Source organism: Pristiophorus japonicus, unplaced genomic scaffold (genome assembly GCF_044704955.1).
Source record: "Pristiophorus japonicus isolate sPriJap1 unplaced genomic scaffold, sPriJap1.hap1 HAP1_SCAFFOLD_1023, whole genome shotgun sequence".
NCBI lineage: Eukaryota > Metazoa > Chordata > Chondrichthyes > Pristiophoridae > Pristiophorus > Pristiophorus japonicus.
In genome coordinates this window covers 63,089-126,692 of record NW_027250674.1, presented here as the reverse complement: position 1 = coordinate 126,692, position 63,604 = coordinate 63,089, and the positions used below count along the sequence as shown (strand labels likewise).

General features: G+C 45.6%; 1 long non-coding RNA gene across 3 annotated transcripts; it reads right to left on the bottom strand.

The window, feature by feature from the left end:
• Window positions 1–9,929: 9,929 nt before the first annotated feature.
• On the bottom strand, window positions 9,930–31,121 carry LOC139241272 (uncharacterized). Of its 3 annotated transcripts, none has more exons than XR_011588835.1 (8): window positions 31,003–31,121; window positions 27,407–27,503; window positions 21,167–21,320; window positions 20,364–20,571; window positions 18,364–18,483; window positions 14,454–14,564; window positions 12,236–12,295; window positions 9,930–10,223 (listed from the first exon to the last, which is right to left on the bottom strand). It is a non-coding gene; the product is annotated as an uncharacterized lncRNA (long non-coding RNA). The 3 variants fall into 3 exon arrangements; XR_011588834.1 differs by having other exon boundaries at window positions 21,167–21,297; XR_011588836.1 differs by having other exon boundaries at window positions 12,276–12,295; window positions 21,167–21,297.
• Between the last annotated feature and the right edge of the window lie 32,483 nt (window positions 31,122–63,604).

The following is a 63,604-nucleotide window of genomic DNA, read 5'->3' as shown; positions in this document are numbered from 1 at the left end:
TAGCAACACCTCCCTGCCCCTGTACTCAAATCTCCTCGCTATGAAGGCCAACATGCCATTTGCTTTCTTAACCGCCTACTGTACCTGCATGCCAACCTTCAATGACTGATGTACCATGACACCCAGGTCTCTTTGCACCTCCCCTTTTCCTAATCTGTCACCATTCAGATAATAGTCTGTCTCTCTGTTTTTACCACCAAAGTGGATAACCTCACATTTATCCACATTATACTTCATCTGCCATGCATTTGCCCACTCACCTAACCTATCCAAGTTGCTCTGCAGCCTCGTAGCATCCTCCTCGCAGCTCACACTGCCACCCAACTTAGTGTCATCTGCAAATTTGGAGATACTACATTTAATCCCCTCGTCTAAATCATTAATGTACAGTGTAAACAGCTGGGGCCCCAGCAGAGCACCTTGCAGTACCCCACTAGTCACTGCCTGCCATTCTAAAAAGTCCCCATTTACTCCTACTCTTTGCTTCCTGTCTGACAACCAGTTCTCAATCCATGTCAGCACACTACCCCCAATCCCATGTGCTTTAACTTTGCACATTAATCTCTTGTGTGGGACCTTGTCGAAAGCCTTCTGAAAGTCCAAATATACCACATCAACTGGTTCTCCCTTGTCCACTCTACTGGAAACATCCTCTTTCACAAATCCATGCTGACTTGGACCTATCATGTCACAATTTTCCAAATGCGCTGCTATGACATCGTTAATAATTGATTCCATCATTTTACCCACTACCGATGTCAGGCTGACCGGTCTATAATTCCCTGTTATCTCTCTTCCTCCTTTTTTAAAAAGTGGGGTTACATTGGCTACCCTCCACTCCATAGGAACTGATCCAGAGTCAATGGAATGTTGGAAAATGACTGTCAATGCATCCACTATTTCCAAGGCCACCTCCTTAATTACTCTGGGATGCAGTCCATCAGGCCCTGGGGATTTATCGGCCTTCAATCCCATCAATTTCCCCAACACAATTTCCCGACTAATAAGGATTTCCCTCAGTTCCTCCTCCTTACTAGACCCTCCGACCCATTTTATATCCGGAAGGTTGTTTGTGTCCTCCTCAGTGAATACCGAACCAAAGTACTTGTTCAATTGGTCTGCCATTTCTTTGGTTCCCGTTATGACTTCCCCTGATTCTGACTGCAGGGGACCTACGTTTGTCTTTACTAACTTTTTTCTCTTTACATATCTATAGAAACTATTGCAAACCGTCTTAATGTTCCCTGCAAGCTTCTTCTCGTACTCCATTTTCCCTGCCCTAATCAAACCCTTTGTCCTCCTCTGCTGAGTTTTAAATTTCTCCCAGTCTCCGGGTTCGCTGCTATTTCTGGCCAATTTGTATGCCACTTCCTTGGCTTTAATACTATCCCTGATTTCCCTTGATAGCCACGGTTGAGCCACCTTCCTTTTTTTATTTTTACGCCAGACAGGAATGTACAATTGTTGTAATTCATCCATGCAGTCTCTAAATGTCTGCCATTGCCCATCCACAGTCAACCCCTTCAGTATCATTCGCCAATCTATCCTTGCCAATTCACGCCTCATACCTTCAAAGTTACCCTTCTTTAAGTTCTAGACCATGGTCTCTGAATTAACTGTTTCATTCTCCATCCTAATGCAGAATTCCAACATATTATGGTCACTCTTCCCCAAGAGGCCTCGCACAACGAGATTGCTAATTAATCCTCTCTCATTACACAACACCCAGTCTAAGATGGCCTCCCCCCTAGTTGGTTCCTCGACATATTGGTCCAAAAAACCATCCCTTATGCACTCCAGGAAATCCTCCTCCACTGTATTGCTTCCAGTTTGGTTAGCCCAATCTATGTGCATATTAAAGTCACCCATTATAACTGCTGCACCTTTATTGCACGCACCCCTAATTTCATGTTTGATGCCCTCCCCAACATCAGTACAACTGTTTGGAGGTCTGTACACAACTCCCACTAACGTTTTTTGCCCTTTGGTATTCTGCAGCTCTCCCCATATAGATTCCACATCATCCAAGCTAATGTCCTTCCGAACTATTGCCTTAATTTCCTCCTTAACCAGCAATGCTACCCCACCTCCTTTTCCTTTTATTCTATCTTTCCTGAATGTTGAATACCCCTGGATGTTGAGTTCCCAGCCCTGATCATCCTGGAGTCACGTCTCCGTAATCCCAATCACATCATATTTGTTAACATCTATTTGCACAGTTAATTCATCCACCTTATTGCGGATACTCATTGCATTAAGACACAAAGCCTTCAGGCTTGTTTTTTTAACACCCTTTGTCCTTTTAGAATTTTGCTGTACAATGGCCCTTTTTGTTCTTTGTCTTGGGTTTGTCTGCCCTCCATTTTCCTCATCTCCTTTCTGTCTTTTGCTTTTGCCTCCTTTTTGTTTCCCTCTGTCTCCCTGCATTGGTTCCCATCCCCCTGCCATATTAGTTTAAATCCTCCCCAACAGCACTAGCAAACACTCCCCCTAGGACATTGGTTCCGGTCCTGCCCAGGTGCAGACCGTCCGGTTTGTACTGGTCCCACCTCCCCCAGAACCGGTTCCAATGCCCCAGGAATTTGAATCCCTTCCTGCTGCACCACTGTTCAAGCCACGTATTCATCTGCGCTATCCTGCGATTCCTACTCTGACTAGCACGTGGCACTGGTAGCAATCCCGAGATGACTACTTTTGAGGTCCTACTTTTTAATTTAGCTCCTAGCTCCTTAAATTCGTTTCGTAGGACCTCATCCCTTTTTTTACCTATGTCGTTGATACCAATGTGCACCACGACAACTGGCTGATCTCCCTTCCTTTTTAGAATGTCCTGCACCCGCTCCGAGACATCCTTGACCCTTGCACCAAGGAGGCAACATCCTGGAGTCTCGGTTGCGGCCGCAGAAACGCCTATCTATTCCCCTTACAATTGAATCCCCTATCACTATCGCTCTCCCACTCTTTTTCCTGACCTCCTGTGCAACAGAGCCAGCCACGGTGCCATGAACTTGGCTGCTGCTGCCCTCTCCTGATGAGTCATCCCCCTCAACGGCACCCAAAGCAGTGTATCTGTTTTGCAGGGGGATGACCACAGGGGACTCCTGCACTACCTTCCTTGCACTGCTCTTCCTGTTGGTCTTCCATTCCCTATCTGGCTGTGGACCCTTTCCCTGCGGTACGACCAACTCGCTACACGTGATACTCACGTCATTCTCAGCATCGTGGATGCTCCAGAGTGAATCCACCCTCTGCTCCAACTCCGCAACGCGGACCGTCAGGAGCTGGAGGTGGATACACTTCCTGCACACATAGTCATCAGGGACACTGGAGTCATCCCTGAGTTCCCACATGGTACAGGAGGAGCATAACACCCGACCGAGCTCTCCTGCCATGTCTTAACCCTTAGATACACTTAAATTGGCAACAACAATGTTAAAAGTTACTCACTGATATAGAAGAGAAAAAAGAAAAACTACTCACCAATCACCAGCCAATCACTTACCCTCTTGGCTGTGACGTCACCTTTTGATTTATTTCTCCTTCTTTTTTGCCTTCTCTCCCCGCTGCAGCTGCACAGGTACGCCTCACGCTGCTGCTGAGCCTTTATAGGCCTCACCAACGCCAGGAACTCCCGCCTCTCGCTGCCGCTGGGCCTTTATAGGCCTCACCAACGCCAGGAACTCCCGCCTCTCGGACTGTCGCCGCCTCTCGCTGCCGCTGGGCCTTTATAGGCCTCACCAACGCCAGGAACTCCCGCCTCTCGCTGCCGCTGGGCCTTTATAGGCCTCACCAACGCCAGGAACTCCCGCCTCTCGGACTGCCGCCGCCTCTCGCTGCCGCTGGGCCTTTATAGGCCTCACCAACACCAGGAACTCCCACCTCTCGGACTGCCGCCGCCTCTCGCTGCCGCTGGGCCTTTATAGACCTCACCAACGCCAGGAACTCCCGCCTCTCGGACTGCCGCCGTCTCTCGCTGCCACTGGGCTTTTACAGGCCTCACCAACACCAGGAACTCCCGCCTCTCGGACTGCCGCCGCCTCTCGCTGCCACTGGGCTTTTACAGGCCTCACCAACGCCAGGAACTCCCGCCTCTCGAGCTTGCTCCACCATTCAATAAGATCATGGCTGGTCTGATCATGGATTCAGCTCCACTTCCCTGCCCGCTCGTCATAACCCCATATCAATTAAGAAACTGTCTATTTCTGTCTTAAATTTATTCAATGCCCCAGCTTCCACATATCTCTGAGGCAGCAAATCCCACAGATTCACAACCCTCTGAGACAAGAAATTTCTCCTCATCTGTTTTAAATGGGCGGCCCCTTATTCTAAGATCGCACCCTCTAGTTCGAGTCTCCCCTACCAGTGGAAACATCCTCTTTGCATCCACCCTGTCAAGCCCCCTCATAATCTTATACGTCTCGATAAGATCACCTCTCATTCTTCTGAATTCCAATGAGTAGAGGCCCAACCTACTCAACCTTTCCTCATAAGTCAATTCCCTCATCCCCAGAATCAACCGAGTGAACCTTCTCTGAACTGCCTCCAAAGCAAGTATATCCTTTCGTAAATATGGAAACCAAAACTGCATGCAGTATTCCAGGTGTGGTCTCACCAATAACTTATATAGCTGTAGTAAGACTTCCCTGCTTTTATACTCCATCCCCTTTGCAATAAAGGCCAATATATCATTGGCCTTCCTGATCACTTGCTGTACCTGCATACTATCCTTTTGTGTTTCATGCACAAGTACCCCCAGGTCCTGCTGTACTGCAGCACTTTGCAATCTTTCTCCATTTAAATAATAACTTGCTCTTTGATTTTTTTCTGCCAAAGTGCATGACCAACATTATCATCTGCCAAATTTTTGCTCACTCACTTAGCCTGTCTATGTCCTTTTGCTGATTTTGCTGGAAGCATAAAGAAAAAATGAACACCAAACCAAAGAAGCAGGAGCAACCAAAAGCTTGGCCAAAAGGGCTTTTTCAGAAGGAGGAGGGTGGAGAGGCAGAGGGGTCAAGGTAAGGAATTAAGAGCGGGGGCCTGCCATGGAGGGTGGGTGGGGGAAGGAGTGGGCAACAGCCTAAAATCAGAGGAACACAGAGTGTCCTCCTCACTCATTGCCTTTCCTCCCATCTTTGTATCGTCAGCAAAGTTGGCTACGTTACACTCAGTCCCTTCTTCCAAGTCATTAATATAGATTGTAAATAGTTGGGGCCCCAGCACTGATCCCTGCCACACCCCACTAGTTACTGGTTGCCAACCAGAGAATGAACCATTTATCCCAACTCTCTGTTCTTTGTTATTTAGCCAATCCTTTATCCGTGCTAATATATTACCCCAACCCCATGAACTTTTATCTTGTGCGGTAACCTTTTATGTGGCACCTTGTCAAATGTCTTCTGGAAGTCCAAATACACCACATCCATTGGTTCCCCTTTATCTACCCTGTTCATTACATCCTCAAAGAACTCCAGCAAATTTGTCTAATGTGACTTCCCCTTCATAAATCCATGCTGACACTGCCTGACTGAATTTTGCTTTTCCAAATGTCCTGCTACTGCTTCTTTAATAATGGACTCCAACATTTTCCCAAACACAGATGTTAGGCTAACTGGTTTATAGTTTCCTGCTTTTTGTCTGCCTTCTTTTTTAAATAGGGGCGTTACATTTGCAGTTTTCTAATCTGCTGGGACCTCCCCAGAATCCAGGGAATTTGTTAAATTGCAACCAAATGCATCCACAATCCCTGCCGCTACTTCTCTTCTTTTAAGACCTAGGATGCAAGCCATCAGGTCCAGGGGATTTATCTGCCTTTAGTCCCATTATCTTACCACCACCTTTGTGATTATGATTGTGTTTGAACATTTTTTTAAATTTAAAAAGGAGATTCTTCACTGACAGGTTGTTAAAAAGTGTAATAATGTTGCTGAGAAATGGGAGGCAAGGCAGGAGTCTGGCCTCATAACCTTCTGTTTGGGACTGATGATCCACAGTATGCACCAAGTCCCATTTACCCATTACCCCTGTGCTCAGTGATCTAAATTGGCTCCCAGTCCTGCAACAACTCAATTCTGGCCTCTTGCGCATCCCCTATTTTCATCGCTCGACGATTGGCAGCCGTGTCTTCAGCTGCCAAGGTCCTAAACTCTTTAATTCCCTCGCTAAACCTCGCCACCTCACCTCTCTCTCCTTTAAGACGCTATTTAAAATTCATCTCTTTGGCCAGGCGTTTAGTCATCAGTTCTAATATGTTCTTATGTGGCTTGGTATCCAATTTGGGACATTTTACTATGTTAAAGGCATTGTATAAATGCAAGTTGTTGTTCGTGAGGGTTATCCATATGTCTGCATATTTCAATGTTGTTGTAATTGACACTGATAACAGACATAGGTCTAGATATTAACAGGGATGGGTTACATAGGCCGGCAGGGGATGGGGGTGTTTCGGATGCAAAACCAGTATGTTTTTGACAGGTTCCCCGCCCGGATCAGTCTGATTGACAGGCTTAGCTTCCAATTGGGCGGGGAGGACACCGGAGTAGGCCCAGGGGCAGGTAAGGCCGAAGGCCGATCCATGACCTGGGGGTCTTTGTATGGGAGGGGTCCGATGGTGGGGGGGGGTGGGGGGGAAGCTTGAGGGGCCGAATAAGCACTCCTGCACCTCCTGGCTCACAAGCAGTGCTGTACAGGCACTTATCTTCTCCTTGAAGCTGTCCCCACCTCCCTTCAGCTATTGGGTTTTTCGAGGTCTAGGTGAAATCAGGCACGTGCTTATTTGTACCAGCAAAATGCTCTGATTGTCTCTGATTGGCTCTCTATGATAACATGACCTGATTGCTGATTGGACCACTTGGAGAAAAAGGCACATCTCGAAGTTTCTCTGGAATGCGTAATTAGAATCACCCAGCCCAAGTTCTGAGTGACTTTGCAAATTGTAATTTGAGCCATTCTGACATCCGACCACAGAAAGGATAGAGCTCTCCTATCCCAGCTCAAGTTCCTGACCACCTCCCCATCCCAAGTTACTGCCTTATCCCGACCAAAGTTCCTGCCCCAACACAGTGCAAGTTCCCGACCTTACGACCCCCCGCCCCCCCCCCACATCATCATAGATGAGGCATTGTGTGGGGGTCACGGATTGTTAACAGGTTTATTGGGTATGAAGTGCATATAGAGTGTCATGACTTTTGTATTTCATCCCTTGTCACACACGCACCGAGCTATCTGAGAATTCGGGTGTGGGTGTAAAGGGGGTGGGGTTAGAAGAATGTGATCTGTCGCTCTCTTCCCTTCGATCCCCCCAGTTTCTCTCTCCCTCCAATGCCCAGTCACTCTCTATCTCTCCCCCCAACCCCCCGGTTTCTATCTCTCCCCCCAACCCCCCGGTTTCTCTCTCTCTCTACCCCCCCTCCCCCCGGTCTCTCCTCCCCACTCCCCTCCCCCCGGTCTCTCTCTCCTCCCCCCCCTCTCCCCGGTCTCTCTCTCCTCCCCCCCCCCCCTCCCCCGGTCTCTCTCTCCTCCCCCCGGTCTCTCGCCCTTCCCCCACTCTCTCTCACACCCTCTTTCTCTCCCCCCCCCAGTTGGTCTTTCTCTTTCCCTCCCCAACCCCCCCCCAGTTGGTCTTAATCTCTTTCCCTCCCCTCCCCCCAGTCTCTCTCTTCCCCCACCCCACCCCACCACACCACACCCCAGTCTCTCTCTTCCCACCCCACCCCAGTCTCTCTCTTCCCCCCCTCCCCACCCCAGTCTCTCTCTTCCCCCCCACCCCAGTCTCTCTCTCCACCCCCCCACCCCAGTCTCTCTCTCCACCCCCCCACCCCAGTCTCTCTCTCCACCCCCCCACCCCAGTCTCTCTCTTCCCCCCCCACCCCCAACCCCAGTCTCTATCTCTCTCTCTCCTCCCCCCCGTTTCTCTCACCCTCTCCCCACCCCCTCTCTCTCTCTTCCTCCAGCCCCAGCCCCACCACACCCCGATGTCTCCCACCTTTGCTGTTTTCTGTCCCAGAGGCCACGAAAATGTGGCACAGATCCAGCGCCAGTGAACTCCCCGCGGCACTGAGCCCAACTCCCGGTGTGGGGTTGGAGGAGTGTGCCCATGTGTGGGTGTCGGTGTCCAGGAGCGCAGACACAGGAAGTGTTACAGCGGAGGTTACATTGCCAACCCGCTTCCTGGCTGTGGATTGGCTGGCCAGCCCTTGTCCTGCCTCCATTGGCTGGCCTGAAATAGGCCAAGTTTCAGAAATCATAAATACATTTTACGTGTATTTATTGACTTACACAGGGTGCATGGCTATTATGAAGTCACATACACATTATAATTTTCAATGTGACTTAATTAACTCACTAATATGGAATATATTTTAATATCATTCACTGATCAGTGATATGGAAAATTTTGTAGGCACGATATGTCTGCTTATTTATGCCTTTTCTTTCAGGTGCTTATCTAACTGGTATTGATCTCTCTTATGCAGCTGGAAACTTACAAAGTAATCTTATGAGAAATACACGAAGGAGAAGCAAGCATCAACCCCAGGTTCAGGAGTTGGTTTGGAATGTAGATTTGGATAAAAACATTCCTCAATCTGTTCATCATTATGATTCCATCCTCACAGCGGATGTTGTTTATCATCATGACTGTCTGGCTGATTTACTGGCTACATTTGGTTACTTTTGTCAACCAAGCAGTGTAATATTATGGCAAACAAATTAAGATTTAATTCAGACTACGAATTTTTGGAAAGATTCAAAGCAACATTTGATATCCCAAATTCCAAAACAGTAATAATTAAAGGAACAAAGAAAGTGCAGTTAGTGAACAATAGTTAGTGGGAAAGCACCACTATTTCTATTCAAAACAATGCACTTAATATTTGACAGGGGAAAGAGTGGTTTCTGTTAAATCGATCTTAAACAAACCCGATACAGTATTCAATGTGTTGTAAATTGACACATTTAACACGATAAATTGCTCATTTCTGTTTCATCTTGTACACCAGCTTTTATTATCACATTGAGCACACTGACATATATTGGAAGATTTTATTGAATATTCACCAATAGTTTGCATTGTTTGTCACACAATTTGTTTGAATTTATAGTGAAATCTGCTGTCTTTAAAAAGTTATTTTCTAATGCATGTTCAAGTTTAAATGGTTGATTTGTTGATCAGTTTGATGTAATAATTTCTTTGTATTAACTAACCACTATGAAAGTTGTACTTATTAATTAAAAAGTAACACTTTATTACTAATATAAATGCTCTTGAGAACGCACACAAAAAACCCAAGGAAGATTAACCCCTGAAGCACCAGCATTCAGGGGAACTCTGTACCACTGGTCAGACAATTTTCTTTCACATTTTGTCATATATTATAAGGCTCAAGCATCACCAGACCACACAGCAATAATGCTGAGATATTATATGGCACTTTGTTACTGCTCTGTTAAACAAAATATAAGTTTTCAAAATTTTGAATATAAATGAAGTCATTTAAACCATAACTTTAGCTTTGCATGCCTTTGCTATTAACTTTTATTTTCTATTATCTATATTCTCTGTTTTATCATTTATTTTTACTCATTTCCAGAACATTGGATCTGGATTTGATAAAACTTTTAATCTGCCTGCACTCCCACTACCTATTTTCAAAGCCAGGACCATCTCAAAACGAAACAGTTGTTATGATCGACTGTGAACCGCTTTGAAAGTGTTTTTTCAGCCAGAGAAGAACCTCTAGTAAAGTTTAACTTGAGATTGTTAGCATGGCATATGGATTAAACTTTATATTCAATTCTTGGTCAACTAGAAAATGGAAACACAGGATGCAGTAAGTCATTGATTTTGTTCACCCAAGAGGATGTGTGAAATGAGTGATCACTTCCATTCAAGTTTGTTAAAATATTTCATATTATACACAAGAGTAGGTTTCAAACATTGGGGTAAGGGAGGCCTGGACCATTTTGTTGGACTGGCCCTTATTAAGATATATACGGCAAGTTGCATGTCCTGAATGAATGTCCTGATGCAGCTTACTGGCTCCGGGCCAGCGCAATACTGACCCAGGCTGGGAAGTAGTAGCCAACATTGCTCTGGTAGAGGTTGGAGGAGCACTCCTGCTCCTCATGGTCCCACAAAATATTTTTAGCACTTGCCTTTTCGAGCTTCTTCTGCTGTACTGGCAGGTTTCACCAAGCGTAGCATCCGCAGCAGATACTCCACCCTGTAGGCAGTTAAAATGGCATTGGGTCCTTTGTACATTATAGGACCCCACTTTACATAGATTCATGGGGCTCCGCCTAATTCAGGAATATGCCAGGGCCGCCTAATTGAAGCCCACCCAAGAAAAATGATTTGTGGAGGAGAATAAGGCAGTTAATTCCATCATCTCCATTTTATGTTTGCGACTTCCCTTTTTCCATCAGGTGGAGGGAGTTAAAATGCTTGTTGAAGCTTTTAAAATTAAAACAGGGGCTTATCAAAACAGTTTAAAAGCTGGTATTGGTGATGTCTCTCATCCATCTCCTGCAACACATGCAGGTGAGAGCAAAATGCAGAGGATGGGGCTGGATCTGGGAGGATGGGTGATTAGGGCTTGTAAGAAGCAGGGAGGGGGCTGGGGCTCAGGATGAAGGGAGTAGAATACCAGGCTTTGAGGCAAGGTGGTGGCCAACAGATCCTCGAATTATGATTTTACTGGGAGATGGGTAGATAAATGGGGGAGTGGGGGCGGGGGCAGGGCGAGCGGCAAGATCGCATGCTGGCAGTGAGGCCCGGAGAGATTTTTGTTCTCTGACCTCATTTCCATAAGTTAGATCAGACTCCTGCCCAAACCCGCTGTAATTTAGTGCCTGGCTGTCAGGATTTTAGGCAGCACAAGGCCACTGCTGGAGACTTGACGGAACAGTGCCCAATAGTCACAAACGCGCATGATGATGAGGGGGGGAGGTATGGGGGGGCGGAGGGAGAGGTAGTGTTCGTGTGTCAGCAGTGGATGGAGAGCCTGGGACTGGGGAGGCGAGGCGAGGCCCAAGGTTACCCTGTTGGACCTTACCTGAGTCTCTTCTGGTCTTCGATTCAGCTCTCTGAGGGTTTAAAAGAGGCTTGCATTTATGTAGCGCCTTTCACGACCTCAGGATGTCGCAAAGCGCTTTACAACCAATGAAGTACTTTAGAAATGTTGGCACTGTGGTAAGATAGGAAATGCAGCAGCCAATTTGCACACAAGCAAGCTCCCACAAATAGCAATGTGATAATGACCAAATAATCTGTTTTAGTAATGTTGATTGAGAGATAAATATTGGCCAGGGATAACTGCCCTGCTCTTCGATATAGTGCAATGGGATTTTTTTTACGTCCACCTGAGACCAGACAGGACCTCGGTTTAATTTCACATCCGAAAGACAGCACCTCTGACAGTGCAGCACTCCCTCAGCATTGGAGTGTTAGCCTAGATTTTTGTGCTCCAGTCTCTGGAGTTGGACTTGACTCCACAACATTCTAACTTAAAGGTGAGGGTGCTACCAACTAAGCTATGGCTGACATGCTTGGCCTGGCAGGGAAGCCTGATCTGCATGTTTTAAGTTCCTCGCTGACTTCATGTGGGCTTCCTTGACACTTGCTATTTAAATTGCAGTTGGCCAGATGGGGCGGGAAGGCATTGGTTGAGTCTCCTGCTCCATTTTCCACTAGGCGGGAGGGTCAGAACTCAGATTTAGTGGTCATGTGGTACCGATTAATCAATTGGATCTCAAAAAAAGGTGATTTAAAAAAAATTATATTTTGAAAAAAATTAATGGGACGGTTCTTATGACTCACTCACATGCTGTCAGATTATTAGGTTAATACCTTGCAGTTCTACAGAAGGGAAGCAGCTCAAAGATTTTAATTTCACAACCCCAGAAGAAACTCACACTGTAAGCTTATATCAAGAAGGTAGACAGTAGATTTCCTCACACATATGTTATAAGAGACATTAGCTAAGCAGTTCTGAAGTGTTCAAGAGCATTAATTTCTTTGGGCATTCTGAAGCTCAATGCTAGTTCTTGGCACTGAGCGGAACCCCATCCTCCTTCATTTAAGGGCAGCTTTTCAGTTCTATTTCAGGTTAGTAAATGGTGCCAAGTAATAAAACATATTGCCATTTTAACATTACTTACTGGCTTGCTATTTATAGCAGCATTACAGCACTGCCACTTAAACAAATTATATGGCGAACAATGCTGTCTCACTCACGTTCATGTTTATTAGCCATTTCCTCCAAAACAAAACACACCTGGTATCCTCTTCTTGTTTCTGGTTTCAGAGAAAGAAAAAGGACATCTTGTTTGTTTGACCCAAGGACTAATTGTGTACTTTCTCATGGCTACTCCCAGAACAGAATTAGCAGAAGATTTTAAACCAGTCACTTGGCAGCCAAGGGATTCATAGAAATACATAGAAGTTACAACACGGAAACAAGCTATTTGGCCCAATCGATTCATGTCAGTGTTTGCATTCCACATGAACAATTAGTCCGAATTACATGTATCCACCCTATTTCCACATCCATTCATGCCCCCACCACCCAAAGGGAAATTCAAAGATATGGTGATGAGAATATAAAAGATTTAATTTTTAAAAAAGAGTTTATTTGCCTATTATGCGTCTTGTACTTTATTTTGGACCCATTGTTTTGTCATTCAATGTTTATTTGTTCAAATAAATTGTGTGTGTCCATGACATTTTACCTTGTGGAGTTTTCAAACATTGTGTACTTGGTACTTGCCTACAAAAAATTTAAGTAACTAAGGTGCATAGGAATGGAAGAAAAAAAAAAGTTGTTATATAATTTGCAACCATCATGGAATCTCTCAGTGAATATATGCAGGTAAAGCTTGCAACAAATTAAAATTCAGGAGACTATTGTATCCAACTGAGAAGCAGGACAACCAAACATCAGATTCAACACTGGGAATGCTTTTTCTTGTCAAATATTAATTTCTTTGTTTTGTTTTGTTGGGTTTATAATCCATCTTGTTGCAGCTACCAGTAAGGCTTTGAGTACCAAATGGAAGTGAATTGACTTGTTGATGGCTCACCTGTGATGATACAATATAGGCAGATTTGTAAATCCTGCAAACAGTATATTAAATAACTATTTTAAGAGCTTTTTTAATGCCACATTCTGTATTAATAATTAGTTGTGAATGCTAGATGTCAAGGATATGCATGTTATCAGCTGTAGCTCACAAATTGAAATAAAAAGACCAAAAACAAACGTTTAAAAAGTTAGATACTAAGGAGTGAAATCAGTCCTATAATGCCCAAATTTCATCAAGGAATGGAAAAAAACACCTTGAACACCATGTACAATACCAAGTAAAATGTTAATATATTTCAAAATGTTTCAATGCACTGAATCTGTAATCCTTTCGATTATAAATTGTGAAGTATTTCTTCACATTTTTTGCCATGCTATTGATGATTTTCAAAATCGAAAACAAAAAATAGAAAAACAATATTGAAAAGATGGTTCATGATATTTAAAGTAGAGACTTAAAGTCATACAAGTCCATGTTTTATGCATCACGGTTTGGCATTTTAATAATGGATTTTTGCTGTATAAGGACAATACATGTGTTTTACATTAACTGAAGTTGGTGGCACCACCACAGGAGGAACATTGGGTAATCATCACGTTTTCATGGTCTCTGAACAATAAATGTTATACTGCATTCTCACAAAAATTAAAAAAAGGTTGAACTTATTACAAGAAGATTTTGAACATATCACTTGCATGGAAATCTTCCCAACTACAGCAATACGGGCACCAGTACCCATGTTCACTTAGCCTACTGAAGCCCTACAGCATTTTACGAATAGATGTCCAGATTGAAGTCAAGTATAGTATGTTTTACCTTAATTTAAAACATAGTATGCCATGGCACTTTACTCATGAAACTTGCATTATAAACACTATTCTTCTTGTTTGACAAAGTTTTGTTCAGATTCTTACTTTGAAAGGGCTTACATATGACTTGTTTAATAATGTATTAGAATAGACTATTCCTATTTCAATGATGGCCTTACCTGTACTCCAAGTTTAATCAAGACGTGAGTTATAAATTTTAAATTATTGTAGTCTAATTTTCAAACCAAATTTGGCTGTGGAAATTAGGTTTGATTAGCATAATTTGTTAAATGTTACTGTACTCTGTTCATGTTTTGCACGGATTGGAATTATATTGTTCAAGTTAATGAAAATTTGTAAGTTTTGAATGACAACTTATTTCCTCTCCTACTTTGTACTTTGACCCATTAGATAGGCAAAGTAGAAAAGCATTAAAGGCCATTAAAGATATGTTTTCATATAAGAATGGATAAGGATAGGAAAATTATCCAAGAAGACAATCAAAAAAGAAACATACTTGAAATTTACTAAACACATTTTGACAATGCATCTAGAACTTGCCTTTTTCATATTTTCACGAGTTCATTTCATGTTCCACTGCCGTACTGAAATTCAAGGGTGTATGAAGCACAGTTGCCAAAATTATTCAATTTATTTCTGGGATACTGCATGCTGGGAAAAGAAAATGTCCAGGAATTGTTTTTATATTAAAAGTAAACACACTTTCTTTAAATTTGGGGATAAAAGTTAGGACACAAGATAAATGCCACAAACAAGTTGGGCCCAGTGGAGGGCAAAAAAAGTTAGTTGGCAAATATGCAGAAGTGGTAAACCTAAAAACAAGAATACCAGTCTGCTCAATAAATAAAAAAAGAGAGACAAATATCTATTTCAAAACAGTAACAATTAAACCTAAGGAACTCCGAGAATCATGAAAAACAGAACCAATATTTGCCTATGCTTTGAAAGAAAATTATACAATGCATAGTTTCTTTTTTAATCGAGTAAGTATCATGGCAAATAGTAACAGACATGTCACACAATAATTGCTTCCATTAATGAATGAAATACTGTATAAAAGTCCAAAATACTTTTAAAAAACTGCCTTTTTAGAAAAAGACAAAAGTATAAAAATTGCTAAATTTACTTTCTTCATTCAATTCGATGCCTGTAACATTTAACCTAGAAAGGAGAATAGTCTTGTGGATACATTAAAGGAAGCCAACTCTCTGTAAACAATGCACAATGGCTCCATCCAAGTGACTTCATTATCTAAGTGAAAGAAACATTTGAATATTACGGCAAACGCTTGAACAGCAAGTACCAATCTAGTCTGGTACACCTTTTAACAACTTGATTTTGGGTATACTGTTTTGGGTACTTTTGGGGTCGGGGGGCGGGGGGGATGAGGAAAAGTCAGGGAAAGGCAGCAGCAGCCAAGTTCATGGCACCATGGGTGGCTCTGCTGCACAGGAGGGCAGGAAGAAGAGTGGGAGAGCTATAGTGGTCGAGGATTCTATTGTAAGGGGAATAGATAGACGTTTCTGCGGCCGCAATCGAGACTCCAGGATGGTATGTCGTCTCCCTGGTGCAAGGGTCAAGGACGTCTCGGAGCGGCTGCAGGACATTTTGGAGGGGGAGGGTGAACAGCCAGTTGTCGTGGTGCATATAAGTACCAACAATATAGGTAAAAAAATGGGACGAGGTCCTACAAGCTGAATTTAGGGAGCTAGGAGTTAAATTAAAAAGCAGGACTTCAGAGGTAGTAATCTCAGGATTGCTACCAGTGCCATGTGCTAGTCAGAGTAGGAATTGCAGGATAGCTAAGATGAATACGTGGCTTGAGGAGTGGTGCAGGAGCTTGTAGGACCTACTCCTGCACCTATTTTCTATGTTTCTATGAAAGGCTTTTGACAAGGTCCCACACAAGAGATTGGTGTGCAAAATTTAAGCACATGGTATTGGGGGTAATGTATTGACGTGGATAGAGAACTGGTTGGCAGACAAGGAAACAGAGAGTTGGGATAAATGGGTCCTTTTCAGAATGGCAGGCAGTGACTAGTGGAGTGCCAAAGGGCTCAGTGCTGGGACCCCAGCTATTTACAATATACATCAATGATTTAGATGAAGGAATTGAGAGTAATATCTCCAAGTTTGCAGATGACACTAAACTGGGTGGTGGTGTGAGCTGTGAGGAGGTTGCTAAGAGGCTGCAGGGTGACTTGGACAGGTTAGGTAAGTGGACAAATGCATGGCAGATGCAGTATAATGTAGATAAATGTGAGGTTATCCACTTTGGTGGCAAAAACACGAAGGCAGAATATTATCTGAATGGCGGAAGATTAGGAAAAGGGGAGGTGCAACAACACCTGGGTATCATGGTACATCAGTCATTGAAGGTTGGCATGCAGGTGAAGGCAGCAAATGGCATGTTGGCCTTCATAGCTAGGTGATTTGAGTATAGGAGCAAGGAGGTCTTGCTGCAGCTGTACATGGCCTTGGCTCAGTTTTGGTCTCCTAATCTGAGGAAGGACGTTCTTTCTATTGAGGGAGTGCAGCGAAGGTTCACCAGACTGATTCCCGGGATGGCAGGACTGACATATGAGGAGAGACTGGATCGACTGGAGTTTAGAAGAATGAGAGAGGATCTCATAGAAACATGTAAAATTCTGACGGGACTGGACAGATTAGATGCAGGAAGAATGTTCCCGATGTTGGGGGAGTCCAGAACCAGGGGTCACAGTCCAAGGATAAGGGGTAAGTCATTTAGGACCGAGATGAGGAGAAACTTCTTCACTCAGAGAGTGGTTAACCTGTAGAATTCTCTTCCGCAGAGAGTTGTTGATGCCAGTTTGTTAGATATATTCAAGTGGGAATTGGATATTGCCCTTACAGCTAAAGGGATCAAGGGGTATGGAGAGAAAGCTGGAAAGGGGCACTGAGGTGAATGATCAACCATGATCTTCTTGAATGGTGGTGCAGGCTCGAAGGGCCGAATGGCCTACTCTTGCACTTATTTGCTATGTTTCCCCATTAAGGGTTTTCACTGAACAAAAATATATTTCTTTCTTGTCTTTGTCTTTGTCCAGTATTACCTACACAATGTTAAACAAGTAGCGTTGCAAATGGAAATATATCTCGCGAATTTGAAGTTGGCAGCTCAATCTGAGGGATAGATTTTGATTATTGCACTTGTTAACTTCAGTGGCCCCATCATCTGCCTGAGGCTTGTTTCCAATTGGACGATGCTCAATTTGCACCCTGTTTCTTCTGGCCTCCAATGATCCCTGTAAAGACCACTGCTTAGGCCACGAAATAACTGGAACAATTAATTTATGCTGAATTACACAATGGGGTCCGAAAACAGCTGGTCGGCTGTCAATTAGCATATTCAAGGTCCGAATGCCATTTTAGGTAGGTGCCCATGTCACTTGAAAGTTGCCAGCTAGCACAATTCTGGATGGAGGTCGGGCGAGCGAGCGAGCGGAGCGGGGGGCGCAAGGGAGGCCCGGCGAGCGCAGGGGAGGAGGGGGGGGGCGAGATGGCGAGGGCGGGCCGGGGGGGCGAGACGGCGAGGGCAGGCTGGGGGGGCGAGACGGCCAGGGCGGGCCAGGGCGGGCAAGAGGGGCGAGAGGGATCGGGCGGGAGACGGCGAGGGCAGGCCGGGGAGGCGGGGGGAGACGTCGAGGGCGGGTGAGGGGGCGAGAGGCATCGGGCCGGCAAGGGGGCGAGAGACAGATCGGGCGGGCAAGGGGGCAAGAGACAGATCGGGCGGGCGAGGAGGCGAGAGACAGATCGAGCGGGCGAGGGGGCGAGAGGCATCGGGCAGGCGAGGGGGCGAGAGGCAGATTGGGCGGGCGAGAGGCATCGGGCGGCCGAGGGGGCGAGAGGCATCGGGCGGGCAAGGGGGCGAGAGGCATCGGGCGGGCAAGGGGGCGAGAGACATCGGGCGGGCAAGTGGGCGTGATGGATCTGGCGGGCATCCTTTATGTTGTTTCTCTGGGTTTTCTGTTGAAGGTAGAGCAGGAGAATCCCCATGGAAATTACTGTCAAATACGTTATACTGTATTTATAAGGGTGACATGTTGGCAATAATCATGATCAACGCATTTTGTAAATTAGAGAATTTTACAATGTTTTCAAGCAAATACATAAATTAGTGCTGACATTAAAAGATCATGGAGTTTACTGAAGTAGTTTAATACAATTTAAATCTGCTGAGTTAAAAAAAAATGCCTGATGGATCATAACCTGCTTTTTAATGTCATACAGGTTGATACGAGCTATCAATGTGAAGTATATTTAATGTAGGGAGGGATTCCCATTGGCTTAAATTAGCAACCAATTGTGGCAATTTACACAGATATATCTTCTCTCCTTATTTCTTTCTACCCAGTCTTGCTCTTTTGATTTTCTATTTGAAGAAACCTTTGTAAGCAAAACTCTTCATTATTATATACATTAGTCTTACCTCGATGCAATTTTTCCAGTTTTCCTTACTCGGTTTATCCTCAAGAAGTTTTATTGCAAACTTGAGTGCTCGACCATACATTTTGTTCACTAGTGCATGCTTGTATGCAAAAGGTAAAACCTATTAAGACGAATGACAGAAAAATAGCAAATATATGTATTGTAACATAAGAAATAGAATTAAGCAATAATGTGCCAGCCTTAATTTTCTACACAACTTTTGGGCAAGCACTTTATTATTATCTCTTCATTCATTTTATGTTTTATGGACTTACTAAAGTTGGACTAAAACTCATTTGAACATTGAAGTGTTGAGTCTTTTGAAGCGCTGGTAAAACAGAAACTCTGCTGGGGCTGGGTGAAAACCCATGGTGGCGGTGGCAGGGGTGGGAATGCAATCGGATTCCCCAGTCTGACTTTCCACTAATATACCACCTGATTAAGGGCAGCGTAACAGAGGAAAATCCTGCCCTTATTATCACCAGACAATTCAATCCATAACAGCATCACAGCAAAGCCCAGTCTTGTCCTCAGCTGACATCCATTCATACATATTTTTCCAGGAGGAGTTACTGGATAGTAAAATCCTTTGGATGATTTTTCTCTTCCCTGGTCTTAGGGTGGCTTGTGAAGCTATCTGTAGTGCCCAATTGTTGCATGGCTAAGATCAGATAGCTCAGCAGAGTCCAGAAATTAAACCTGGAACTTTTTGTTCTGTAGCTCAGCTACTCGCTGCTTCAACCAACTAAGCTGCTAGGTAGCCAGGAAAGAAGCTTTGAAAGAAATTGGTCAAAGATCAAAACATCTAAAATGACAATTACTATTTATTGCTGTTACTATTTACTGCAAAATTGCATTCATTTAGAGAAGAAAAGAAGCAAACAACAAAAATTCAAAACAACCTTTTTCTGATGTGTATGGACAACAATCATAATTACGGCTGACAATACAAGAAAAAAAAACTGTGGGCATGGTTCCCAACAAGGTCATATGTGCAATGGGGAAATCATAGAATGGTTACAGCACACAAGGAGGCCATTCGGCCCATCGAGCCCGTGCCGGCTCACTGCAAGAGCACGTCAGCTAGTCCCACTCCCCCGTCATTTCCCCGTAGTTCTGCAATTTCTTTCCCTTCCAATTCCCTTTTCAAAACCTCAATTGAGTCTGCCTTCACCACTCTCTCAGGTAGTGCATTCCAGATCATAACCACTCGCTGCATTAAAACATTTTTCCTCATGTTGCTTTTGATTCTTTTGCCAATCACATTAAATCTGTGTCCTGTAGTTCTCAACCCCTCTGCCAATGGGAACAGTTTCTCTCTATCTACTCTGTCCACATCCCTCATGAGTTTGAACATCTCTATCAAATCTCCTCTCAAACTTCTCTGCGATAAGGAGAACAACCCCAGCTTCTACAGTCTATCCCTGTATGAAGTCCCTCATCCCTGGAACCATTCTTGTAAATCTTTTCTGCACCCTCTCTAAGGCCTTCACATCCTTCTTATAGTGCGCTGTCCAGAATTGGATAATACTCCAGTTGAGGCTGATCCAGTGTTTTATAGAAGTTCATCATAACTTCCTTGCTTTTGTACTCTATGCCTCTATTTATGAAGCGTACGCTCCCATATGCTTTCTTTTAAACTGCTTTCTCAACCTGTGGAGTGGGGGGAAATAAATATCAAAACAGCAGCACAATGACAATTTGATTTTTTATAAACGGGATAGGGTTTCGAGCTGAATGACAACAATAATAATGAGGAGATTGAACAGATGAAGAAATGTGAAATGCTTTTAAAAAAAAACCAATGAATTTTGTGTACACTGGAGCATAAAGAAGTGATAGTACAGGGTGGCTGGATATTTGTTATAAACCCAGAGATCCCCAAAGTGTTGAGTTGCTGCTCTCAGTTGAAATCAATGGGCAAACACCAAGCAGTGGTCTGGCACTTTACCCACAGGAAGGCTTGTTCTCCCAAAAGTAATTGATCAAAATCAAGTTTACCTTAGCATCAGTAAGTTCGGCCCACTTAAGTATCTCCCAGAAGATTTCAGTTAAGCTTTTGAAACTGTCTTTGGGATCATCTTCTGTACTGTCTATTTCTTCTGAGGCGGTACCATCCTGTGTTTGAAATTGAAGAAGCATATCTGCCAATGCACAGCCCTTTCAGCACAAGGCATCAATCAGGGAGGATTTCTGTCTTTCCATCTCACTGAGCATAGGAACAAAAATAAAGATCATCAAAAAAATGTTTTCAACATAGCAAGAAATCATACACTTTAAAGACAGTTATTAAAAAACATTATCCTGGAATACAAATCTTTAAGTTACTTAGAAAAATGAGTTTGTTGAAGTAGGTCAAAAATTTTAAGGACTTACTCAACAAAGGTGTCAGAAGTTATTTGGTTGTCTGTGCAGTAACTAATAAAATCTTTGAATGTTTGGTTTCAGCAAACTTAGCCATTTCTTTGGTTCATTTATTTCCCAAAATGTAGATATAACAAAAATGCAATGTTTTAAATTATGCAGATAGCCTCATTTAAAAGCTGTTTTATTTTTACATGCCCACTGTCATCATTTGATTAAACAAAATAAACTGAAATAGAAGTAATTTATTTTAATGCTTGAAGCCATGGATCAATGTCAGATGCAGCAGTAGTCAGTTAATACAATTTATAAAACATTATAAGTGATTACTATAACTAGCTAAAGTTGGTCAGAGAAGTAAAAGACTGGAGTTGCCCAGATAATCAATGTATCATTTTCCAGAATGTCTTGTGTAGATCAAAAATTAAAATGTTATGCACCTTTTTGACAGTAGCTGCTTCAGGTCTGGGATCAGTCTTCATAGCTAGATGAATTGCTAATGCAGTTTGATCGATACGAGATATGACATCATCTGCTGCTCCACTATGTCATCCCGTCTTTTAATTCGCTCCTAAATGAGGGAGATCAGAATTCCTGCAGTAGTAGTAATAATAACAAGCAGTTACATAGCATCATGAAAATGCAAAATGCCCCAAGACTTGTTATTGGCGCGGGGGTGCGGGGGGAGGGGGGGGGGAGAAAAAAAGGAACAGAAGCTGAGCCACGGTGGAAGAGTTGAGTTAGAGGTGATTGCAAGTTTAGTTGAAAAGATGGGTATTGAGAAAGTCTTTAAAAAGGTGGAGAGAGAAGTGGAGAGGTTCAGAAAGAGATTTCCAGAGAGTGGGAGCAAGACAACTGAAGGCTCTCATAACAATAGCAGAGGGGGGGATGCACAGAAGGAGGACTGGAGGACATGGGGTTGAACGCAAGACTGGAGGAAACTGCAGAGTTAGAGTGGGGAGACAGGTTTGAACAGAAGGGTGAGAATTTTCAATTCAATGTGTTAGGGGACAGGGAAACATTGATCAATGTGGATGGGAGTGATGGGCAACTGGGTCGCAGTGGGAGGCAGGATATGGGCAGCGGCATTTGTAGAGCATGCAAAGTTAGCAAGGAGGATATTGGAGAAATTGGAGGAGAAATTGGCTACCACCGTAAACAGACGTGGGGATTGCGGAATGTGCCTGTTCATTGACTGCACGCATCAATAGGGGGCTCGATATCGCGAGTGGCTAGGGCTACGTTATGGCAGCCTGCACCTCTTAAAGGGGAGGTGCATTGTAGCTGCAAGAAGTGGTGGAAGTTTTTTTCGAAAGTCATTCTGGGCTGTGATACTTTGAGGAATGGCTGAACATGCGAAAGAGCGAACACTAAGGTTTTTGGTCGATTCCCTGGATATCTTGGTGCAAGATATGGAAAGGAGATACAAACTGTATCCGCAGGGTAGGGGGTGAGAGAGGGGAAGGAGGCCCTCCAGACATGTTCAGGAGGCAGTGGGATCAAATAGCGATGGAGGTCGATGTCAGGAGTGTTGCTCCAAGAACATGGATGCAGTGCAGGAAGAAGTTTAAAGGTCTGAATTGAGTTGTCAAGGTGAGTGAGTTCATCTTTAAATGCTGCATCCTACCAACTGCACAATTAGCCTCACCCACTGCTTAATTCTCTACACCCCCATCACCCAACTACAAGCAATCTCCATCAATCAGTACTCAACCCTTTAGTTCTTTACCTCACCCTCACACACTTAGCATTATAGCAAGCCTTGTACCCACAACTCACAGACACTGGCAGCTATTCAACCATGACAGCCATAGCACCCAAACATATTGGAGGACACTCACTGACACACTTCTTTTTTTCTTGCAGGAAAGGATCTTCCTGCACTGCATCTATGTTCTTGGAACAACACTCCTGACATTGAAGAACTGGGAGGATGTATCTGCATGTTTTAACCCACCTGGAGGAAACAGTGCTGGCCATCGTGGAAGAGGCATCACTGAGCGGGGCTGAAGCAATCTATTATGAGGATATCAGCATATCTAATCCTCCTTCCCCCTTATCTCAAAGTCTTCTGGCTCACAAGCTGCAGATGGTGTAAGCACACAGTTCTTACTTTGTCTTCTCCCCTCACCACAACACAACCCTTGTCCCTTTTTCATTTCAGAAAACCAAGAACTGGAGCCTTCTCAGGCATTGTAGAAAGAGATACACTCACATACGATAAATGAGACAGGTAAAGATCCTCTGGTCCTTCGACCCTGCCCCACACAACTGTGATACCTTGTATATCACAATATATACACTTCATTCGATCTTACATTCGCAGCCATCAGCTCAGACACCGATACTGTGCGCCTTTTAGAGGCTAAGATAGAGGAGGGATCTGCATGTGGTGAGACACTAGACACAATTATGCAGGAACAAGGGCTGGGGCGGGTGGAGGGGAGGGGAGGGGGGGAAAGTATAGCACAGGTGGGGGGCAAGGTCACACACTCGATCTGCTACAGAAGTTCAAGCCACCCACGACTCCGAGGGACTGCCTATGATGATGACAGAAGAAGTCAGATGAGGACATCAATCAGAAGGCGGTTGATGGTTGTACATAACCAAATGCTAAATGCACTGCCTGCGCTAAATATCAAAAAGCATGGAGCAGTCCTGCATCAACCTGGCACAGGGCTTTGCACAGAGCTTGGAGCCTATCTTTTCTAACATGAAACAGGTGGTTATCTCTATCAGCACACCTGTGCAACCAACGATGCCACAGCTTCCATTGTGGCACATATAGCTTGCATCAAAGGTCGGAGTGCTCCAATGGAAGCTCAGACTACTGCCCTACAAACTCAGACTGCTGGCATCATGGCTCTGGATACCACTGTTCAAAGGGGCTTCCAGGGCACCACAGCAGTCCATCAATCAATAACATTGCTGAGGCGCCGCCCGGGAGAGTGGCAGTGGCTCCATGGAGCAGGAACCTGCTGCCCTCTCTCAGGATGACAGTATTTCTGCTCTCACCCCTGCCACTCCACCAGTGCCCTTGATGTAGCCTGTCAGCAAGTAAGCTCAGACTGCTGCAGCCCTGGGTGAGATGGTGCAGTTCGAAGCTGAGTCTTCTCAGCCCAGAACTGCTTGAGGTCGCCCTCCAAGGCCATCTGCAGTCTCCTCAATTGGAGGTCAGCAGCCTTCCACCACCCATGTTGCAGCCACTGGGGAAGCAGCTTGTAGGAGCACTAGGAGAGGCAGAGACAGGCACAAAGGGAATGCACAAGGGTGATTAGTTTATTTTTGTATGTATTGTGTCATGTATAAATTTATAAAACTGAATTGGAATGTGCATTTTTTGGTGGTTTTGCTTTGTGTGGTGTTGGAAAGAGAACAATTTGATGGTCAGTGATAGAGGAAAGGATAGGGCAAATAGACTGGCTGAGATTACTGGTATCGCTCATGAATTAATTGATCGCGTAGAGCCCAGACAGAAAGGGGCGGTCTATGTTGTATTCTTCCTTCCTCTTCCTGTTCCTCCACTTTCTGTTGCACTTCCTCCTCCTCTTCAGCTTCTAGTCTGATAGGTGGTGCTAAAGGCTGTTCTCTCATAATGGTGAGGTTGTGCAGCATACTATCACAAATCTTGATACCGCTCAGGTGAGTACTGCAGGGCTTCTCCAGAGCCATCCAGGCAGCGGAAGCATTGCTTGAAGATGCCGATTGTGTGCTCCATAATGTTCCTTGTGGTTGCGTGTCTTTTATTGTAGGCCTGCTGTGCAGGTGGCATAGCGGACTGCTGCAGAATGAAGGGATCGTGACTACTGCCAGCATTTCAGGCATTACCTGAATGGTCACACACCAGCTGCACATTGAGGGACTGGAATCCCTTTCGGTTCACGTCAATGGCCAAGTTGACATTAAGCGCATGCAAGGCAATGTGCATCCAGTCAATGGCACCCTGCGCCATGGGGAACCCTGCAAACCCTCGTGTTCGTCTCTGGCAAGAGGGAATGAGATGAAGCTGTCTTTCTATGTATAGAGAGCCTCAGTCACCTTCATTATGCAGCTGTGCACTGCAAACTGCGGGATGTTACTTCCAGCAGCAACTTGAAGGGAGCCAGACGCATAAAAGTGAAGAGCCGCAGTTACCTTGACAGCCACTGGCAACGTAGTCCTTGCCCTACTTTGAAGGCTGCAGAAGTTGACAATTTTTTACCCTGTGCCTTCAGATAATGCGCTCCTTGTGTGTTACATTAGTGACATTTTTAAATGTCATCATGAAGTAGTGAGTAGATTCGGAAAAAAAAAGGTGGATCCTCAGGTGACTCCAGAGGAGACTAAGCAGAGGTTATATGGCTTAGAGTGACATTAGAGAGTGCCTTTAATCACTAGCATTGAGGAAAGCTAAATTTAGTACAATATTGTATATAAATTGAGAACATAAATAGTGCGGGAGACCGAGATAGTGGACCTGGAAGGAGTCAGCAGCAGAGGCGGCAGCAGAAGATAAAGAGCGGAGGAGGCCGAGACAAAGGACTGAGAAGGAGTTAGCAGCACCGGAAGCAGCAATACAAATACGGAAAATTCCAAAAGCACAGCAAAATCAAGGAGTGACATCACAGATCAGCAGTTAGGTGACTAGTGCATGAGTAGTAGCACATCTCTCTAACTTAATTAGACAAACTAATTAATATAACTATAAATAATCATTCGAATACTTTAACTAAGAGAGCGAGACAAGCGGCTGGAGATAAAGGTAAGCCCGACTTTTAAGACTCTTGGGGGAAACAATTCTGCTGCGCCCTGTTAGGGGGCGGTAACAACCGGGAGGCGAGACATTTGCGCTAGGCACGGAAGTCCCGCCCCGCTCACTAAACCCGGGTTACCGCCCCCAAAAGGAAGTGGAGCGCAAAATAACAGACTCCACTTCTTTTCTGGAGCGATAGTGGGGCGGATGGGTCGTGAGCGGGGCACAGCGCTACGCACTGCAGGAGGTCCTACCTGGACCACCAATGAGTGGGGGTGCCATGCCGATTGCGGCACGGACCCCGTATTCAAAGCGCCAACTGATCAGCGCTCGGCAAAACTGGCAGAATTTTTTTTTAAATGGCCCACACGTCCCTTTTAAGTTAACGCGAGTGGCTGGCCATCCTGTACACAACCCCTGATGCGGTCGCTGGCATCGCCTGGTGCAGCTTCAGGGATCGATAGCTAATTTAAGGTCTGGGATGTTACGCACAGTGATGTTGTTGTCTTCGCAGGTGCAGCGGAGCGGGGCGCTATGGTTACTCCCGCGGAATTTAGCGGGTGTCGTTAGCGGTGCCGCGCCCGGGCGAAAAGTAGTTTGCGTCCCTGGGGTGCTAACGGGAGGCGCAAACGAATTTCTAGGCCTTAGTCTTAAGTTTATTTCTGCAAGTTAGTTAAATTCAAATAAATAAAGGCATGGCAGGGCACCTCAGTCCTGTGGAATGCACATCCTGTGCCATGTGGGAACTCCAGGATGCTTAACATGTCCTGGACAACCATGTGTGCAGGAAGTGTCGTCTGCTGGAGAGCAGCAGCTGGCATCACTGCAGTGCATCCTGAGTGAGGCTGAGAGCGACGTGAATAGCATGTTTCAGGAGGTGGTAACCCCACAGCGCAAGAGTGTGCAGGCAGAGAGGGAATGGATGACCGGCGGACAGAAAAGGGGGACCAGGCAGGAGTCCCCCTAGTGCATCTCACTCTCTAACCAATAGTGAGGGCGATGGTTCCTCTGCACAGTACAGCCAGAGCCAAGTCCATAGCACCACCGGTAGCTCAGCTGCACGACGGGTGATGGGTGAGGAGGAAGATCGGGAAAGCAACAGTGATAGAGGATTCGATAGTTAGGGGAACAGACAGGCATTTCTGCAGCTGCAAATGAGAAGCAACATAAACTGAAGGGTACAAGCCTAAAGGGGGTGCATGAACAGAGAAACCTAGGGGTATAGGTGCACAAATCATTGAAGGTGGCAGGGCAGGCTAAGAAAGCAGATACAAAAGCATATGGGATCCTGGGTTTCATAAATAGAGGCATAGAGTACAAACGCAAGGAGGTTATGAAGAACCTTTATAAAACACTAGTCCAGCCTCAACTGGAGTATTGTGTTTAATTCTGGGCACCGCACTTTAGACAGGATGTGAAGGCCTTAGAGAGGGTGCAGAAAAGATTTACGAGAATGCTTCCAGGGATGAGGGACTTCAGTTACGTGGATAGACTAGAGAAGCTGGGGTTGTTCTCCTTAGAACAGAGAAGGTTGAGAGGAGATTTGATAGAGGTGTTCAAAATCATGATTGGTCTAGAGAGAGTAGAGGGAAACTGTTCCCATTGGCAGAAAGGTCGAGAACCAAAGGACACAGATTTAAGGAGATTGGCAAAAGAACCAAAAGCGACATGAGGAAAAAAAATTTTACGCAGCGAGTGTTTAAGTTCTGGAATGCACTGCCTGAAAGGGTGCTGAAGGCAGATTCAATCGTGGTTCTCAAAAGGGAATTGGATAAGTACCTGAAGGAAAAGAATTGCAGGGCTACAGGGAAAGGACAGGGGAATGGAACTAGCTGAAGTGCTCTTGCAGTGAGCCGGCATGGGCTCGATGGGCCGAATGGCCTCCCACTTTGCTGTAACCATTCTATGATCCTACATGTACATTGATAAACTTTCAGAGGAATCTTACCTTTTTAATGTCCAATTGATGCAGTCGTGCAACATACAGAGGAAGATGGGTTGGATAAGACTCTTTCAATTCTTCATAGAATGCATTCATGTCCAACCTGCAGAAAAAGAAAATCCTTCTGATATGGATTTACTGAAGACAAATTTCGAAGATTATTCCATGCAATCTTATTGCAGTAACAAGACTACATAAATTAATAGACTTCTAGAAACTATCAGTGCAGTTCATTGAAGTATTACAATCTTCACACAATAGCTTCGTTAGACAGGCACTGGAAGTGGCACTGAGTAGATATAGAATGATTCTCTACAAGGAAGGAAAACAGATTGTGACATCAAGTTATTCACAGACATTTCCTCATGATCAAGGAATTGATGGAGACTATGATACACCTGAGGGGGAAGGGCTGTCATGGAGTTAACATGCATGATTTAAAGGAGGAAAAAGTCCTTTGTGCTTGTTGCCTCAACATTGAAAATAGACCTGAATTCTCTTCTTTGTTTAAGCAGTCATAATTGTATTGTGCGGTTCTGATTATTAATATAATAAAACTTACAAATTAAAAGCAACTGAACTCAAGACAAATACTCTTAATGTAACAGTTTTAAAAGATGTCTCATGGCACTTGAAATTATGGACACTGATGATATTTGACTAGTCTGAGCAAGTCATTTGAGAATCAGGTGCATCTCTTTTGGGTTGGAAGCAGCAGTGTTAAATCTAGCCACGTTAAACAATTCAATGGATGGTTAACATTATAACCAGGGAATATGAAGAGGGCATCCCACCACATTATATCGGTCTTGACGTGTACAAACATGCACAACTAGGCCAAGAATGTGCCTCCTGCAAATCATGAGTTGACAACATACACAACTACTGTATATAAATAAGAAAACCAGTGTACTATTTTCTTCTGCAAAAAATGTGTTTATACATTAACTATTATAGGTTTTACCCATTTTCCGGTTTTACTTTGTAATCTATTTATTTCTAATAATTGGCCTCTTGTATTAAATTTATATCCATCTATTTAAACCTTTTTTTTCAATTTTAGCATTATCATTTTTCTGCCAGTAGATGTTAACCTTTTGGCAGGTATTATAAAATACTGAGTGTAAAATATGTTGACATTTTTCTTCATCTTGACTGTTATATCCAATATTAGTTACCAGGAAAATCAAACAGGAGAACCTCAAAGGATTTCTAGTTTCAGACTTCGAGATCTAATCATGTAAACACGTGAGTTACAGGGTCAGCAGTTCCATTGGAAATGTTTATTTCACAAGGAGTGCAGGCAAGCTGGTTATAAAAGTGTTTCATAAGAGAACATTAAACTGGATGTACTGTTTCCTGAATGAGTGCCACATTATCTACCTTTTAAAGCCATTAACATAAATATAAAAAAAAATATATAACAGGACTCTCCACAGCGATTTAGTAAAATTCTGTCGATGAGGACAGTCCTTTACATTTTTTCTAACGTCCCATGGTTTCCCCATCTTGCTTTACCATCAGATATCTTGAGTCTAAATATGAAGATAATTAATTGGAACCAGCATAAAAACATAGAAAATAGGTGCAGGAGTAGACCATTCGGCCCTTCAAACCTGCACCACCATTCAATACGATCATGGCTGATCATGCAACTTCAGTACCCCATTCCTGCTTTCTCTCCACACCCCTTCATCCCTTTAGCCACATCTAACTCCCTTTTGAATATATCTAACAAACTTGCCTCAACAACTTTCTATGGGAGAGAATTTCACAGGTTCACAATTCTCTGAGTGAAGAAGTTTCTCCTCATCTCGGTCCGACATGGCTTACCCGTTATCCTTAGACTGTGACCCCTGGTCTCCTGGTTCTGGACTTCCCCAACATCGGGAACATTCTTCCTGCATCTAACTTGTCCAATCCCGTCAGAATTTTATATGTTTCTATGAGATCCCCTCTCATTCTTCTAAATTCCAGTGAATATAAGCCGAGTCGATCCAGCCTTTCTTCATATGTCAGTCCTGCCATCCCGGGAATCAGTCTGGTGAACCTTCGCTGTACTCCCTCAATAGCAAGAACGTCCTTCCGCAGATTAGGAGGCCGAAACTGTACACAATATTCAAGGTGTGGCCTCACCAAACCCTGTACAACTGCAGTAAGACCTCCCTGCTCTGAAACTCAAATCCTCTCGCTATGAAGGCCAACATGCCATTTGCCTTCTTCACCGCCTGATGTACCTGCATGCCAACCTTCAATGACTGATGTACCATGACACCCAGGTCTTGTTGCACCTCCCCTTTTCCTAATCTGTCAGCATTTAGATAATATTCTGCCTTCCTGTTTTTTGCTACCAAAGTGGATAACCTCACAATTATCTACATTATACTGCATCTGCCATGCATTTGCCCACTCATCTAACCTGTCCAAGTCACCCTGCAGTCTCTTAGCATCCTCCTCACAGCTCACACTGCCACCCAGCATAGTGTCATCTGCAAACTTGGAGATATTACATTCAATTCCTTCGTCTAAATCATTAATGTATATTGTAAATAGCTGGGGTCCCAGCACTGAACTTTACGGTACCCCACTAGTCACTGCCTGCCATTCTGAAAAGGTCCCGTTTATTCCAACAGCACAAAAAAGATAAGCAAGCCAAGGAAATATACAAACATTTGGATAAACACATAGCATATATGATGTTCCAGTGAAAGAAAGAAAATTGATGAGCAATGAAAACAAGCATTGGCTGATATCTCCCATAACTTTAAAAACATTAACACTACAAGCAGATTACTAGTTACTAGATTGGCAGATCTTCCTGCAGGGAAAGACACTTTACAAAATGAAATGCCTTTCAGAATATACTGGTGCAGGGTTGGGCAACACGATAGTTGGGCAGGATTTCAACTATGCCTTCATGTGGAGACACAGAATAAAGCCCAGACATTTTCTCCACAAATAGGAAGAGTAAATCGGAGGAAAAATCAAAACTAGGCCACTTATGTGCATCTACTGCTAGAATCCCACTGGCAAAGGCCGGAGAGAGGGTTGACAACTTTCCTACTACTCATCCAGTTGAAGATGGTGTGCGGCACAGAAAACCAGGGAGGCAGAGAGAGTTGAGAAAAGGAGAAATATATTCGTGGGTCCATATTAAATATGTAGATGAACTATTTAATAAAAGGGTTAAAAATAATAAAATGTTTTTAAAAGATGTATGGAAATTAGGAAAGGAACAAATTTAGGAATATATGTGAAAGTAAAATCAACTAAGGTCCAGGATATAAAGAATAAATTGGAAAATCAAATTACAATGGACATTAGGGAAACAGATATATTCTGGAACAATATTCATAATCATACAAATTGTTAAAAACATGCATTTCATAATTTCAAAACACCTGAAATGATTTAAGAGACTAATATTATTTCTTCAAAACAGCTTTCACCATGAAAAATGACTTATTTTAATGGCTTGAATTTTAAATGGAGTATAAATGTTAAGAATAGTGAATGCTCTCTTGGCATTAAAATTTATGGAGGTTTAATCTCTCAGTCGGCTTCACTGGACTACCCACATCTTGGAATGAACAAATACATACTTGGCCATCCACTATATCTTCAGGTCTCTTACAGCATCAGCAAATTCATCTTCACATCCTTCTCTTTATCCACATCTTTCTCTTTGTTTCCATTCTTTTGCTTATTTGGAGATGGTATAAGATGATATTGCGCAGATATCATATCCTGTTATAAAACAAGAGAAAAAAAAATAAATTAACAAAAATCTGGATTATATTATTCCATTGATGTGAAGAAACAGAAAGGAATGTTCATCCTCAGTATTCACACTTCTTATGGCTTAATAACATTTACAAGCCTAGCACAGTATTTTTAAAACCGGATTTAAAAAAAAATATTTCAATATTTTTATTTGATCCTATCACACAGCTTGCAGTAATTTAAATGTGATGCCTGAGTGTTTTTGCTTCCAAAGTTATGAAGTGGATACTACTTTTTAAAATGAAACCAAAGTCATTAAATAAGATACTATAAAGAAAAACACGAGAAGCTAAAAGACAGGATTAGAGAAAGAAAAATCCTAACTGAAGGAGCCATATCCTTCCCCGTTTGCCTTTTAGTTTACTCCAATTTAGTTTATGGAATCTCTTTGCCCGATTATGCCTCAAATTTTAAATTCTCATCATTGTGTTTAAATCTCTGTGACCTTGCTCGTTCTTATTTCCTTCAGCTCTACAACACTCCCAAAACTCTCCATTCCTGAGATTCCGGACTTATGCATTCTTCTGACTGCGGCTTTTGGTGCATTCTCCTCCCTTCGCCCCACCACAGGTGGTTGTTTGTTCATCAACTTAAGTCCCACTCTCTGGAATTCCCTTCTTAAGCCTCTCCATCTCCCCTCTCTTTCCTTGAGCCTATCCCTAAAACTTACCCCATTTGACCATGCTTTTGGACATCTCTCCTAACACCTACTTCTCTGGCTCGGAAGCTGTGAAGCTCTGTGGGATGTTTTTCCATGTTAAAGACACTATATAACTGCAACTTATTGTCCTTGATTAGGTTTGCATGGTTGGGGCTCCAATTATTATCTCCACTGCCCTTCTCCACCACCTGTCTTTGCTTCTCACTCTTTTCTCTATTTTCCCTCTCTGCTGTGCCTTCCAAACCATGGCATTGCACACGGAGAGTCAGTACCAAAGGTAGTTTTAAGGTCAAATTAGTTTATAGTCAATAATTGGAGATGGGGGAATTGAGTAGAGGAGCTGGAAGAGGAGTGGAGGAAAGAGGGAGGAGAGGAGAAGAGGAAGTAGGAGGAAGAAAATTTACATTACAACAGTGACTTTGTGTCAAAATTACTTCATTAGCTGTGAAGCACTTTGGGATGTCCCAACATGAAAGGCACTACTGAAATCATAAGTATCACGGGCAGAAACACCCAACCCCTACCCACACCCTACTTTTTCCATCATTGACATCAATCAAATGTTCAACATATCCAGCAAAACAGAATACAAACGAAAGCAGGAGGGTGGCCCCTCCCCCCCATACATTACAACAAATTGCAGACACCCAGATGGAGATATAACACAGCCATCACCTGCAGACATGCACCTCACTTTCTTTCCCCCCCTCCCCTTCTTCTCCCCACCTCTACCCCTTCCCCTACTCGTTCCACGGCACCTGGCTGAGGAGCTCCTCAGGCGATGCCTCATTGGGGGGGATGAAGGCAGATTCGGTGGTTGCACAGGTACGGGAGTGGCGGGTGCCGAGGGGGCAACATTCTCTGATGCAGAAGCAGGATCTTGGTCCTTGTTCTTATCTGTCGTTTGCAGTGGTGGTGCGGAACCTAGGGGTGGGGTGCCATGCTCTGGGACCACTGGGCGGTCTGTGCCAGCAGTGTTCCTGGCTATCACATCCAGGGCCTCCTCCATCCACAGAATATACTCAGTCATGGTGGCCAGCTGTCAGGATATTTCCCCCAATGCTTCGATGAGCTGGTCACCAATGTCTATAGCCCTCCTGGACAACTGTACCATCTCTCCACTCTCATGTGGCACTCGTGGACCAGACCTGCTGTGTCCATGAGGCCTCCGCGAGGTTGGCGCCATCCTGGGGACAAATGGGGTGCCCTGTGGCGAGGTGCTTGAGGTTGGTACCTCCAGAGTGGAGGTGGGAATGACCAGAGGACCACTAGATGGCCTTGGGGTGGAATCGCTTCTGGAGCGTGGTGATGCAGGTTCCTTGAAGTCGACGCTCTCATCCGTAGAGAACAGACCCAGTGTATTGACGGGTGAGAATCGGAGCTCCTCAGCACCAGATGTAGGATCGTCCGGAGAGTCGGGCGCCGCGCCCCCATCTTCTGGCCTCTGTGGTCTTGCCTGGGGCTGCGCTGCTGGCTGAGCTGCAAAATACAAATGAGGTTATCAGAAGAGAAAGAGGTGCTAGGGTCACAAGGTGAGTCCAGCGCTACACACAGCATATGCACAACAAAAGCACCACTGCTATCAAAATCATCACAGACATCACATTTCATGACCATCAACACATTTACATTGCAATGATTTTCATTAGGCCAGCATTATTTCTAGGACAATTTTAGAAATCATCTATCATATATGATTATTCGGATATGAGTGGATGTGACATCTATTGACTTTACCTCATGCAATGGTGTAAGCTTTACTCACATGGCATCACTTCAGGGTCTGCAGATGCTTCCGTGGCTGTCCGGGTGTGCTTCCCCATGAGTGTTCGCACCCGCTCCTTCGTCTCAGTGATGTCACTGGGGACTGGTGGTCCCCCACCAGTTCGCCTCTGCATGGACCTCATCGTCGATAGCTTCTTCTGTAACAGGACGACATGGCATGAGATCATTGCGTGATATCATTGCTAGGTACTGTCACAGGATCTGATACAACACTGAACCGACAGATGTAATCATGCTTATTATGATAATTATCATTCTTTACCTAAAGACGTGCACCGTGACCGCAGGCTTTGAGTAAAACATTCCTTGTAAAAGTGAAAGACCTCACATCTGCTGACAGAGTCTCATGACTGTTACAAATCAAATTATATAAATGCATAACTACATGTAAATAAATGTAATACTTACTCTTGTGGATCCCACAAGGTTGTTCCATTGTTTGTGGCATTGATTGCCCTGACACACCTCGTTGGTCACTGATGAGACCACCTCTGCTATCTCGGCCCATATTTTCTGGTAGGTCTTTTGGGGTGGGCTTCCCATGCCCTCCCTGTGTCAAATCACCCCAGCATAACTCGACCTCCTGCAGGAGGGAGGCATTTGCCTCATCTGAGAACCTCCTCACTCTTTTGCACCCTACAATGTGCTCCTCTCCCAGCTCACTGCTCTCGCCAGCATCAGTAGCCACAGTGTGCTGTGATGCCTCCTACTCTCCCTCCATTATAGGCCAAATTCGGGTGGCTGGTAACAGCTAATTTTTGTTTCCCTATTTGGTCTAAAGCTCTAAAGTCTTCCTCCTTCCTCCCAAAGCAGCCACACCACACCCACACACGCCTTCAGTCCCTCTCAGCTCCTTCTCTCTCTGTCTCCTCTTCTGCGCATGACCCTTGACCTCCTGAATCGCGGGAATCGAGGGTTGCCATGCCGTTGCTAAGGACGGCGACACTTTACAGCAGAAGGTCAGCGAGATTTAACGCTGCCGCCCATTTCATATCGCTCGCGATAATGCCCAATTTCAAAAATGGAGACTAGGTGCTTTGAGAATGGGTGTGAAGCCAGCACTCTGAAAACTAATTTTTACCACCCACACCGGAAATATTGCAAAGAAGTATATAATCTAGCCCATTGAATCATTTTCCTACAGTGAAAGATTGCAAATGCTTTTTAGAGCTAATGATGACAATGAAGTCCCAGCAGGTGTGGCAAATTTATAAACAAGGAATCAGGCAGTGCACGAGAAGATGAAAGCTATTCTGTCAGTCATGATTGGTGCAGAGAATTATAGTATCTTAATGAATTTGTTAACCCCGAGAAAGGTTAAGGATGCTTCATTCTCAGACATACTACAGATATTGTAGAACCATTTTGATCCACAGCTTTTAGAAATAGCAGAGAGCTATAAGTTCGCAATGAGAAACAAAAGACCTGATGAAACCATCTTTGAATACATTGTTGCCATAAAAAAATTATCTCTACACTGCTACTTTGGAGAATTCTTAGATAGGCCTCTTTGAGATAAATTTGTATGTGGACTCATGGATGAACGCATCGCATCAAAATTGTTAGGTATGGTTGATTTCTCTTTTAAGAAAGCTTGAAGATAACCACCTCCATGGAAATGACAGAGAAAAATATTAAGGCATTTCACCCATTATCGGCAATAGTAGTAGTCCACAGTCACCGGGCTTGAGCAATGCAGAAGAGGCTGAGCCCGAGTTGGAGGGAGAGTTATGAAACCAAGAAGAATAGATGTAATGGCAATCATACTGCACAGCAGTGTCTGTTCAAGTGGGCAAGATGCTATCGGTGCCAAGTAAGGGGACACATTGAAGCTGCATGTAAATCGAAGGACAGGTCCAAGGATAGTCAAAGACTTCACTGTGTGGAAACTGATCAGAACAGTATAGGTTTTGGTGTATATGCAGCGAAGGGCAAGACAGTACATTCCTTATGTCAGCATTTCAGAACATTAGCACTGATTAATAATCGATGGATTAATATGACAATAGATACAGTGGCTGATTGCTCAATAATGCGACAAGATGTGTATTACAAGAATTTCAGGGGTATACCACTAAAAGTGAACTCAGCAGAGCTGAAAACATATTTAGGGGAAAAACTGCAGATGCTTGAGCAAATGGAGTTTATAGTATGATACCAAGGGCAACAAGCAAGATTACATGTTATTATAGCGAAAAATGTCAATCGGCCGACACTTATCTGCAAAGATTGGCTAAGAGTGCATTGTTTGGATTGGTACAGCATCTGTAGTACAGAAAGGGTTAAGTCTCTGCTAGATACACTGGTGAAGAAATATGCTAACATGTTTGAGGATTCATACGAGGGCAACAAGGGATACAATGCACATATTCAGGTTAGGTCAGATGTCAAACTTATTTTTTGTAGACCAAGGCCGGTACCATATGCATTAAGATCACAGGTTGAGTGAGAGCTTGATAAGTTGGAGAAAAACGGAGTTTAAGTGAAGAATGATAGGAGTGACTGGGCCACCCCATTAGTTGTAGTTCCGAAGACAGACAAAAAGGTGTGGCTTTGTGGGAATTATAAAATTACCTTGAATCGAGCAGTTGATGATGAACAGTATCCTTTATTGACATCACAGTACCTGTATGCAGAACTAGCGGGAGCCAAAGTCTTCACAAAACTGGATCTCTCCCATGCCTAAGCTCAACTCAACATTGACAAGGATAGTCAGCAGTATCTGACAGTCAATACACACAAAAGATTTATATTCATACACTAATGTCGAGGAAATTTTAGCTTAAATTAACTCAGGCGGAGACTTTCAGAGTCGTGCTTCGAGATAATTTTATTTCCTAACAAGATATCTCGGAGAGTCCGCTCAGTCCACACTGAGGCAAAACTCTCCTTTACAAGCAAATTGTCCCTATCTTTATACAGAAATAGAATACAGAAATAGAAAAGGAATCTTATTCATTAGTTCCGTGAGTACAAAGGTCGTCTCGGGAGGCACACACTCTATCTGTCCTTGCATAGTTTCTCCCTGTTCACAGTCTGATAAGCAGAATATCAGGAGACTCCCTTTTAATACCAGATAGTCATTTAATTACATTTCTAAGTTTCAAGGCTAAAAAGTGTGGGTATTGTTCTAGTCCTATTATTTCTTCAAATATAGCAAAAACAGAATTTAACCCTTCCCTTTACCATAAGCCATAGATTCATAGATTCTTTCTTCCACAACTAAGTTGCCCTATGGTATCAAGTCCTCACCAAAGATACTTCAGGCTACCTTGGATCAGATCTTAGAGAATAAATCACTGTTTGTGCAATCAAGATGATGTGTTGATAGCCACTGGCACAGAGAAGGAAAACTTGAACATCTTAGTAGTATTCAGACAGTTCAATAACCATAACCTGAAGCTGAAGAGGAATAAATGCACATTCATACAGCATGAGGTGGTTTATCTAGGATTGCGTGTTGATGAAAATGGTCTCTAACCAGTTAAGGAGAAAATGCAAGCCATCATGATGGCTCCAGAACTGAAAAAAATGACTGAATTACGATCCGTTTTAGGCATGATCCAATATTATGCTCGTTTTCTTCCTGCATGCATCACTCCATTATTTATTAAAGAAAGGTGTGCGTTGGTTATGGGACAAAGAGCAACTGAATGCATATGACACATGCAAGCGATGCTTGAGCAGTAGTGCCCTTCTCTTCCATTTTCAACTGATTCATGAACTAAGACTAGCATGTGATGCCTCTGGATATGGTGTGGGAGCAGTGATCAGCCATGTTGTGAATGATGGACAGGAAAAAATGGTTGTCTTTGCATCGCATACGCTCAACAAAAGCGAACAAAATTATGCCTAGATTGAGAAGGAGGCATTAGCAATTATATTTGGTGTTAAAAAGTTCCATCAGTTTCTTTTGGGATGCCAATTCATGCTCGTAACCAATCACAAACCGTGACTAATTATCTTAGGCTCAAAGGCGGCAATTCCATCTATGGCGGCTTCCAGGATGCAAAGATAGGCTATTTTATTGTCTCAGTACGATTACAAAATCGAGTATCGTACATCGATGCAGAATGCAATGGTGGATGCCCTTTCAATGTTGCCTCATGAAGATTCTGAAATTGGCCACGAACAGTCAATCTTCAATCTAGATGTCGTTGATGAGGACCGCCTCTGTTATTGCAGAGCACACACAGAAAGATTCCACATTACAGTGGGCCTATGAGCACTCCCTGCGAGGGTGGTCTGATGATCAGATGCATTTAGACGAGGGGATAAAGCCCTTTATCATCGTCGGCATGAATTATCATGTCAGCAGGGATGTCTAAAATGGGGCCTGAGAGTATTCCCAGTGCACTATGGACCAAAGTCTTGACGGAAGTTCGCGGTGAGCATATTGTCATCGTAGGCACGAAAGGAGTGGCCCGAAGTTTTGTTTATTGGCCTGGGTTGGATAGTAAGTGTACTATCTGTCAAGTCTGCAGGGCCATGCCAGCTAAATCGGCACTGCAAACATGAACTTGGCCAACGAGGCCATTCCAAAGAATACATATTGATTTTTGTGAGAGGGGCAGTGATAATGTCCTGGTTCTAATCGATAGCCGTTCGAAATGGCTGGAGGTACAGCATATGGGGCCATCTATGATGACAGAGCGTACATTCGATGAATTGCAGATATTTTTGCATGCCATGAACTGTGAAGAAATGGTGTCAGATAATGGGCCGCAATTTCAGTCCATGCATTTTACAAATTTTGTCAGACACAACGGTATCAAACCCATGTTAGTAGCACCATGTCATCCTGCTTCGAATGGGGCAGCTGAAAGGTTGGTCAGGATTGTCAAAGAGACTTTGCGGAAACATGTTCTACAGGCTGGATCATCGGTGAGCATGAAGCACAGCTTAGCGAATTTTATTTTCAAATACAGAACTACACCTCATTCTACAACAGGGTACACACCTGCTGAATTATTGATGAAGCATAGTCTGAGGACGAGTTTCAGTTTATTGCAACCGCACTTGTCTGATAAGGTAGAAAGGCACAATTAGTGTAGAAACGTCATTATCATTACAGTATTAAAGAGCGGTGTTTTCAGAAGGGTGATCAGGTCAGAGTTCTCAGTCTGTTGAAAAGGGCAAGTCCATGCAAATGGGACATTGGTACAATTATGTGGTTCCAAGCAGTACTTAGTCAAAATTGGTAACTACATCAGGAAGGTTCACGTGGATCAAATATTTGTAGTGCGTGATAATTATTAGCCTGACTTGGATGATGATCAGAGTGAGTTGGCAGATCAAAGTACTTCAACGGACACAATGGTCACAACATCCATATCCCCACCAACTCAGATACAGCTGGCTAAAGGCAGTTCTGTGGCTATGGGACAAACTCACAGGGACTCTGTATCTTCTGAGGGCTGAGGTGGAGTTGAGGTTTAGTGGAGAAGATCAACTAGACAAGATATTGATAACGAGGAAGAAAGCCAACACTAGGACTGATGTAAGGCTGCCAAGGAAACTCAAGAGGATACAGGAAAATAGAGATGAGGAATCCTGGGCTATACACCCTGAAAACAGAAATTCCCCAAGACAGTATCTGGAAACAAATCAGAATATAGAAAATGGGCATAGCCAGCCAACTGCAAAGAAATGAAGGTCAGTGCAGGAGAAAGCTAAAAGCTCACAACAAGATAATCAGGCTCAGCAGTCGAATCTGTAAAATTGTAATCATAAGTAATCTTTTGAAATATTGTATAAATACCTTGCTGCTAAAAAAATGGGGAAGCAGTGTAATGGGCTCGACATTCCACTTGGATTGCTAGGGCTCAAAAAATAGGTGATGTTCCAGCCCTAGTGATGTTTCAGCTCTCTGGATCGCTGGAAGATCACCCATTTTTCGGATTGCAACTTTCGGCATTTTTTTTCCGGCGATAGCTCAGCGATGTGGAAGACAAGACATCCCTAGCAACGGCCTTTCTGCGCATGCCTATTTTTTTGCAAAGAAGGTTTCCTGGAATTCTGGAGGTCAGGGGTCATTCAGGCATGCGAAGAAGGCAAAGGGAGGGAGGGGGAGGGAGAGAGAGAGAGAAATAAAACAGTTAGAGTAAGTGAGAAAATCAAAACTAAAGAAAGCAGTTAGAGAGTGAGAAAATCAAAACTAAAAGATGCCCCAGCACGAGGAGTCCGCAGAGAGTGCGCAGGATGTGGAGGGGAGGAGGACAAAACCCTTCTCCCACGAGGTCCTCATCCTGGAGGTGCACTCGAGGTGGGGCATGGGAAACCTCTACGCTGGTCACATTGGAAAATTTGGGGCGAGATCGCCGATGTGGTGTCCTCAGTGTCCCGCGAGGCGAGGGGCTCTGACCAGTGCCGCAAGAGGTGGAACAGCCTGGTTGCTTCAGCAAGAGTAAGTATTAATTAGATTTTTAATTGTAATGATCCACTGAATATGTAAATCTGCCGGATTAAATTAAGCTGGGTATTCTTGCGTAGATTCTCTGCTAAGATTTGGACAGGGTTCTGAACCTGCGCCCTTTAAGTCTAATTTTGGCACCATCTTCTTTTGGGTTACGTTGGTGGATGGAGTACGGTTGAGCACTAAGAGATTCAGTCACCTTCACCCACACTGTGTCTGTCTCTCCAGCTGCTGTGACATAGACATGTGAGCTAGCCTGGACTGGGGGAGAGCTGCCCTGGCTCGCTGTCTGCCCTGGGACACTTTGGGACATTAACTCCTGTCATTGCCAGCTCACCAGCTGTCCTGATTCCCACCCCCCACCTCCAGGGGAACTTCATGGAGATTGTAGTGGAGATGTTTGTGTCAAGCATTAGATCCTAAACACGATCTTTGTTATAACCATGCATCAATTGTGGATACAAACCCTATTAGCATATAATGATGGAAACTGTTGTCTTTCCATGATATTACCTAATCAATCAGCTTATGCCATGCTCTTGTCACATTTGCAGAAGAAGATATCTAAAAATCGGGCTAAGCGCAGATGCACAGGAGGAGGTCTTGCCCAGCTGACCATCCTAACGAACCTTGAGGAACATGCAGCAGCATTTGTGGGCACCCACAGTTGCTCGGCCACCACCTGTGGTGGTGCAGATCCCTCCCTCGCGTCACGTGAGCAATGTGTAACACAGTGGTAATTCAAAGTAATGTAACGGCATTTCATTGTAATATATGAATGATGTGATGTTAAGCATGCAGCTTCTATGCTACTCTCCGGTTAACAACATAAGAACATAAGAAATAGGACTAGGAGTAGGGCATCTGGCCCTTCGAGCCTGCTCCACCATCATAAGATCATGGCTGAATTCCACATAGATGTACTATCATATGATGTAATAAAACGTAACATCTCTTGGTTCCTAATTATTGCAGTACTGTTGCTCCTCCTACGTATGCCAGCGCAGCGCAAGAATGTGTGCCCTTCTAATAAACTCAATAAGCTCAATTGTGTTTTGTAGGTCCAACTCCGCAGGCGCAAAGGGATGCCGCACCTGTCCCTGTCCTCTTACAGGTGATTATCACCACGGGTGCTGAGGAGGAGACCACGGAGCCAGAGTAGGAGATGGAGACTGAGGAGGATGCCCCTTGCATCACGTCAACTGTTGTACCTGCGGCCACATCATTGACTTCGACTTCGACGGAAGAAGTAGCGGGCCCAAGAAGCTTGCAGCAGGTGACCGCAATGCATCCAACAGTGCCCACGCCAATCCCACGGAGGTAGAGTCAGCGAGGTCGGCATGCGCTGCGCCGAAAAGATCCTAAGGAGGACATGACTGCACTGTGCAGGGAGAGAGTCGCGAGCTCCTCCAGGCATTCACAATTGTTATTGTTATTAAAATTGTGTTGAATGTTGGGGGTTTTGGGAGTGTGGGAGAGTGTTTGTTGAATTTTATTTTTGGGTGTTTGTTGGGGGGGAGGGGGGGTGTTATTAAAAAAAATTATATAATTATAAAAATTATTTAAACATTTTATTTGAAATTTTACAATTGTCGTGCACTGTCTTCTAATAACGTAAGGTATAACATGAATACAACTCTTGGAAAACAATGGCCAGGTCAGGCAAGGATGAAACATAATGCAACTGCAACTGTCACTATAACTGCCACCAATGTAAGTTCACGCAAAGCGTTCATTTATGAGTTGCTGACGCAAGAGTTTTGCAGCTGCGTAAGTCTCATGGGGCCTTTCCGGTCTTGCTGGGGAGGGGGCGGGGGGGGGATGGGTTAATCGCTAGACTGATTGTCTTCCCCCTCGTCTACCTCTTCCATGACTGTCACCTGATGTGGACCGGCAGTTCCATCTGGCAATTGTTGTCCTCTCCTTATAGCTAGGTTATGCAACATGCAGCACACCACAGTAAACTCAGCGACCTGGTCAGGGTGATATTGTAGACTGCCTCCAGAGTGGTCCAGGCATCTGAAGCACTGCTTCAGCACTCCAATTGCCTTGTCGACAATATTACGTGTAGCTATGTGGCGTTCATTGTAGCGCTTCTCGGCTTCCATCTGGGGATTACGCGGGGGGGGTCATGAGCCAGCTGGCAAGGCCATGTCCTTTATCCCCCAGCATCCAATCATGACCTTGAGGCAGACTCTTAAACAGGTCAGTGACAGCACTCTCACGCAGGATGTGCATGTAATGGATGCTGCCTGGAAAATTTGCATTTACTGCCATGATTATTTGGTTGTGGTCGACAACGAGTTGAACATCCAGGGGAGTGGAATCCCTTTCGGTTCTGAAACACCTTCACATCCTTTAAAGCTGCTCTCAGGGCAATGAGCGTACAATCTATTGCTCCCTGCACCTTGCAGAAGTTTGCTATTCTCGAGAAACCCAGAGCCCTCTTGGTCTGTGCCTCCCTGGTCATAGGGAAGCTTATAAGGTCCATTCTGTGAGCATAAAGGGCTTTAGTCACCTGTCGAATGGAGCAATGTGTGGCGTGCTGAGAGATACCACCGATGTCACCAGCTGAAGCCTGAAAGGAGCCCGATGTGTCGAAGGAAAGTGCCGCAGTAACCTTTACCTCAACGGGCAGTGCGATCCTGATGGTGCTGGTAGGCTGCAGATCTCCCTTGCTGAGCTGGCATATCGCAGCGATGACCTCCTTTCGGAAGCACAGCCTCCTAAAGCACATGTTATCGAGAAGTTCAAGTATAATCGCTTTTCCCTGTTTCTACGTCGGGTGTAAGGTCTCCTCCTCCGCAGTTGTCTGCCTTCTTCAATATACCTTCTCCCATCTTTAACATGTGATTAGTGACCAATACTGGTAGAAAAATTACTGACCCCATCACTATTGCTATAAATTCCCTAAATGTGTCCTCAATAAATAGAAATGTGGGCAGATGATTGCCAAAGAGTCAATAAGGCCTTTAAATTAACTCACAAATTAATTCTCCTCGTAAGCCCCTTCTTTGGTGAGAGGGGAGCGACCTGTCAAAAGCCCAGCGGGAGATCGAGAGCCAGCAGCAGTTGGTGAGAGGGGAGCGACCTGTCAAAAGCCCAGCGGGAGATCGAGAGCCAGCGGCAGTTGGTGAGAGGGGAGTGACCTGTCAAAAGCCCAGCGGGAGATCGAGAGCCAGCGGCAGTTGGTGAGAGGGGAGCGACCTATCAAAAGCCCAGCGGGAGATCGAGAGCCAGCGGCAGTTTGTGAGAGGGGAGCGACCTGTCAAAAGCCCAGCGGGAGATCGAGAGCCAGCGGCAGTTGGTGAGAGGGGAGCGACCTGTCAAAAGCCCAGCGGGAGGTCGAGAGCCAGCGGCAGTTGGTGAGAGGGGAGCGACCTGTCAAAAGCCCAGCGGGAGATCGAGAGCCAGCGGCAGTTGGTGAGAGGGGAGCGACCTGTCAAAAGCATACCGGTGCAGCTACAGCGGGAGAGAAAGCAAAATAGAAGTAGAAAGTAATCAAAAAGTGACGTCACAGCCAATGTGGTAAGTGATTGGCTGGTGATTGGTGAGTAGCTTTTCTTTTCTTTTTATTGTTATTACCAATTTAAGGGTATCTAAGGTTAAGACATGGCAGGAGAGCTCGGCCATGTGATATGCTCCTCCTGTACCATGTGGGAACTCGGGGACACTTCCGGTGTCCCTGGGCGCTACGTGTGTGGGAAGTGTATCCGCCTCGAGCTCTTGACGATCCGCGTTGCGGAATTGGAGCTGAGGGTGGATTCACTCTGGAGCATCCACGATGCTGAGAATGACGTGAGTATCACGTGTAGTGAGTTGGTCTTACCGCAGGAGAAGGGTCCACAGCCAGATAGGGAATGGAAGACCAGCAGGAAGAGCAGTGCAAGAAAGATAGTGCAGGGGTCCCCTGTGGTCATCCCCCTGCAAAACAGATACACTGCTTTGAGTACTGTTGGGGAGGATGACTCATCAGGGGAGGGCAGCAGCAGCCAAGTTCATGGCACCGTAGGTGGCTCTGCTGCAAAGGAGGGCAGGAAAAAGAGTGGGAGCGCGATAGCGATAGGGGATTCGAGGGGAATAGATAGGCGTTTCTGCGGAGGCAACCGAGACTCCAGGATGGTATGTTGCCTCCCTGGTGCAAGGGTCAAGGATGTCTCGGAGTGGGTGCAGGACATTCTGAAATGGGAGGGAGAACAGCCAGTTGTCGTGGTGCACATTGGTACCAACGACATAGGTAAAAAAAGGGATGAGGTCCTACGAAAAGAATTTAAGGAGCTAGGAGCTAAATTAAAAAGTAGGACCTCAAAAGTAGTAATCTCGGGATTGCTACCAGTGCCACGTGCTAGTCAGAGTAGGAATCGCAGGATAGCGCAGATGAATACATGGCTTGAGCAGTGGTGCAGCAGGGAGGGATTCAAATTCTTGGGGCATTGGAACCGGTTCTGGGGGAGGTGGGACCAGTACAAACCGGACGGTCTGCACCTGCGCAGGTCCGGAACCAATGTCCTAGGGGGAGTGTTTGCTAGTGCTGTTGGGGAGGAGTTAAACTAATATTGCAGGGGGATGGGAACCTATACAGGGAGACAGAGGGAGACAAAAATGAGGCAAAAGCAAAAGACAGAAAGGAGATGAGGAAAAGTGGAGGGCAGAGAAACCCAAGGCAAAGAACAAAAAGGGCCACTGTACAGCAAAATTCTAGAAGGACAAAGGGTGTTAAAAAAGCAAGCCTGAAGGCTTTGTGTCTTAATGCAAGGAGTATCCGCAATAAGGTGGATGAATTAACTGTGCAAATAGATGTTAACAAATATGATGTGATTGGGATTACGGAGACGTGGCTCCAGGATGATCAGGGCTGGGAACTCAACATCCAGGGGTATTCAACATTCAGGAAGGATAGAATAAAAGGAAAAGGAGGTGGGGTAGCATTGCTGGTTAAAGAGGAGATTAATGCAATAGTTAGGAAAGACATTAGCTTGGATGATGTGGAATCTATATGGGTAGAGCTGCAGAACACTAAAGGGCAAAAATCGTTAGTGGGAGTTGTGTACAGGCCTCCAAACAGTTGTAGTGATGTTGGGGAGGGCATCAAACAGGAAATTAGGAGTGCATGCAATAAAGGTGCAGCAGTTATAATGGGTGACTTTAATATGCACATAGATTGGGCTAGCCAAACTGGAAGCAATACGGTGGAGGAGGATTTCCTGGAATGCATAAGGGATGGTTTTCTAGACCAATATGTCGAGGAACCAACTAGGGGGGAGGCCATCTTAGACTGGGTGTTGTGTAATGAGAGAGGATTAATTAGCAATCTCATTGTGCGAGGCCCCTTGGGGAAGAGTGACCATAATATGGTGGAATTCTGCATTAGGATGGAGAATGAAACAGTTAATTCAGAGACCATGGTCCAGAACTTAAAGAAGGGTAACTTTGAAGGCATGAGGCATGAATTGGCTAAGATAGATTGGCTAATGATACTTAAGGGGTTGACTGTGGATGGGCAATGGCAGACATTTAGAGACCGCATGGATGAATTACAACAATTGTACATTCCTGTCTGGCGTAAAAATAAAAAAGGGAAGGTGGCTCATCCGTGGCTATCTAGGGAAATCAGCGATAGTATTAAAGCCAAGGAAATGGCATACAAATTGGCCAGAAATAGCAGCGAACCTGGGGACTGGGAGAAATTTAGAACTCAGCAGAGGAGTACAAAGGGTTTGATTAGGGCAGGGAAAATGGAGTACGAGAAGAAGCTTGCAGGGAACATTAAGGCGGATTGCAAAAGTTTCTATAGGTGTGTAAAGAGAAAAAGGTTAGTAAAGACAAACGTAGGTCCCCTGCAGTCAGAATCAGGGGAAGTCATAACGGGGAACAAAGAAATAGCAGACCAATTGAACAAGTACTTTGGTTCAGTATTCACTAAGGAGGACACAAACAACCTTCCGGATATAAAAGTGGTCAGAGGGTCTATTAAGGAGGAGGAACTGAGGGAAATCTTTATTAGTCGGGAAATTGTGTTGGGGAAATTGATGGGATTGAAGGCCGATAAATCCCCAGGGCCTGATGGACTGCATCCCAGAGTACTTAAGGAGGTGGCCTTGGAAATAGCGGATGCATTAACAGTCATTTACCAACATTCCATTGACTCTGGATCAGTTCCTATCGAGTGGAGGGTAGCCAATGTAACCCCACTTTTTAAAAAAGGAGGGAGAGAGAAAGCAGGGAATTATAGACCGGTCAGCCTGACCTCAGTAGTGGGTAAAATGATGGAATCAATTATTAAGGATGTCATAGCAGCGCATTTGGAAAATGGTGACATGATAGGTCCAAGTCAGCATGGATTTGTGAAAGGGAGATCATGCTTGACAAATCTTCTGGAATTTTTTGAGGATGTTTCCAATAAAGTGGACAAAGGAGTACCAGTTGATGTGGTATATTTGGACTTTCAGAAGGCTTTCGACAAGGTCCCACACAAGAGATTAATGTGCAAAGTTAAAGCACATGGGATTGGGGGTAGTGTGCTGACGTGGATTGAGAACTGGTTGTCAGACAGGAAGCAAAGAGTAGGAGTAAATGGGTACTTTTCGGAATGGCAGGCAGTGACTAGTGGGGTACCGCAGGGTTCTGTGCTGGGGCCCCAGCTGTTTACATTGTACATTAATGATTTAGACGAGGGGATTAAATGTAGTATCTCCAAATTTGCGGATGACACTAAGTTGGGTGGCAGTGTGAGCTGCGAGGAGGATGCTATGAGGCTACAGAGTGACTTGGATAGGTTAGGTGAGTAGGCAAATGCGTGGCAGATGAAGTATAATGTGGATAAATGTGAGGTTATCCACTTTGGTGGTAAAAACAGAGAGACAGACTATTATCTGAATGGTGACAGATTAGGAAAAGGGAAGGTGCAACGAGACCTGGGTGTCATGATACATCAGTCATTGAAGGTTGGCATGCAGGTACAGCAGGCGGTTAAGAAAGCAAATGGCATGTTGGCCTTCATAGCGAGGGGATTTGAGTACAGGGGCAGGGAGGTGTTGCTACAGTTGTACAGGGCCTTGGTGAGGCCACACCTGGAGTATTGTGTACAGTTTTGGTCTCCTAACTTGAGGAAGGACATTCTTGCTATTGAGGGAATGCAGCGAAGATTCACCAGACTGATTCCCGGGATGGTGGGACTGACCTATCAAGAAAGACTGGATCAACTGGGCTTGTATTCACTGGAGTTCAGAAGAGTGAGAGGGGACCTCATAGAAACGTTTAAAATTCTGATGGGTTTGGACAGGTTGGATGCAGGAAGAATGTTCCCAATGTTGGGGAAGTCCAGAACCAGGGGTCACAGTCTAAGGATAAGGGGTAAGCCATTTAGGACCGAGATAAGGAGAAACTTCTTCACCCAGAGAGTGGTGAACCTGTGGAATTCTCTACCACAGAAAGTAGTTGAGGCCAATTCACTAAATATATTCAAAAGGGAGTTAGATGAAGTCCTTACTACTCAGGGGATCAAGGGGTATGGCGTGAAAGCAGGAAGTGGGTACTGAAGTTTCATGTTCAGCCATGAATTCATTGAATGGCGGTGCAGGCTAGAAGGGCTGAATGGCCTGCTCCTGCACCTATTTTATATGTTTCTATGTTTCTATGTTTCAAGCAGCCTCTCACTTCCTCCGATGTTCAAAATGGCATCTGTAGTGCCGCGTCCTGCCGAACAATGCCAGTTGGGAGCAGCTTTTCTCCAGTGATCTTCTTGGTGAGCGATCAGCCCGGCGATGTGTGGGCGATGTGGGGAAAGTTGCAGTGGGCGATCACCTTGGCAATGTCAAAATCTTGTGTGCCAAAAGTTGGGCCACCGACCTTTGGGCGATGTAACGGCCCAACGTACCAATTTTAAGGTGAAATGAGTGATAGCCTGCCTATTTGGACGATAGATGGGCGTTAGCCCAGTGATCACCAGGGGAAAGTCTAGCCCAATGCATGTACCTGTGAGTATGCTCACAGGTTTGTTGAGCTGTTGAATTGTAAGTGGCTTAGCCAGTCATGTGATGTTCACAAGTCTCAAATAAAACCACAGCCAGTTGGGTTTAGGGGAACCACGATGAGGCATGCGGTTGTGAGCCTGGTGGATGAACTGGAAATGTGTAGTGTGATTTTTAAGTCATTGGGAATAAACCAATTGGCTCTTAATAGGAATATGTTGCTATGAATTTTTAAGCAAAGAACCCATGAAGCAAATACATTACAGCCATGTTCTTGCCCACTCACTTAGCCTGTCTATATCCCCTTGATGCTTCCTTGTGTCCTCCTCACAGCTTACTTTCTCACCAAACTTTGTATCATCGGCAAACTTGGATACATTACACTCAGTCCCTTCATCTAAGTCAATATAGATTGTAAATAGCTGAGGCCCAAGCACTGATCCTTGCGGTACCCCACAAATTACAGCCTGCCAACCCGAAAAAGTCCCATTTATTCCTACTCTCTGTTTTCTGTCCATTAACCAATCCTCAATCCATGATAATATATTACCCCCAATCCCATGAGTCCGAATTTTGTGTCTCTTCTTCTTCGGTAGTCCCTCGTATCGAGGATGACATGCTTCCACACCAAAAGGTTTATAGGTGTTACAATGAGGGACCTGATATTCCAAAGGCCTAAACTAAATATTGAAGGGTGGAATATGCCTGTGCGTGTTTTTTTTTAACGTGTGATAGCTGTTGCACACCAGCCACCACATGGGCTTGACAGAGCGAGGTCTTGGTCCAGTGGCAAGGATTAACAAAGACGACTAGAGAACAGCTCTGCTGCACGGACCTAGTACGCACACATATCACAGTGTGGGCTGGCCCGTGCTGCCCCTAGGCCCTCGCCTTTCCTGGGCTCCGAACTCACGCCTCTCCTGGGCCCCATTCACGTCGCTCTGCAATCTCTCGCCGCTCCTTCGCCCGACCTCGCCCCTCCTGCTGTACCTGCCCACGCTCAATCAGCGACTTGGATTATGGTGACGTTGAATCCAGTCGCCCTCCTCCAAGTCGTTGCCCTCCTGAACTAGCTCGCGCTGCTCCTTTCGTAGCCTCGATCTGCGGCTGATGTTCCCTTGCAGGTCAGGGCCATGCTGTGTACAATTTTGTGTAATAACTTGTTGTGTGGCACCTTATCGAATGCCTTCTGAAAATCTAAATACACCACATCTACTGGTTCCCCCTTATACATCATACTAGTTACATCTTCAAAAAACTAACAGATTTGTCAAATGTGGTTTCCCTTTCATAAAACCATGTTAACTTTGCCTAATCATATTACAATGTTCTAAGCGCCCTGTTATACCACCTCCCTAATAATAGATTTTAGCATTTTACCAACTACTGATGTAAGGCTAACTGGCCTATAGTTCCCTGTTTTTTCTCTTCCTCCTTTTTTATATAGTGGGGTTATGTTTGCTATCTTCCAATCCTTTGGGATTGTTCTAGAATCTAGGGAATTCTGGAAGATTAATACCAGTGCATCCACTATCTCTGCAGCTATCTCTTTTAAAACCCGAGGATGTAGCTTGTCAGGTCCAGGGGATTTGTCACCACTTAGTACTGGAGAAATTAATGGGACTATCAGTTGGGTATTGCCTCCCATTAGTTGGGTATTAATAATTAGCGCCTTGCCCTCGACTGCCAGCCAGATTATGATATCAGTACACGTGCAATGCCCCACTAGTGCCCGGACACGAAATTCAGTTTGTGCGACTCACTTACTGACAGCCACTGAACACGCCAGAGAAAGCAAACGGTCTCAGCTACTTTGGGCAATGCCGGGAGGGTATTTAAAGGGATGAGCAACCAGGTTACTCAGAGGTTACAGTGAGTGATATGTTTCCACGTAGCACAGTGCGTGTATCTCTTGGATTGCTGTGGCAGATTGTCTTCAAAGTTACAGCGATTTTAGGTGTGCCTTTAGATGGCTGCAGTGCTAACACGCAACCTTCATCTCCTCCAAGCAATTGGGAGGCGGCGTCGATAGAGAAGGGAGATTGGGAATGTGGGGCCATGAATGAGGAGACCCCGTAGACATCGGGACAGGAGGCCTTACCCTCCACAGACTTATTAGGAGCATTCATCATACCTCGACATGTCTGAGGAGCAGTGCATTAGAAGGCTGCGGTTCCACAAGGAAGTCATCCCCAAGTTATGCCATCTTCTGCAGCCAGACCTAAAGGCTGATATCGGGACCAGGACTTCGCTGTCTGTCGCAGTAAAGGTCACTATGGCGCTCAGTTTCGATGCCTCCGGCTCTTTCCAAGCTACAGCAGGGCACATCTGCAGCGTGTCACAATTTGCTGCTCATTGCTGGATCCGCAAGGTCACACACGTTCTCTACCACAGGAGAATGGACTACAGAAACTTTCCCACGACGAGGGGGAAACAGGATGAACAGTCATGTGGATTCGCCAGGATAGCAGGCTTTCTGCTGGTTCAGAGCTCCATTGAGCGCACCCACATGGCATTCTGTGCACCACATCAGAATGCGGACATGCTTCGCAACCATAAGGGCTACCACTCTCCCAATATACAGTTGGTGTGTGACCACATGCAGCGAATCCTCGCTGTGAATGCCCGCTATCCTGGCAGCGCACACAATGTTTTCATCCTGCGGGAGAGCACAGTACCACGACTCTTCCAGCCACCACATGAAGGTTAGGGCTGGCTGCTCGGCGACAAAGGCTATGGTCTAGCCACCTGGCTCATGACACCCCTCCACAACCCCAATACCTGTGCTCAACATTGGTGCAACAAGAACCCTGATAGAGCAGACTATCAGAGTACTAAAGCAGCATTTCGGATGCCTTGACCGCTCTGGAGGCAGCCTTCAATACTCCCCTGATCAAGTCTCGCTCTTCATTGTGGTCTGCTGCATGCTGCACAACCTGGCTATCATGAGGGCCCAGGCATTGCCACTGGGGCTTGCCATGGCGAGGCAGACGAGGATAAGGATCATCAGCTATGGAGGAGGTACCGTGCCAATGCTGCCACTGCAAGGATCGCACATCAGCGCCTCATTCTGCATCAATTCCGTTGAATCAACGACCAAATGACGACTGGGCCTCATAGTCACATCGCTATGTGCTAGGCTCCTGGTGCACCGCCGTGAAATTCTCAAGTAATACATATGACAGCAATTCAAACTGTCAAATCAACATTTTGTTATCTCTAACAAGAATGTCCCCTCAAGCAGCATACCATTAACTCTTCATCGGCAACTAATAAAGAATGTAACAAATGCTCCTTGAAACAGTGTAACACACAAGCAACTTCATGAATATATTTACAAATGCCTCTCCCATCTGAAATGCAAGACCAGCTCCCATGAACCATATTATGTCAAGACCCTTCCACAAATAACAGATGTCAAAAATCAGCAACAAAATATGTACAATTATATTTACAAAATGTGGACATCTGGCCATGGTCAGAAAAGTTCTTATTAGGACTTACGAGCATATTTCCCACAACTTTCCTTTTCCCCCGCTCCCACGCCTAGTGCTCCTCTTTAATGCGCCCGCAGCACCTACAGCAAGGCTGCTTGAAGACTGCTGTGTCTGGGAGGCAGAGACTGCAGATGGCCTAGCAGGATGCCCTAGCCCAGCTCTAGGCACTGAAGGCCCGGCAGCGGACTGCACACCTCAGCGTGGGCGGCAGCAGTCTAGGATGGGTGGGATGCAGACCGTGGCAGGTGTAAAGGCGGAGTAGCAGTGGCAGGAGCCTGGAATGTTATCATCATGAGAGAGAACAGCACCTTCTATTTCCATCGATGCACTGCCACTCTCCCGGGGCAGAGCCTCAGCATCCAGAGCAATCTGCTGGTGCACAGATTGTTGGCCTGCTTCGGCACCGTGAGTTCCCCGTTGGACTGTGGGGAATCCAGAGAGGATGGCAGCAGTCAGTGCTTGTGTGGCATCAATCTAAGTCTGCATGAGAGCAGACTGTGTCTGCAATGCAGCAGACAGTGACTGCATCACATCACAAAGGCCTTGCATTGCTTCGGCCTGCCCCATCACCTCTGGGTCCCCACGGTTGTTCGTCGACTCCAATATTCTTTGGTACTTGCCAAGGATGGGCTCGATGTGCTGCTCAAATGCATGGGCAGTGCTTGAGGTGGCCTCACCCAACCACACAGCAAGTCCATCCATGCTCTGCAGGACCCTTGCCAATGCACCCATAAGCTCGCGGTGCATCCCCTGAGACCCTGTCGCCATACCCTTCAAATCCAGGTCCACATCTGAGTCACACTCAGCAGGACTCAAATGCCGACTCACCCTGTGGTGAGCTGGCCCCGAGCTTCCCTTCATACTTGGCGTTGCTGCAAGGCCACTGGGTCCAGGAACATCAGGCTTGTCAAATCCCAGGAAGATCAGCTTATCCACCAAAGTGGTGTCCCCACTGTATGCAGCAGATGGATCCTGCCGGACTGGCACAGAACTGGTGTCACCTTCCTCCTCCTCTCCCCCTTTGTTGGAGGTGGATGCCTCATGGACAGGCTGTTGTGCTTTTGGCTCATTATCTGTAAGCACAAAGCAACAGAAATGTGGTTAGCAGCAGGGGAGGGGGCAGGAAGGGAAGATAGGACATTTATATGTAAGGTGGGAAAGGCACATGGTTTCAGGGGTAAATGGTCTCATACAAGAGGGAAAGGGGATGAACATACCGTCACTGTCCCCAGGGGGCTCGGCTTCCCTGACCGCTACCGCACCCACTTGTGTGCCCATGAGGTCCTCCGGTCCACAGATGTTGTTCCCTGTTGTGAGCGAGTTTCGCCTGCAATAACAAACAGAAGAAGGCGTGAGTAAATGTGCAGCTAATCATCTGCCATAGGTGCCTTGCAGAGTTCAATAGCTGCTATTATATGGAAGTATGCAGATGTCCATTTGACTCTCAGTAGCCTCGTAGGGTGGCTGTGTGAACAGTGGGACTTGGTGGCTACTAGCTAAGATTAAGGGTAAGACTAAAGTTTTGCAAACACATATAAAGATTGAAAAGGTAGTAAGAGGAAGGGTGGGGCTCAGTAGGGACCAAGAAGGAGAGCTACACATGGAGGCCCAGGGTATGGCTGCTGAACTGAGGTGGAACTTTGTAGCTTTCTTCAGCAACAAAGAGCATGGGTTGGTACACAGAGTAAAGGAGCAGGTACTGCACAGACTGTATAATGTGTGAGACAGTGAGGTTCACATTATGGCATTGTAAAGTTAATAGAAAAGGTACTCACCCTGATGACCCGAGTAAGGTCGTTCAACTTCTTGCGACATTGTGTCGTAGTTCTGGGCACCGTGTTCCTTGCCGACACGTGCTGTGCCACCTACCTCCACAAACTTCTGAAAACTCTAGGCGGTGGTCACCTGCCACTCTCTGGCTGCAGGACATCCCTTTGCCTCTCCACAGCCTCCATTAAAGCCTCCAGGGCCGCATTGGAAAAGCGGTGGGCACGCAGCCTAGCTCCACTCTCAGCCATAATGCCGCTCGGACCAGACTGCAATGGTGAAACTGCGTCTGTGCAGAGTCATCTTACCTCCCCTATAAGAAGCGGCTGGCTCGGAAATGTTTAACGACAATCGCCTTATTCCATATTCACTCTGGGAATTTATCGCAATGATTTTCGGCTTCACTGCCCTAAGAGAATTGTGTAACGACTGATTTCCCGCTCCATTTCCCCCTTGGGGTGCTGAAACAGGTGGGCGGCGTTAACTTTCACAAGGTGCTACACTGGGCTTACCGCCTCAAAATGGGCGATACTGAATTTCTAGCCCATACTGGTTTCAAGTTCCTCATTCTGTCCAGACCCTTGGTTCCCCACGTCTTCTACCCTGAAGAGGAAATTTAATGGGCTAGAAATTGCCCTTCTACTCGATTGGGGAGCGATACCCATCCAGGTCTGGGACTTCCTGCGCCCAGCCCGGAAATCCCGCCCTGATCATTTTCCAACAGTCTATCGACTCTGGATCAGTTCCTATGGACTGGAGGGTAGCAAATGTAACACCACTGTTTAAAAAAGGAGGGAGAGAGAAAATGGGTAATTATAGACCGGTTAGCCTTGTCATGTATTCAGCCAGCATTGCAACCCATGCATAATCTGATCTAAGTTATACACTGTGAGAACACTGACCACTAGGTGGTGAACTTGTGGGAGACACTCCTAACCTAGACCTTCAGATATAAAAGGGGAAGCTCCACCCACTTCCTTCACTTGAGTGCTATGAAATAAAGGACAGGTCACAGACTGACCTTCTCTCAAGCAGGGGCCTCGTGTGCATTTATACTGTACAGTAAGGACGTATTAATGGCAACAAGGAACTGGGATTTAAACCACGCGAGCATGGCCACTCGCAGAACAGACGAGAGGTACCGTGTTAAGGAATGGTTGGGACAGAGATTCAACATTGTTAAAGCAGCACACAGTTCTCCGGGCAATAACAGGGGCAGTCAGGGACGATCGACTGGCAAGGGACCTTTTGTTTCAAACAGCAGCTCATGCTGGAGGCATGGAGGAACACACTCAGCCGGAGTTTGCAGAGATGAGCAAAATACCTGCAGAAATTGCAGAAATGAACGCTGGGGGAAATCGCTGGAAGCTGAAGTTCAGCAAGTTCATGTGGAGCACGTATACAGTTCATACACCAGGACGCCACCAATAATGATGAAAGTGCTCCTCAATGGCATCCCAGTATCAATGGAGCTAGACATGGGGGCCAGCTAGTCCCTGATGTGTATCAAACAGTTCGAAAAGTTGTGGGCGTCCAAGGCCAGGAGGCCAAAAGTATCGGCGATTGACGCACAGCTACAGACTTACACAAAGCAGATCATTCCGGTGCTAGTCAACACCACGGTAGTCATGACTCACAAAAATTCGGAGAACAGATTGCCACTCTGGATTGTCCCAGGGGATGGTCCCGCATTACTGGGGAGGAGTTGGTTTGCTTTCATGAACTGGAAATGGGGCGATGTCAATGCAATTTCCTCTGTGGAGCGAGTATCATGCTCACAGATCCTGGACAAATTTGACTCATTATTTCAACCCGGCATCGGCACTTTCATGGGGGCCAAAGTAGTGATTCACATAAACCCGGACGCCAGGCCAGTACACCACAAGGCCAGAGCGGTGCCGTCCGTGATGCGGGAAAAGATAGAATGCGAATTGGACCGCCTGCTGAGGGAAGGCATCATCTCGCCAGTTGAATTCAGTGACTGGGCGAGCTCGATTGTGCCGGTGCTCAAGGTGGATGGGTCGGTCAGGATATGTGGCCACCATCAATCGGGTGTCACTCCAAGACCCGCTACCGAGAGCGGAGGACCTCTTTGCGACGCTATCCAGTGGAAAGCTTTTTTCAAAATAGGACCTGACCTCAGCTGACATGACGCAGGAGCTGGTGAGTGAGTCCAAGAAGCTGACCACCATCACAACACACAAGGGGTTGTTTGAGTACAACAGATGTCCGTTCGGGATTCGCTCAGCCGCCGCGATCTTCCAACGAAAGATGGAAAGCCTCCTCAAGTCGATTCCAGGGATGGTGGTTTTTCAGGACGACATCCTCATCACGGGTTACGATACTGAAGAACACCTCCACAACCTGGAGGAGGTGCTACGCAGACTGGACCGGGTAGGGCTGCGACTGAAAAAGGCGAAGTGCGTCTTCCTAGCTCCAGAGGTAGAATTCCTGGGGATGAGGGTAGCAGCAGACGGGATTAGCCCAACTGCGTCCAAAACTGAAGCGATCCAGAGAGCACCCAGATCCCGTAACATGACGGAGCTGCGTTCATTCCTGGGGCTCCTGAACTATTTTGGTAACTTTCTTCCCAATTGAGCACGCTGCTAGAGCCGCTACACGTGCTCCTACGCAAAGGTCGCGAATGGGTCTGGGGGGACAGCCAGGAAAGGGCTTTTAATAGAGCATGCAATTTGTTATGTTCCAACCATCTGTTAACGCTATATGACCCATGTAAGAAACTCGTGTTAACGTGCGATGCGTCGTCATATGGCGTCGGGTGTGTGTTGCAGCATGTCAATGCCCAGGGTCAGTTACAGCTGGTAGCTTATGCCTCCAGAAGTCTGTCCTAGGCAGAAAGGGGCTACGGGATGGTAGAAAAGAAGGCGCTCGCATGTGTATATGTGGTAAAGAAAATGCACCAGTACCTGTTTGGCAGGAAATTTGAGCTGGAGGCAGATCACAAACCTCTAACGTCCCTTTTGGCTGACAACAAGGCCATAAATGCAAACGCATCGGCCCGCATACAGAGGTGGGCACTCACGTTAGCCGCCTATGACTACACAATTCAGCACAGACCGGGCACTGAAAACTACGCCGATGCACTCAGCAGGCTCCCACTAGCCACCACTGAGGGGGCTACCGAGCATGCTGCTGAGATGGTCATGGCTGTTGAAGCTTTCGGAAGCGAAGGCTCACCTGTGACAGCCCGTCAGTTTAAAGTCTGGACAAATAGAGACCCGCGATTGTCTCTCGTCAAGAAATGTGTCCTGAATGGGGACTGGGCAGCCACATACAGGGCATGCCCTGAGAAATTTAAACCATTTCACAGGCGCAAGGATGAACTCTCAATTCAGGCCGATTGCCTACCGTGTAGTCATGCCCCAGATAGGCAGACAGGTGTTCATCAGAGAACTCCACAATGAGCACCCGGGCATTGACACGATGAAGGCAATTGCCAGGTCACACGTTTGGTGGCCAGGGAGAGCCGCAGATCTGGAACTTTGTGTTCGTAGGTGCAACACGTGTGCCCAGCTGGGCAATGCATCCAGGGAAGCCCCCCTTAGCCCCTGGCCATGGCCCGCCAAGCCTTGGTCACGCATCCATGTGGACTACGCAGGTGCTTTCATGGGAAAAATGTTTTTGGTTGTAGTAGACGGCTACTCCAAATGGATCGAGTGTGACATTTTAAATTCAAGCATATCCTCTGCCACGATAGAAAGTCAATGGGCAATGTTCGCCGCCCACGGTCTACCGGACATCTTGGTCAGCGACATGGCCCGTGCTTCACAAGCACTGAATGCCATGACTTCATGGCAGGCAATGGAATTAACCATGTCAGAACGGCACCGTTCAAGCCAGCCTCAAAAGGCCAGGCAGAACCAGCAGTGCAGATAATCAAACAGGGGATGCTCAGAATCCAAGGGTGTTCCCTACATTGCCGCTTATCACGCCTCCTGTTGGCCTACAGCTCCCGACCACACTCGCTCACAGGGGTTCCACCCGCAGAGCTGCTCATGAAAAGGACGCTCAAAACCCGGTTATCCCTTATCCACCCCACCATGAAAGAAATTGTCGAGAGCAGGCGCCAGTCACAATATGACTACCATGACAGGAATGCGAGGGCGCGATGTATTGATGTAAATGACCGTTTTTGTCCTCAACTATGCTGCAGGGCCCAAATGGCTCGCAGGCACTGTGGTTGCCAAAGAGGGGAATAGGATTCTGGTAGTTAAACTTACCAATGGACAAATCTGCCGCAAACATGTGGATCAAACAAAAAGGAGGTTCAGCAACCCCAAAGAAGAAGCAGAGGAAGAACACGATGTCGAGTTCATTCCACCACAGGTGACCGAACACAGGAACCAAAGGGAGAAGAGCCCAGTCACTGTGGGCTGTCCGGACAGGCCTGAGGCACCGCAAACAGCAGACACTCAGGCCAGCGCCCAATAACCGGAGCCCCAACTCAGGCGCTCTAGAAGGGAGCGTAAACCACCAGAGAAACTCAACCTGTGATCCCAATAAGACTGTGGGGGGGGGGGGAAGGTGATGTCATGTATTCAACCAGCATTGTAACCCATGTATAATCTGACCTAAGTTATACACTGTGAGAACACTGACCATTAGGTGGTGAACTTGTGGGAGACACTCCTAATTTAGACCTTCAGATATAAAAGGGGAAGCTCCACCCACTTCCTTCACTTGAGTGCTATGAAATAAAGGACAGGTCACAGACTGATCTTCTCTCAAGCATGGGCCTCGTGTGCATTTATACTGTAGAGAAAGGACGTATTAAGCCTGACATCAGTAGTGGGGAAAATGTTGGAATCAATTATTAAAGAAGAAATAGCAGTGCATTTGGAAAGCAGTGACAGGATTGGTCCAAGTCAGCATGGATTTATGAAAGGGAAATCATGCTTGACAAATCTTCTGGAATTTTTTGAGGATGTAACTAGTAGAGTGAACAAGGGAGAACCAGTGGATTTGGTGTATTTGTACTTTCAAAAGACTTTTGACAAAGTCCCACACAAGAGATTGGTGTGCAAAATCAAAGCACATGGTATTGGGGGTAATATACTGACATGGATAGAGAACTGGTTGGCAGACAGGAAGCAGAGAGTCAGGATAAATGGTCCTTTTCAGAATGACAGGCAGTGACTAGTGGAGTGCCGCAGGGCTCAGTGCTGAGACCCCAGCTCTTTACAATATACATCAATGATTTAGATGAAGGAATTAAGTGTAATATCTCCAAGTTTGCAGATGACACTAAATTAGGTGGTGGTGTGAGCTGTGAGGAGGATGCTAAAAGGCTGCAGGGTGATTTGGACAGGTTAGGTGAGTGGTCAAATGCATGGCAGATGCAGTATAATGTGGATAAATGTGATGTTATCCACTTTGGTGGCAAAAACACGAAGGCAGAATATTATCTGAATGGTGGCAGATTCGGAAATGGGGAGGTGCAACGAGATCTGGGTGTTATGGTTCATCAGTCATTGAAAGTTGGCATGCAGGTACAGCAGGCGGTGAAGAAGGCAAATGGTATGTTGGCCTTCATAGTTAGGGAATTTGATTATAGGAGCAGGGAGGTCTTACTGCAGTTGTACAGGGCCTTGGTGAGGCCTCACGTGGAATATTGTGTTCAGTTTTGGTCTCCTAATCTGAGGAAGGACGTTCTTGCTATCGAGGGGTGTAGCGAAGGTTCACCGGACTAATTCCCGGGATGGCGAGACTGACATGTGAGACGAGGTTGGATCAACTGGGCCTTTATACATTGGAGTTTAGAAGGATGAGAGAGGATCTCATAGAAACTTATAAGATTCTGATGGGACTTGACAGGTTAGATGCGAAAAGAATGTTCCCGATGATGGGGAAGTCCAGAACCAGGGGACACAATCTTAGGATAAGGGGTAGGCCATTTAGGACTGAGATGAGGAGAAATTTCTTCACTCAGAGAGTTGTTAAGCTGTGGAATTCCCTGCTGCAGAGAGTCGTTGATGCCAGTTCATTGGATATATTCAAGAGGGAATTAGATATGGCCCTTACGACTAAAGGGATCAAGGGGTATGGAGAGAAAGCAGGAAAGGGGTACTGAGGGAATGATCAGCCAAGATCTTATTGAATGGCGATGCAAGCTCGAGGGGCCAAATGGCCTACTCCTGCACCTATTTTCTATATTTCTATGACATGGAATTGGGCCATACGCCCCTCAAAGGAAGCGGAGAGCTGTCTCTGGCCCTCCACTTCCTTTGAGGGGCGCCCCCAGAGCGTTAGCGCAGTACTGAGCATGCCAGTGCTATGCGGACGCTCCTTATAGCGCTGAAATGCTGCAAGTCCCCTTCCATTAAAAGGGAGGGTCACTGCGCACTCTTCAGGCTCTTTGGTGGCTGCCAATGGGCCACCAGGGATGTGATTGAACGTGCCAACAGACCAGCACCCAAAACGGAGTGCCGGGGTGCACGATGGCAGCTTGTTTGACGCGAAGGCCGCCATTGTCGAGCCGACCCAAGAGTCGGCCGACAAATAAAGATGGTGGCTCTGGTGCTAAAGGCCTCCCCTTTAAGGGCACCCGGTGATGGATGTCCCCCAACTTCACGAAGCTGGCGTTGACATCTGCCCGTGCCAGCCTTGTGGCCCGTAGGAGAAATTCCCCTGCAGGGATCGGCGCGGGGTGGTGAGGGATCAGTGCACACGGTGAAGACGTATTCGCCGGTTGCATGCCGGACTGGGGCGCTAATCGTGGGGCCTGGTGCTGCTAGGTCAGTGCCCCCCCAAACCTCTAGGGCAATTTCCCAGGAGGCAGTAACTCACCCCCGAATGAAAACGCCATTAGCGCCCCCCTGCCAAAGTATTGGATTAATGTCTCTGCCATTTCATTATTGCCCATTATAATATCTTCTGTCTCTGCCTCCAATGGGACCTTGTTTACTTTCACTAATCTCTTCCTATTTACATCCCTATAGAAATTCTCTGCCCCAGAGAGCTGTGGAGGCTGGGTCATTGAATATATTTAAGGTGGAGATAGACACATTATTGAGCGAAAGGAGAGTAAAGGGTTATGGAGAGCGGGCTATTGAATGGCAGAGCAGGCTCGAGGGGCCAAATGTCCTATTTCTTATGTTCTTATGAATCATTTATAACCTATTTTATGTCTCTTGCTAATTTACTCTCATATTCTTTTTTCTCTTCATATCAATTTCTTGGTCCTCCTTTGCTGAATTCTAAAATCTTCCCAATACTCAGGCTTACTACTCTTTTTTAGTACTGAAATCATTTCTATAATTATGTTAATGAAAGAGGACAAATGTTTTGTACTCCCTGGACCATTTTGAGGTGGTGCAGCTTAACATCGTGCCCGTTTCGAGCTATATCCAATTTCTAGGCCCAAATCTCGAACCTCAACCCAGTACTCCTACAAACTCTGGCAGGTGGTGCATCAAATCACGCTGACATCACTATCTGCCTACTCTACATACTGTTTCCCACGCACATACCGCCCGCACTATCGCCCTCAGCAAGATGGCGAACAGCGCGGGCCATGCCACAAGTGGGTGGAAGTGAGGTGGATGCCATTTTTTTAAAATCCAGCCATAACTACTGGCACTAATGTGCCAGATTTCGCAGCCAAATTATCTAAAACAGGAATTTGTAACCTGGTTTGTGGCCAACAATAAATTGCATTTATGTACCATCTTTAACATTGACAAAGTCCCAAGATGTTTCATGAAAGTATAATCAGGATTAATTGACACTCAGCCAAAGGAGGTATAAGGAGGGGTGAGTAAAAGCTTGGTCAAAGAACAAGATTTTAAAGAGGGCCTTTTAAAGGAGGGGAGAGAGGTGCAAAGGTTTATGGAGGAAATTCTAGAGTTTAGGGCCTAGAGGGTTGAAGGCACAGCCGGCAATGGTGGGCCGAAGGGAGTGGAGGATGCACAAGACCAGAGCTGGAAGAATGCAGGGGTTCTTGGAATAGATTACAGAGCTAGGGATTTGAACACACGGATAAGAATTTTAAATTGGCGGCATTAAGGAATAGGAGCCAATAAAGATTGGCGAGCCCAGGGATGATGGGTGACTGGGATTTGGTACAAATTAGGATTTGGGCAGCAGAATTTTGAAGGAGGTAAAGCTTGTGTGTTATAAGTAAAGTGGAGGATGGGAGGCCAGCCAAGAGAGCATTGGAATAGTCGCATTTGGAGATGACAGTTTCAAATAACTGTAGGGACAGATAATAATAACTTTTATTTATATAGCTCCTTTAAAGTAGTAAAACGTCCTAAGGTGCTTCACAACAGTGTTACAGACAAACAGATAAACTTGACACCGAGCCACAGAAGAAATTAAGGCAGATGATCAAAAGCTTGTTTAAAGAGGCAGATTTTAACGAGCGTCTTAAAGGAGGAAAGAGAGGTAGAGAGGCATAGAGGGAGGGAGTTCCAGAGCTTAGGGCCCAGGCAGCTGAAGGCACGTCCACCAATGGTTGAGCAGTTATAATGAGGGATGTTCAAGAGGCCAGAATTTGAAGAGCGCAGATATCTTGTGGGATTGTGAAGCTGAAAAAGATAGAGCAAGATAAAGGATGTGGTGGCAGATTAGATCCAAGACCAGGAACGGCAGGAGCTGAACGAGAGCAGAGGAAGATAAAGAGCACTGTGGCAAAGCAGGCTCAAGACCAAAAGGAGAGGGAGCTGAGCGAGAGCGGAGTAGGATTAATAGCACGTCGGCAGAGCAGGCCCGAGACCACAGGCAGCGAGACCAACTCAAACACAGGCAGGAATTAAAGTGACGTCAGCACAAAGGAAGGAGCTGATTGGTGAGTAGCTGGTGAGTGCATTTTCTTTAAAGAGGCATTTAAAAATGTTTTTCCAGTATTTTAGTGCTTAGTGCAAGTTAGTGTGTAGAAAAGAAAAAGAAACATACTAGAAAGTAGATAATGTAAATAATATAGATAATCTAGACTAAGATATGTGTTGTGGATGCAACAACTGTTAGACTGAGTACTGTTTAACTCCAAGAGGTAGGACCTTGGCCCTGATTTAATAAGGCCCAAAGTGACTAATATACAAAATGTCTGGCCTTTTATACTTGGGCTGCACACACGTCCTTTACAAATTGAGACGATCCAGTGTTTTATGCTCCTGGGTTGACCGTCTCAGTTCAACTCCGGCCTTGGGTGAGTGTTCAGAGTCTGTTGTGACTGGTGGCTGGGTGGCTGACCTGGTGGGAGTGGCAATGGCCATGTCAGGGATTGAAAGTCCATTTTCATTGAACATGTCAGTGATTGAAAGTCCCGATTCACTGATGACCACTGAGTCCTCTGATGACTGGGGGTAGATTGGTTGGTCATCGATTATCTCTTCCTCCGGCTGTTCCGGTTCGTTGGTGTGCCGCAGCTTTGTCTGATCCATATGTTTCCTACATGTTTGCCCATTTTTGAGCTTGACAATGAATACTCTGTTGCCCTCCTTGGCCATGACAGTACCAGCGATCCACTTGGGACCCTGACCATAATTCAGAACATATACAGGATCATTTACAGAACTATCGCGTGACACAGCTGTGCGATCATGATAGCATTGCTGACTTTGTCTTCTATATTCAACATGATTATTCAAGTCAGGATGTACAAGAGACAGCTTGATCTTCAGACCTCTGTTCATCATTAGTTCAACAGACGAGACCCCGGTAAGCATATGTGGTCTTGTCCTGTAACTTAGCAGTATGCATGACAGGCGGGTCTGCAGTGATCCTTGGGTTACTCGCTTCATACTTTGCTTTATGATTTGGACAGCACATTCTGCTTGCCCATTGGATGCAGGTTTGAATGGTGCTGACCTTCCATGTTTGATACCATTGAGTTTCATGAACTATTGAAACTTCTGACAGGTGAAACACGATCCGTTGTCGCTAACAACGAAGTCAGGCAGACCATGTGTCACGAACATGGCACTGAGATTCTTAATGGTAGCTGTGGATGTGCTGGATGACATGATTATACACTCTACCCACTTCGAATATGTATCCACCACAACTAAAAACATCTTTCCCAGGAAGGGGCCTGCAAAGTCTATGTGGATCCTGGATCATGGTTTGGACGGCCACAACCACAGACTCAGCGGCGATTCTGCTGGTGCTTTGCTGAGCTGCATGCAAGTGTTGCACTGATGCACACATGGGGCTCAAATTTCCCCAGGAGTTGCCCCGCTGTTTTTGGAGCAAGTAGCCTTTTTTGGAGTTACTCAAAAATCATAAATTTCTCCATTTAACTTGCTCCAATGTAAGTCAATTAGTTAGGTTTTTTTTCGTTTCGTTTTTTTTTCTCCATAAGGG